At 44.6% G+C, this 53,541-nt stretch overlaps 1 protein-coding gene across 1 annotated transcript; it reads right to left on the bottom strand.

The window, feature by feature from the left end:
- Positions 1-12,157: 12,157 nt before the first annotated feature.
- LOC311114174 (uncharacterized protein) lies at positions 12,158-46,481 on the bottom strand (the record flags this gene model as incomplete). Its single annotated transcript, XM_084189448.1, has 6 exons — positions 46,406-46,481; positions 22,158-22,240; positions 21,822-21,962; positions 13,843-21,547; positions 13,340-13,566; positions 12,158-12,313 (listed from the first exon to the last, which is right to left on the bottom strand). Exons 4-6 carry the CDS (start codon positions 21,383-21,385, stop codon positions 12,158-12,160), a joined length of 7,926 nt encoding a protein of 2,641 aa, XP_084045574.1. The 5' UTR covers positions 21,386-21,547; positions 21,822-21,962; positions 22,158-22,240; positions 46,406-46,481.
- Positions 46,482-53,541: the final 7,060 nt, after the last annotated feature.

Raw genomic sequence — 53,541 nt, 5'->3', positions numbered from 1 at the left:
CAGATGTATTAACAGTTTTAACTTGTATCATAGCTACTGTATATTTTTGTAAAAGATCGCCTCAAACATTACTGTATTAAGCAATCTTTTTTTTTCACTGAACAAAAGGGGCGGGGCTATTTTTGGATGGTTCTCTTTGTGGTTCCATTGCGCTAGACACAGTTTTTGTTTTCAGGGCCTGTTCTGTGTGTGGACTGTTTGCACGCATTTTGTTTGTGTGTGTGAGAGATTAAATTAGATTCTGTATTTGACTATTGGGGTTGGTGCAGTCGTATCGTGATGTACTGTAGAGATGATTATTTCTGTCACGTAACACAACTTAATGTCAGAGAATTAACAACACTGCTGCTGTAGAGACGCAACGTTAACACTGTCATCTGTCATTGTTTCAGTGGACATGTGTAAAAAAAAATCTAAACAGAAAAACGATGATCTGATTGTGTGTAGTACCTTTGGTCTGTGTCTCCGGCTTACAATAGTGGATAGTGTTGTCTGTTGTAAAGTGTTTGCAACATTTCATCCGCAATTCAGGATGCTAAACTATGCTAAAGAGCTGTATCTTTTTGGTTTGGAAGGAGATTGATTAACCCTTTTCGAGTCATCTTTTTGAAGGAGATGGAAAGTGAGTAGATAATATTAAATAGCGTAATGAAAAATACCCTGTTGAGTTGCTATGCACTTCTAAACTCTTCATGAAGGCTTTACGAATTAAAAATGCACTTAAACGCTTTTAGAGCTCTGTGATGTCAGCCTATAACTCAAAAGATTCAGCTGAGAAGAGAACGCTCTCTGCTTTAATTTCTATTTGCTATGTGGGGTAATCGGCTCTATGGCTCTGTCGTTTCTACAAATGCAGCTTTATTTCTCTAACTAAAGGATGTTCTAAATAAAATGTCCTGTGAAATTACATTTCTCTCACTGTGTGCTTCTTCTATTGGATTTGACTTGTGAGTACATGTCTGTCTGAGGAATGACTGGCGTTTGTTCATATAGCCATGCTTTTCCTGTTTTCTATTTGTGAGCATCTGGACGGTACACAACGATTCCACAACAACAAAAAGACTGAACGACGGTGATATGTTATGGTGGATTGCACTTGCAGTACATAGCAACCCTTTACCATCAGATAACACTATGGTTTATTTTACATTGACAACATTTAGGCCTAGATAACATAGCTCAAATCATATATGCATAAAAATGTGATATAAATTGTGATTTGAATTGGTATGTTGGTGGCAGCGAGCGGTGGACTATTGACTGATTGGGTCTTCAGAGGTGCGTCCTCGTCTCTCTTTACGTTGACCTTATTTCCCATCCCCCTGTAGGTCAGTGACGTGAGCACTAGCATATTGTTGATGGTGTCATACAGCCCAGTAATCTCATCGGGGTAACTACAGCCAGATGCCTCGTGCAACAGTGCCTGTTCAACAAAACATAACGTTCAGATTGAAATGTGTTGTGTATAACAGATATATCATTGTCATGTATACTGAACAAAAATATAAACACAACATGTAAAGTGTTGGTCCCATGTTTCATGAGCTGAAATGAATTATCCCAGAAATTTATACTACCGTTCAAAAGTTTGGGGTCACTTAGAAATGTCCTTGTTTTTGAAAGAAAAGCAATTTTTTTGACCATTAAAATAACATCAAATTGATCAGAAATACAGTGTAGATATTGTTTAATGTTTTAAATGGCTATTGTAGCTGGAAACTGCAGATTTTTTTATGGAATATCTACATAGGTGTACAGAGGCCCATTATCAGCAACCATCAGTCCTGTGCTCCAATGGCATGTTGTTTGCTAATCCAAGTTTATCATTTTAAAAGGCTAATTGATCATTAGAAAACCATTTTGCAATTATGTTAGCACAGCTGAAAACTGTTGTGCTGATTAATGAAGCAATAAAACTGGCCTAGAGACTAGTTGAGTATCTGGAGCTTCAGCAATTGTGGGTTTGATTACAGGCTCAAAATGGCCAGAAACAACTTTTTTCTGAAACTCGTCAGTCTATTCTTGTTCTGAGAAATAAATAAACTTTTGAACGGTAGTGTACATTTCTTGAAAAAAACGTATCAACAAACACTTTTCTAATTTTGTCAGGAACCATAAACTGGTATTGGCTGTGACCATTTTATTCAACAATACATGGATTTTACTCAGTTTTCCCAAAACACCTACAGATGTTAACACCGTCTCATCATAAAACATTCCATTTTAAAACTGAATGACAAACACAATGGGTTTTCTGATTATTTGGTTGATCTGTCTATAGGATTTGGTACGAACACATTAAGAAACAATTATTTTAATTCCTTAATCCATAAATATGGGCCTGCGCTGGCTGTGCTTTTATACCTGCACCTACCTTGTTGAAATTGTTATATTTATAATCTTTACACTAGATATATTGAGAACAAGCAAGTGATTTACACTTGAAGTAGACAATGTGATATTTAATGTCTAAATATGTGTACATGGTTGTGCTAATGACTGTGTGCCCATAATGACAGGGTAATGGTAAATTGCATTGTTAAAAATAAGTTGGTGGAAATGGATATCTACAATATCATTGATTGCTATAAAGATACTGCTTTTCAAATGATATTGTGCTATTGAGCAGGGGTATAACCATTTTATACAAAAGTTATACAAAATGTCGCTACTTTCTGATCATCATTACCAACACATTTTGTGGTGGTAATGACAGTGTTGGTAATGACAATTTGCACCATTTTTGGATTTAACTGCCAGGCCGTAAGGTTTACTTGGTTAATATGATCAGCTATCATTTGATAAATTCCGACCACAACATAATGAGATGTATTGTTTCAAATAGAGGACAATCTAGATGAGTTATACCAGTTGTGGTAATGACACAGAAGAAAAAATAAATCTCTAATCTTGACATATTCAAAGTGACTTTTCTTTAAGGTGGAGATATACACTCAAATGTTTTCCCTATATGCATTTAGTTAAATCATGGGCACAAACGGGATGGTAAAATGTTTTCAGTGTAAACTAAAACCAGATAAGTATGTAGAACAGATTTTTAAATATGATAATCTTAGAGAACTAACAATCACCAAAATAAAAACTAGACCGGGTGAATTTAAAATTCCCAAAATGTCATTACATGGGGCCCCCATTGATTTTGTTATATTTGAGTCACTCAGATAGCATAAGAACAAGGCATAAGCCATGGTAAAATGTGTATAATTGAAGGAAATTAGCTTTGAAACTGCATTTTTTCTCTCAGCCCCTTGACAGAAAGTGTAGAATTGCAGGAAACTCGCTTTAAAACTGTAAAATGTTCTCTCTGCCCTGTGGCAAAATGGGTAGAATTGCAGGAAATTAGCTTTAAAAAAGCAACATTTTGTCTCTCATTCTGAATGCAACCTCTCAGAATAGAGCAGACAATATCCTCCTTCATGCTGTTGATCAGATACATACATTCTACAGAGCTCTGTCCACGGAAGTGAGGAGGCTGGTAAAACCAATAAAAACTCAACATGTCAACTCATTCAAACTTGCATGCTGGCAGTACGAAGGGATTTTTTGTGTGCTTTACCCCGTTAACCTTCATATGCAGATTTGATTGAATAAGGCCTTAAGGCCTCTGAGTGACTTGGCTGAAAAAGAAAGTGGAAGCCTGTGAGATGTTCCTTAATGGAAGTCGATTCAGAACGCTGCAGTGGGGATTCTATTGAATGCGCCTGCTCCCTTTGTCTATCTGTGAGGCTTTGTTTGTGTTAGTGGAAATCATTATGAACAGCCAGCCTTCTGCCAAGGCTGTGTTTGTCTGTCCGTCTCCTGCCTGAGAGAAATAGAGAGGAAAAGGTGGAGCGAGAGGGACGGAGGGAGAGGCCATCCGATGGGGAAGGACAGCAGCACTAGCTAGCTACTGTCTGTAGCTAACGCTTTGTTCCTTACACAAGTTCAACCATGACTCACAGAAACCAATCCGGCATGAATCTGTTGCTATGACATTAACCCTCTCCCGTTGCTGCCACTATAGAGAGGTCGGAGGAGACCGCTGTACAAACGCTACCTGCAGGGAGGGAAAGTAATAACATGTTATTGGGTGATGTATAACCACATCATGACAATGTCCAATTTAATATCAATAAAAGCCTTTAATCCTTGAAATGCTGTCAGCTGCTGACTCATACAGTTAAATGCTTTGGACTGGTAAGTGGTAACAGCAGGGAGGTGAGTTAGTTTCCATCTAGTGCTCTGTATCGCCCTCTTCTTATTGCTCCATTGAGAGCAGCCAGGTGGGTCGTTCTTGAATTGCTATGGTATTTTGAATGAAATTAACTTCATTTTTCTAAATGTATTTAATTACATGTATTTGGGTACATCTTCCAATTCCAAATATGGTAGCTTAATGACTTTCTTTAAACAATGCAAAACATGAAGTTTTGCAGGATAAAGGACTTGCATTATGTTTTATCATTGATAACCAGTTCAATAAACTGTTATGTATTGGAAACATCCTAAAAATTTCTTTAGGGACGTCCCAGGAATAAACCAGGAACTAGACAAACTCCTTCAAAATGGCATTGTAACTGTTCATTGAGATTTGTCATGTAAACGAAATGGATTTATATTTCACTGACAGATTTGTGTTGAATACAGAAACCAGTTCAAGAAAATAATATTGCACAGAATATTGGTGTCATTTATGGGCCCATGCAGGCCCTGCCAAGATAGGGCCAACCGTGTAATAGATAACCGTATGAAATGGTTCTGTTGGACAAATTGACGGCCACCCGACATTACCCCATTGCCCAGTACTGACAGTTGGAACACACACACAGGAACACTGCTCCTCATTCATCCCATTTCAGAAGAGAGAGGAGGAAAGGAAGAATAGGCTCCGGCTAAATCTTTGTCCTACTATATCGAGCTCATGTGACCCTGCGGATGATGTCATACTTGTTGCCATTCAGCGTGTGCCAGCCGGGGTATTCAACAGTTCGCTGCTCATTCGCCAGCCACTCAAAGCACGGATTGTACTCTGAGCTCACCTCAAGACAATGGCTGATTTATTGTGTAAGCAGTAAGCACGGTGGCAGAGTATTTGATCAGAAAGAGATCATAAAAATGTTTCAATTCAGGCACAATCTAGACCTATTCCAATACTAATTATACAGATATAATAAATGCTCTATTGTAGATTAACTGTTTCTTTCCCCCTTTTCAGTTTTACAATGCAAACACTCTCATCACTGTAACTCATTTCAGTGTCTCACTGCAACCAACATTACATCCCTTGCCCAAATTGTGGAAATGCCCCCCACCCCCCTAAAGACAGACACTGGTGGCCAGCCTTGGCAGCACAATCTGCACATTGTCCCACTGTCCAGACCTCCTTTCACATGCAGAGGGAGATTATTCAGGGTTCAGTCTCCCCTTCATCACCACAGCATGACATCATCCCTAAATTCACCATGACATCATCCTAAATTCACCATAACATCATCCCTAAATTCACCATGACAACATCCCCAAATTCACCATGACATCATCCCTAAATTCACCATGACATCATCCCCAAATTCACAGGCATGTTGGGCCAGAGATGTGGGTTCCTCAACCAGCGCTATTATACACATGAGGCTATGTCTGTCCCATTTCTCCCCCCTCCTCCTGAATCTTGCACTTTCTCACATGGATTTAACATTGGTGGAAACTCAGGCAAGGTCAGATTTGCGCCATGTGCAAAGTATGCACCTGTTATTTTTTTCTGAAAGGGAATTCAACGTTAAGGACTGAACAAAGAGATGAAATGAATAAAGACAGTTCTATATTTAAGCTTTGTTTTATCTGTTACTGTTTTCCCCTTTATAAAATATCAGTTGCAAACTTTATACAGATGATCAGCCCAAAGACAGTGATGTATAAATACTATGGCAAGTTGTTGCTCTGTCTGTTTCTATACACTATTCAGTATATATGTTTTATTATAAACTGGGTGGTTCGAGCCCTGATACTGATTGACTGACAGCCGTGGTATGTCAGACCGTATACCACGGGTATGACAAAACATATATTTTTACTGCTCAAATTACGTTGGTAACCAGTTTATAGTAGCAATGAGGCACCTGGGGGGTTTGTGGTATATGGCCAATATACCACGGCTAAAGCCTGTATCCAGGCACTCGGCGATGCGTTGTGCATAAGAACAGCCCTTAGCCATGGTATATTGGCCATATACCACACCCCCTCGGGCCTTATTGCTTAATTATGTTACCCTTGATAATAGTTGTGAATTGATTCATATCACAAGTTATTACTGAAATCAGACACAGTTGAGGCTTTTTGTATTCTTCAATAAATGTGTTTTATTGATGATCACCACACTTTTCCCTTTGACAATAAATCTGCTGAAGTTCTATGTTCCTTTACGTGTTAAAGATAGATACAGAAGTATATTGCACTTAAAACAAAAGATGAAAGAACAGTCATGAAGCTCACAAGAAGAAAGAGGAAAGCGATCACAATGCCTTCCTTACAGCACAGCCTGTGGAGGCAACATGAGGGCCTTGCACGAGCCTTCTCCGTACCATTCACACAGTTAGCTTTTTTAAATATACATCTTTTAAAATAGCATTTCTATTTAATTCATTTTTAAACTATTACCTACAGGATTAGAACTAATAAGGTAGCATGCACAGACAAGCAGGGTTTATTGGAATGATGGACAATCTTCATGATGATTTTTCTACATCAGGATTCTGAAGAGTTTTGGAGAATGCAACTGAACCATTATTTATTTTTTTGCACAATACATTGATACTGTTACTGTTTTTATTCTGTTTGTTTTTTTATTTGGAAAAATTCACTGTGTGAACCATTATAAATACCCTAGATATAAAATGTATTGATATAGTGATCCGAGTCACTATCTGGCAGTCAGGTTTGTGTGTGTGATGTGGTTTGTGTATGCCTATGAATACAATGTTAATTCTAGCCTTTAGAATGACGCTGACATGAGTTAACAGTTGAAGTCTTGGTTTAGACAACCTTGAAGTCAAAGACCACAGGAAAACTGGTTAAATTGCAGCACAAGAAGATTGAACATCTTCTCATGGAGTTGCTGAGATATAAAGGGATACTGTTGTTCTGAATCCCATTCTCTAAGTGAAAGCCCATTGCAAGCACTGTAAAATTATCCAATATTTGTTATACAGAATGTTCTCTCAGCTATACAATATAGCAGGCGTGTTAGTTTGTCTTACAGACAGCTTTGCAAAGGCAATTACCTGTACGGTCGAAAATCAGTCTCTGAAAATGAAGAACTTTTTATTTAATCAATTGTTGACTAATTAATTGCTCTCGTTTCTCAGGGCAACCATTAGAAATAGACAGACTTAAGACTAGAGTAAAGAAATAAAATAACAGACTTTCTGCCCTAAAAATAAGTTTGATATGCACTGTATTCACACACAATAGAGGAGACAGTCTGACTTTGACTGACAACCCTTTTGAGTTGATGGAGCAGAAAACATATACAACTACTAACTAGTATGTCACCAAGGCAACCAAGATATCAATGTCCTCCACGGAGAACGTAAAGGTTAATCTGCTTCTTCACATTCGGATCAGCTGGAACACGCTTGGAACTAGCCTGGTTAAACCAGACTGAACGCTGCTCTCAGTATTGTTATCTCAGAACTTCTCTCAGTCTGTTAACCGGGCTATCTCAGAACTTCTCTCAGTCTGTTAACCGGGCTATCTCAGAACTTCTCTGTCTGTTAACCAGGCTATCTCAGAACTTCTCTCAGTCTGTTAACCGGGCTATCTCAGAACTTCTCTCAGTCTGTTAACCAGGCTATCTCAGAACTTCTCTCAGTCTGTTAACCAGGCTATCTCAGAACTTCTCTCAGTCTGTTAACCGGGCTATCTCAGAACTTCTCTCAGTCTGTTAACCGGGCTATCTCAGAACTTCTCTCAGTCTGTTAACCAGGCTATCTCAGAACTTCTCTCAGTCTGTTAACCGGGCTATCTCAGAACTTCTCTCAGTCTGTTAACCGGGCTATCTCAGAACTTCTCTCAGTCTGTTAACCGGGCTATCTCAGAACTTCTCTCAGTCTGTTAACCGGGCTATCTCAGAACTTCTCTCAGTCTGTTAACCAGGCTATCTCAGAACTTCTCTCAGTCTGTTAACCAGGCTATCTCAGAACTTCTCTCAGTCTGTTAACCGGGCTATCTCAGAACTTCTCTCAGTCTGTTAACCGGGCTATCTCAGAACTTCTCTCAGTCTGTTAACCGGGCTATCTCAGAACTTCTCTCAGTCTGTTAACCGGGCTATCTCAGAACTTCTCTCAGTCTGTTAACCAGGCTATCTCAGAACTTCTCTCAGTCTGTTAACCAGGCTATCTCAGAACTTCTCTCAGTCTGTTAACCGGGCTATCTCAGAACTGCTCTCAGTCTGTTAACCGGGCTATCTCAGAACTTCTCTGTCTGTTAACCGGGCTATCTCAGAACTTCTCTCAGTCTGTTAACCGGGCTATCTCAGAACTGCTCTCAGTCTGTTAACCGGGCTATCTCAGAACTTCTCTCAGTCTGTTAACCGGGCTATCTCAGAACTTCTCTCAGTCTGTTAACCGGGCTATCTCAGAACTTATCTGTCTGTTAACCGGGCTATCTCAGAACTGCTCTCAGTCTGTTAACCGGGCTATCTCAGAACTTCTCTCAGTCTGTTAACCAGGCTATCTCAGAACTTCTCTCAGTCTGTTAACCGGGCTATCTCAGAATTGCTCTCAGTCTGTTAACCAGGCTATCTCAGAAATGCTCTCTCTGATAATCTGCATGGTCCGGTATATTTGTGCAATGAGCATCGGCAATGGAAAGAAAAAGACATTGCGGCATTCAAAGCATGTTTACTGGAAGCGTTAGCCAATGAATGATCTTTTCTTTGTCTCTATGCTATGATTTATATGCTTGTGCCATATGTGTCTCAGAAAAACTGGAATACACGGCTGAATATTCTGATTTGCCTCAAAGATTGCACAATGGTACAATTTGTCTAGACCCCCGAACAAGACGTGTTGGTCTTACAATTTGTTCTCTGTAAGCCTCAAAAACTCAATGTCATGATGCAACAACATGGAATTAAAAATGGAATGAAAACATGTATTTTTGTCTCATTTTCTAACAAAGTTAGTCCTAACTATTAGTAATATTAAAGCATAAAATTACAAACTGTGCACACAAATGAAAAACCATCTTAAATAACACTGAAAATTACATTCTAGATACACCGACTATGATCACATAAAATCAAAAGCAAATTGTACTTTCTTTTTTTTTTTGTACATTCCAAGGTGATTGTGGTAGAGCAAAAACCTTTTGGCCTCTGGTCCCAAAATTAAATGGTTCTAAAATGGCCCTAGAGGACCTCAAAACACCTCTTTCCCTTTCCATGGGCATCATAAGGATTATGAAAATAATACAACTCAATAGGAAATAACACATCATGTCTGTCTGTGCATTAACATTTCCAACAAAGCATTCTCTTTCTTTTTCTCATTAAAAACCACTACTTTTGTGTTAAAGAACATAAACACAATTGGTAGTAATCACAAGTTAGAGTATTTTCATATGAGTAGGCCTACAAGTTCTTTGAGTAAGGGTTTGACCACGGTTGGTTCTTGTTAAGTTGTTTGACTATTTGTGCTTCTTGTTCACTATCACCGACAGAGAATATCAGACCCTGTGATTTAAATACTGAATTGACTGGTAAAAGTACCATGTCAGTTTGCTTAGTGGGTAAATCATATTTTTGGACCTTTGCTTTTAGTTTAGTGATCATACTACAACACTCACAACCACAGTGGAGACCTGCCCACTTAGCCACTACTTTACCATGGTAAACTATCCTCCATGTTTGCACCAAACATGCCATGATGACAATATTGTAATCTGCATTCCAACAAGAATATGAGAATATTCTCATCTGCATTCCAACTAGAATGTAATTGTCTTGGAGCTTTCAGTGCCAACATGGCGCCCGTTCAAATTCTGAGACTGAAACTGAGTTTGCTGAACACTGAATATCTATGGCTCTGCCACAAGGGCCATTTCAAGCAAGCTTCTGAGTCTTGCTTGAACACACAACAGGACAGAAAGGCACATGCGGGTGACAGTCGAACCTCTATCATCTATGGAACCACCCCACAATGTTCATCAATGTTTCATCAACCTTTCATCAACCTTTCATCAACGTAGTCTTAATGCACAGCGCACACACACCTCACAGACAAGTCTTCAGACACTCAATCACCTATTACCCTGTAAAGGTGATGGGCCATGAGCTCACAACCACATGGTCATATTGCTGTAGTCATAACCAGGTTAGGTATGTACTGTCCCAGATGGCAACCTATTCCCTATGTAGTGCACTACTTTTGACCAGAGCTTTTGACCATTTGGGACGCTACCATGATGGTCATCGCTGGAGTACATATCACTAGTCTACACTATCTTCACCTTACACAAATCCCAAATCACGCCCATGTCTCTTAAAGGGTCTATATTAAATGTGATAATAATAATATGATCTGTGATACCTTCCCAAAGTGTGGACCTACTCCAGTTCACAGACAGACAGTGTAGGTCTGTAGCTATAATAGTGGAGGGTTGTTGTCTTTAAGTTGCGTAACATCTTTTAACCTGACAGCCTCCTTTCTATCAATGAGTTCATGTACACATGTACACAAACAAGCTGCTTAAGCTACTTGTCATTTAACAAACAACACTATTCCAAGCAAGTGTGTAATGCTTACAGTATGTTATGCTTAAGCAATAAGGTATGAGGGGGTGTGGTATATGGCCAATATACCACGGCTAAGGGCTGTTCTTAAGCACGACGCAACGCAGAGTGACTGGATACAGCCCTTAGCCGTGGTATATTGGCCATATACCACAAACCCCTGAGGTGCTTTATTGCTATTATAAACTGGTTACCAATGTAATTAGAGCAGTAAAAATAATTATATTGTCATACCTGTGGTATACGGTCAGATATACCACGGCTGTCAGTCAGTCAGCATTCAGGGCTCGAACGACCCAGTTTATAAATTCGTATAAATGCTATGACGAGGAAGTAGTACATTGAATGTAGCGACATTGCAACCTGACATACAGTCATCAAGATGTTGCAACGGGAGTATTCTCCTTTCCTTTCACACAATATCATACATTAGCCTGGTCCAAGATCTGTTTGTGAATGCAAGATTTGATTATTTAATGCAAGGGTAATTTACTGTGCATATTGTATATTGTATATACGATTTACTGTATGCAATATGGCTCTTGAGAAATCCATTGAAAGCGAATTTCACCTTGCAGAAAATACATGGAAATTGAATGACACACACACAACCTTTGAGTATGACTCGATTTGTTTTTTCCACCCTATTCTACTACAAACATAATTCTTCAACATCTAAAAGACTCTTAGAGACAATCTACTTAGAATATCATCTATGTCAATGTGTCAATATTAGGCACAAAGTTCAATGAGTGGCACGTGGATGAGAAAAGTTCCATTGTCATTAGCATGGTGTATTCAGTTCTACAAAACATAAGTACAAAATGTGTTTTGGTGTTATAACTTCTTAAAACAAATATTAAGTCTGTTGTTGTTGTTTTTGTTGTTGATGACTCTGTAACATTATAATAGGGCATACTTGTGCTTTGAATTATGCCCTATTAGAAGAAAATCTGTCTTAACTTGAAGAAACCATTGCCTGGACATTTTGCCTGGCTTTCTACCGTATGCACAACTGTACTCGTTTCCTTTAATAAACCTTATAATTATAGTAGAGGGGCATTATAGTCTGAAGAGCACCTTTATAATACAAACAATGACAATAACCATAATCAAACGCGTGGTTGTTGAATATCTCTGTGTCTAAAATGACACCCTACTCCTCGTACAGTCCAGTGTACTACTTTAGACCAGAGCTCCATGTTAGCTATAAGACCAATAGGGTGTAACTTGAGATGTACTGTTATGATTTACCGTAAGAAATGAATCCCTAGAAAAGGCAGATAAAAAATATTTAAACAGACAGAGACTAAACCAGGGGAGCTTCGTGTTGTCCCATTACAGAGGGGAAGAGAGGGGGGATGGGGCTTAAAATTCGATCTTGCAGGCGGGGAAAGACTCATCCTGCATGACCACGGTGCTGCTGGAGGCCAGGACCATGATGTTTAGCTCCTGCTGTCGTTCATGGGTCTGCTGGTACCACTCCCGAGTCACATCTGTGTCATGGGTGGGAATCAACGTCACCTGCAGGAAAGCGAGAAAGAGAGAGGGGGGCAGAGAGATTGAGGTAATGGATAGAGATAGGAGGAAGAAAGTAGGCAAAGCAGAGGAGAAGAAGAAGAGGAGAACAAAAGAGAGAGAAGGGAGAGATGAAAGGAGAGAAGGCGAAAGATGGAGTGATTTAATCAGTTAAAGCAAACAAGAAATCCCATGACTGAAACTTAAGTCGATCTCAGATTGATTGTCTGTGGCCAAGTTCATTTCCCCTTTCATGTAAAAAGTCATGACCATCATGCTTTTATGGAAAGAGGATAATTTTGTACATGTATTAAACTGCGAGTTTGACCAATTCCAGTCCCCTTGATCCGCAGGCCTATAAAAGAGCCCGTCCCTGGTCTATATTATCAGATGTGCTATTAGCAATAAGCATTATCACCTGTAGCCCAACTGATGCAGCATAAAGTCTATAAATACATACATAGGCTGAAGCATGGGGTTTGTCCATCTGTATTTACCCCGTTGGACACAACATCCTGATTGTTATTATTATTATTTATTATTATTATTTACAATTATTAATTATTATTCAATCGAAAAAATATTGTTTTGGGGGGTTTCTATTACAAAGTATGCCATTGCCCCTTTAAGAGCTCTGTTGCACAGCTGTGCCAACACCATGCTTGAAACTCCGGTTGTAACTGCATTTCTAAAATGATGCCACGCGGGCAATTGTAGGATTAGGGAAATAAACATGGCAACAATGGAAAGCTGGGATCCCCCTCTTTTTTTAACATAGTAGCACTGGAAAGTTCCATCCTGAGTGATAAAGTAGAGGCTTTGAATTACTTTGCCAGGAGCTACAGTAGGCTACACTCTGCTGTTTGAGTTGAGTGCCACAGGTAGTCAGGTGTGCTAGTTAGTTAGTTAGTTAGTTAGTTAGTTAGTTAGTTAGTTAAGATGCATAGGGAATGAATGTCATGTACAGGTGATGTATTGATCCATCAACTGAAAGACTGAGCTCCATCTAATTCTATGGTAGTGATTTGTTACCTGTAGGTTGGATCCCCACTGGGCCTTGCCCTCCAGTAGAGCGTCCAGGACCCCTCGGCTGGGCTCATCATTGCCCACATCGTTCCCGCTCACCACGTAGTATGCAGAGCGGACGCGCTTGAAGAACTCCTGGTCCACGTTCTTAGCACTGCAGTGGTTGGGGATGTAGGCCAAGTCTACGTATATAGGAGGGCCTTGGGGAACCACGGAACTGGACCTCTGAGAGCCTAGGGGACAAGGAGTCAGTGCTTAGACGTTTCCATATGAGTTGATGCTTTCCACAAGGTTGCTGGTTTAAACTCTGCTCCAACTGCTCCTTTCCTCCTTCCTTTTCTCAATCACTTTCCACAGCCTAGCAGCCTTGACTTAGCCTGGTCCCAGATCTGTTTGTGCTAGGTTGTGCAATGTGTAATGTACTGTACTGTATACTACTAGTCATATTATGCATAACATAACAATACGATTGTTGAATAAATATACTGTATAATGGGGACCCTTGTTACCTGAGGTGCTCTTAACTCCGTTGGCCACCTTGCCGGCGTTGTAGCTGGACCTGGAGAGGTCATCGTCTCTGGAGCCCTGTCCGTCCGACAGATGGGACATCCTCAAGCTCTTCTCTGTCTCCTTCTTCTTCAGCGAGGCGCTGCGAGGGGACGGCAACTGCTTCACTGGCATGGGGGACCGCTTACGGCGAGCTGGAGACGCCGACTTGGGTTTCCCTGTCTTCCGCACGCCTTTCGTCTTGGGGTCCTTCTTGAGGGGCGACTCGGAGGTTGCCCGGTTCTGGTCATTAGCCAGAGCGTCCGGGTCCACCATGCAGACGTCGGGGTGAGGGGGGTTGGGGAAGGGGTCCATAAGGGGGGCGGGAGGGGGATCACGGGGGCTCATCCTGGAGGAGGAGGAGGAAGAGGAGTGATGGTGGCCCCCTCCCATGGAGGAGAACTTATCCACAGGCAGGTACTCAGTGTCCTCGTCCGAGTCCATGTTGCTGTGGCACTCCTTTGTCCCTGGGGGCATGTCTGAATCTGACTGCGACGGTATAGACTCGCTGACGGAGGTTGGGGGGGTTTCTTCTCTGGCCAACCCCAGCCCAGCCGCCCCGGGGTGGGGGATCAAGCCGCCCTGGGAGTGGGGGTGGTGGGGCTGTTTGTTGGCCCTCTTCTTGACTGACAGGTCGTGCTGGTCCCCTTCCTGCGATTGGTCGCTCCTGCATCCCCGCTCCTCGTCCTCCTCGTCGCTGGACTGCTGTTGCATACTGGGATTGATGAAGGAGGGCGAGAGGTCTCCTTTGCGCTGCCTGTGCTCCGAGGAGGAGTAGCCAGGGGAGGCTTTGGAGGAGGAGGTGTAGGAGGAGGAGGCGCCCATGCACATGTCAGGAGGGAGGTCCGGGTCGCTGTCGTCGTCATCATCATCTCGTCCTCCTGCTCCTCCTCGGCTCGACGCCTCTGCGTAGAAGGGGGAGCGGAAGGTGTGATCAGTGGAGGAGAGGGAGAGCGGGCGGGCAGGGCACTCTGGTTCCATTTCGCACTCCTCCTCAAACTCTTCCTCGTGGCGGTAATGAGGCGGGGAGTCGCCGGGAACCATGTCCATCTGAGGCTTCTGCATGTCCCACTCATATGAGCTCCTCACCTTTTTGTCCTCAGCTGTACCCAGACCTGGGCTCACACCACTGGCTGATGCCCCTGCACTGATGGGGGAGCTCATGCTGCTGACCTCCGTGGGACCGTTGACTGTGTCTGGCTTGGTGGGCAGCAGGGAGGAGGGCATGTATGAGGTGAGCACATCAGGGAGACCAGCGCCATCTATCTTACTGGAGGTGGTAGTGCTGCTGCCGTGTTTTTCGGAGGACAGGCCCATCTCACGCATGTAACCTTCCTCATCGTCCTCTTCCTCACTACTGTCAGAGTTTTCAAAGTAATGCTTGCCTGTTGAGTCGGGCCGTGGGGACGAGGTGACACCAAACAAACCTGTGGTGATGGCATCCTTCTCCTTGGGTGACTGGGAGAAAGGCCCATAACCCCCTGCAGCCTGCAGCTTGGACTCATCTGCCCATCCCGGTTTATAGAAGCAGTCCGACTGGGGGCTTTTGTCCACAACGCTTCCTTCCATCGAGGCAACATGCTCCTTTTTGTCTTCCGAGGAGGAGTGCGAGTGGAAAGGTTTGATCTCATCGAAGGGGCTGGGAGGAGAGAAGCGGGCCAGACTGGAGGTGGATTCAGCGGTGGCGGTGGTGGCCGTCATCATCTGCTTCTCCGAAACCTCAAGGTACTCGTCCTTCACCATCCTGGAGCTGGGAAAGGGGGAGGAGTCCATGGCCAGGGAGTGTTTGTCTTTAAAGGAGGTGTGTTCGTCTTTAAATGAGGCGTGTTCGTCTTTAAAGGAGGTATGTTCATCTTTAAAGGAGGCATGTTCATCTTTAAAGGAGGCGTGTTCATCTTTAAAGGAGGCATGTTCATCTTTAAAGGAGGAGTACTCGAAGCCAGCGCTGTCTGCATCATGTTTGAAGATGTGGTCGGAGGCGTTGGCTGGGGTCTCCAGCTCCTCGCCAAACTGCCGGCTGGTGGAGAGTGACGGACCAGACGTAGAGGAGGAGTAGCTGTAGGAAGAGGAGGAGGAGTATGCCGTGGCGGAGGTGGTGGTGTAGTGGAAGCCTGATGAGACTCCTACTGTGTCTCCTGCTTTCTTACCACCGTCAGCTCTCTCGCTGTGGAAATAGTCGTCTTTTCCCTCTTTGTCCTTCATCTGGCTGGACTGGAATGAGTCTTTCTCCCCACCGTAAGAATTATCAAACCCAGAGGAGTACCCAGACAACGCTGTGGTGCCCATGTCACCTTTGCTGGTGGTGGAAGAAGCTGGCGTAGTCGGCTTTGCCTGGCTGTTGTAACCGTAGCCCGCCATGGAAAGCATAAACTCTGGCTCTTTCGAGCTCATGCTGTCTGGAGAAGTTGTCTTTGCCTGACTGTTGTAACCATCTGCACCTTTCTTTAGTACATTCCTCTCTTTGTTGTACTCCTCCTCATCATCGTCATCATCGTCATCATCATCATCATCATCCATGTCGGCACCCTCGTCCTCAAACTTTTCTCCAAGTTTGGCTGGGGATTTAGTTGTTATCCCCTCATCAGGGAGTTTGGAGTCTGTGAAATCTGGCTCTTTTGAGCTCACGCCGTCTGGTGAAGTCAGCTTTGCCTGGCTGCTGTAACCATAGCCGGCCATGGAAACCATAAACTCTGGCTCTTTCGAGCTCACGCCGTCTGGTGAAGTCAGCTTTGCCTGACTGTTGTAACCATAGCCGGCCATGGAAACCATCAACTCTGGCTCTTTCGAGCTCACGCCGTCTGGTGAAGTCAGCTTTGCCTGACTGTTGTAACCATAGCCGGCCATGGAAACAATCAACTCTGGCTCTTTCGAGCTCACACCGTCTGGTGAAGTCAGCTTTGCCTGGCTGTTGTAACCATAGCCAGCCATGGAAGCTATCAACTCTGGCTCTTTCGAGCTCACACCGTCTAGTGAAGTCAGCTTTGTCTGGCTGTTATAACCATTGCCAGCCATGGAAACTATCAACTCTGGCTCGTTTGAGCTCACACCGTCTGGCGTAGGCGGCTTTGCCTGGCAGTTGTAACCGTAGCCAGCCATGGAAACCATAAACTGGGGCTGTTTTGAGCTCACACCGTGGATGAAAGGACATTTGACTACCTTTTCCGATTTCTCTTTGGCACCTTTCTCCATGTCTGAGTCACTGGCATCGTCCTCGTCATCGTCCTCATCCTCTTCTTCATCATCTTCATCATCATAATCATCGTAGTCTTCCTCGTCCCTGGCTGTTAACTTCCTCATGTCTATCTCCAGTTCCACCTCTTTGTCATGGTAGCTCATTGAAGAGGGTTTGGCTGCAGCACTACCTGTTACAGAGGTGTAATCACTGTGACCTTTATAAGAGAAGGAGTCTCTCTCTGATGATAAGGATGTGGTTGAAGCCTCTGGTCTATCAGCCATGGATGGGAATCTGCTCTCTCTGCTGTATCCACATGGCTCACTTATCTTCTCTGTGGATTCAGAGCCATGGATCCATGGAAAGGGGGAAGGGGAAGATACATCTTTTCCATGAGAGCTAGTGAACCCCTCCTTGTCTGAGGGGAAAGCAGAGTCCTTTTTCTGTGTGTCCATTTCCTTCATACTGTCCTTCCCCATCTTTTCTGACTGGTCCAGTTTCTGATAACTGGATCCATTTGAATATGAGTCTGCTGAGCTTGTTTTGTTGTCATAGATATCACTGTAAGAGAAAGTCTTGCCGTGTACGTACGGGGTGTCCTGTCTTATCTCTTCTTCTGAGCGTTTCTCTTTACTCTCTCGCTCCGGGAAATCATACAGATTAAACTGGACACTTTTCTCTGGCTCTTTCAAAGTTACATGGTCCTTTTTGCTGGATATTGCTGCATCCTTTTTGTCATCTTCAGAGTACAACTTACTTTGCTCTACTGATAAAGCTCTAGACCCTGTTCCACTTGGGTGAACAACATCATCATCTTCCTCATCTTCCTCCTCCTCGTCTTGCTCGTCTGAGTGCATGACCTGGGGTTTGGCTGTTTGCTCCATGTAACCAGAGAACTGTGTCTCGTCTGTCGACCCCGGTTTCTTCTGCAGATACTTGGACTTGATGTCATCCTCTGCAAGTCCTTTGTCCCTCTCAGACAGCTTCTCTTCCTGAGGTGATTCATCGTCCAAGAACCTACCCTCCTTCTGTTCCAAATACTTAGCTTTAACACAGGGTTTGAGATCCCTTTTCTCATAATAGTCATCATCTTCATCCTCCTCCTCATCTGATTTTTCAAAGGGGGTCTTGTCAACAGAGAGCCTCATTTGCTGGAGCTCAGTTTTAGTTTTGTCCATTTTATCTTCTTTCTTCTCCTCTGTGGGGGAGTAGCCACTGCTGGTGGGGACCGACTGGGTGGGTGAGGCCAGCTTCACGGTGCTGTCGTCTGGGCTAAGACATCTCTCTTCACCCTCAAACATGGAGCTAAGCTTAAACCCACTGGAGAAAGAGGGAGGAGAAGGAGGCGCAAAGGCAGTGGAGGGCGATTTATCCTTGTCCTGGAGTAACATGGCTGCCGCTGCCTGCTCGTAGCCCTCTTGGAGTTTCCCCAAGGGGATATCAACGTTGGGAGTCTGGTCCTCGTCTTCATCCTCCTCTTCATCATACTCCTCATGGACGGGTTTGGTCTTTCTCCCAGCCTCCATCTCGGGAACAAAAGACTGGTACTCCTTCGAAGGAGGAGAATTGAAGTTCTTGTCTTCGTCCAGAGAGGAGGTGGGAGAGATGGTTCCAGCCGAGTGGAGGTAGTCCTTCCCCTGGGTGGCCTCAGTGCGGGAGGGGATGCTGTTGATCGTGTCCAGGCGAAGAGAGCTCCTCCCTGTCTCTGTCTCTGTCTGTGGGGCGGTCACCGATGCGATGGACTGGTCGTCCGCCATGGAGGTGGCGAACGACGACAGTTTGTCATACTCTGTGATGGACGTGGCTGAGGAGATGTGCTCTTCCTCGGCGAGCGGAGCTGCGATGATGCTCGGATAGGCTGCCAACACTTGGTCATGTCTTCCCACGAAGCCTTTGCCTTTGAAGTCTGAGGCGTCGGACGTAGCCGAGGCTCTCATCTCCCTAACACCATGCACAGAGTCAAAGGATCCCGGAATGTCGGGAACGGAGATGTCGCAGGAAGCGACGTCGTAGCGGAGGTGTGGGATCCTGTCCTCGGGTTCTTCATGGATCTCCTCATCGGAGATGGTCTGCTCCGTTTCGGAATAACCGGGAATAGTCTCATCTTGGATGAAGGACACTTGCTCAGAGGCAGCGGTAGTGGTTTGTCCAGAGGCGACTGCAGTTGAAAACGATTTAAAGTCGGTTGACTTGGTGTCCCATTCTTTTTGATCTTTTTCTGTGTTGTATTTATCCTCATCATCCTCAGTTCCCTCCAGATCTGCTTTTTCGATAACGTCACCCTCCTCTTCTGAGCTGACGCTCTTCTTTGAATTCATGTCTCCCTTAGTAGAGTATTCGTCGTATTGCTCCATTTCCTCCTCATATTTCCTATCCACGCCAGCGTTTCTTTTAACGTCCTGCCATTTCCCGACATCTGCACCTTTCTTTAGTACATCACTCTCTTTGTTGTACTCCTCCTCATCATCGTCATCATCATCATCATCATCCATGTCGGCACCCTCATTCTCAAACTTCTCTCCAAGTTTGGCTGGGGATTTAGTTGTTATCCCCTCATCAGGGAGTTTGGAGTCTGTGAAAGCTGGACGTCCAGACATGACATCATTCTGAATGGGTTCACTCACTAGCTTCGAGAGCTCGTCTCGTTTTAAAGCTTCAAAGTCCTTGGTGAGGTCTTCTGGAGAGGATACAACGGACCCGCCTGCCAAAGCAGCAGCTGCGTTTTGGGGGGCTTTCTTTGGGACAGACTTTTTCTCAGCTGTTTTCTCTTTGACCGGTTTTGCTGTTATGTTTTTGTCAGTCTTGTCTGTCTTGTCCGTCTTGGGTTTGGCCTGTGTCTTGTTGGCCTTATGGAGGGTTTTCCTGACTTCTGGTGTAAAGGGTTTCAGGTCTGGTTTGGTGATCTTCCTCAGCTCTGGTTTACTCAGATCCTTCTTTTTCTCCTCCTTCACTGCTTTTGTTTCTTTTTTCTCCTCTTTTTTAGTAGCATCATCTTTCTTTACTTCACGTTTGTTGTCCTCTTTCTTTACTTTACTGATCTCTTTCTTCTCTTTGTCCTTTTTTTCCTCCATCTTGGATGGTCGTTCCTTGGAGTGTTTCCTCAGTGTTTTCTCCTTGGACAGCTTCTTTTTCTCCAGTTTGGCTGCTTCGGGTGCTGCGTCGCTGTTTTGCTGTTGTTTGGTGGCTTTGGTGGCTTTGGTAGCTTTGGCGCTCTCACTCTTCACCTTCTTCTCCTTCTTCTCCTCTTTCTTTTCAATTTTGTTCTCTTTAGCCGAGTCACTCTTGGACTCCTCTTCCTGCCCTTTGGCTTCTTTCTTGCTGGCTTTTGAGGCCAACTGTGTTTTGGTGGAAGATTTCAGGCTCTCCTTGCTTTCTGTTCTTGATCTCATCTTTGTTTGTTTTATGACTGGAGGCGGGGCCCCAGATGATATGTCTTTCTGAGTGGCCACTGGGTAGCGCAGGAAGTCCAGGTGCTTCAGCTTTTCAAGCCCCTCCAATATTTTGTTCTGCGGTGCATTTCCAGGGAACAGCACCCTGACTATCTTCTCTGTTGGACTATGCGGGATCCACACGATAAGAGCTGTTACTGAGGTCAAGTAAGGGACTGATATTTCTCCTTCTTTGCCATTGGACATCACAATCCCAGTCTTGGCCTTACTGTTCCCAGCCCACTTCTGCATAAGGAACTGCATCTCCTTGCTCTCCTTCACAGGGTTCAGAATGTACATGTCTAGCTTGCCAACGCCCAGCTTGTGGAAAAGCGTGATGGGCTCAATGGTGTTGCTAACGACCCTGTAAAGGGGTTCTGACTTGATGCCAAGCTTGTTGAGATACTGCAGTGTGAGGGATGCCTCCTCAATGCTCCGTTTGATCTTTAGCGTGGACTCAGGCATTCGTAGCTTCTCGGGGACGTTGAAGAACACCACACCGAGCTCGGGCGAGATCAGGTTCTTCATCCAGTCGCCGTAGGTGTTGGAGCCACCAGATCCCTGGGACTGCTCCTCCTCCTGTTCAGCAATCTTCCTCTGGAGCAGCCCGTTGATGCCTGGGAGGTTGTCCGCCCCAATGTGGGTCAGCAGGACTGAGTCTATTCTGTCCAAGTGCCTGACCAGCTTCCAGAAACAGGATCTGCGTTCGGACCCTCCATCCACCAGGATGTTGAATCCGTTCACGGCAAACAGGGCAGAGTCGCCCCTCCCTCCGGGGAAGATGTAGCAGCAGGGCTTGGACAGCTTCAGGAAACCGCCCGATGTGGGCGGCTCCAGGTTGTCAAAGGGCGACGGGACGTCCACCGTCTCCGAGACGTACTCTGTGAACTCCGCGACTCCCTCCATGTCGGGAAGCGCAGGCTCAGGGTTCAGGCGGTATTCCAGAAGGTTCTGGAAGTGCTGCTGCTCCTGGCTGTGGCCCAGTGAGCTCCAGCCCCCGTCTCCCAGGCACGATACTGTTAGCCTGGGCCGCTGGTCCGGTGCTGAGTTGGACAGGACCTCAGTCACCTGGAGGTGGAACCACAACACAACATAAAGACACTGTTAGGCATAGCTTAAGAAAAGAAAAATATTTTAATAGCAAGTATACATATTCATCAAAACAATATTTGATTTGAGCATATAACAAGAACATATTTAAATGAATCAACCCCTCCCTAAATGAAAGAATCACAAATATTGATTGAGAGATTCCAGTCTGAATACTACCAACATAATAACAGAGTAACTACACAGTGTAACGTCAACTTATAGTAAAGTGTTGATGAACAGTTGATCTTACTCCAGGATCAGAGATGATGTCAGATAAGTGTCTCCAGGTGAAGGCTCCACCCTGCAGTGTGATGTCACCTCCCTGCTCAGAGCTCTGGCCACTTAGGACTAGTAGCTTGTGTCCAGCAGAGTCAGTGACCAGAGAGCGGATCTGGACGGGAGGAGAAGAGGGACAAATAGAAGAAAAAAAGGACAATAGTGGATTATTAACACTGTTGATTGACATGATCAAATCTACCAGTAAGCAGTTTCTTTTCAAAAAAGGTTTCCATTGAGAAACATCAACCGTACCATTTCTGTGAAGGCAGAAGCCCTCAGTTGTCAGGTATGTCTGAGTCACACCTACCTCTGAAGCAGTAGTTTCCTCTGACGGGTTCACCAACACAACTGTCTCAAGGACATCACTCTTGTACTGCAGGGTCCTCTGTCCTGGAGAGGAAACAAACACAACAAACCTCAGGGATAACAATGACAAAACAACTAAAACAACAGTGCAGTCAGTAGTCACAGTTCCTACAATATTTCTGTGTGGAAATACTAAATATTGTAGCGATCCTTGCTATATGAGCCACGTTACAATTCCCACCAAGTGGCTTAACCCTAATGGCGCAATGCGTAGGGTGTTTGCCTTTCTCACCAGCGACCCGGGTTCGCACCCCTGCCCTGCTGTTCACTACAATATTGCTACGAATGCAGCATGTGAAAATAGACTGGACTTATAATGGAGCCATTGTATTATGTGGTGATGTGATAAGCCTTAAGCATCGAGGGTCCATTAAGGAACATGAACATCAGTTTAACATGTGAGACCTCATGTTTTCCATGATAAGAAAATAGCTAGAAAAATGTACTCCAGTGAGTAACTTAGTCAAATGACAGTACAGAACCATTGGAAAGCAAATCCAGAGAACATGGATAAGAATGATCCTCTGCAACCGTGCTTGAATATTATTGGAAGCGTAGATGCAATCAGCATTGTGGCCCATCATTAATGTTATTATTATTATTATTATTATTATTATTATTATTATTATTGTGGTGATTGTGATTATTGTGATTATGATGATTATGATGATGATGATGATGATGATGATGATTATTGTTATTATTATTGCTATAAGAGGTCTGACAGTGACACTACCAGGGTGCACTGCAAGTCTACAGCGGCATCACGGCAGACAGGGCTGTCTGTGAATACCGCTCAGTGATTGGTCAAATTAGACAAGCCAATTAACAAAAATAACAAAACGCTGGGGCTGTATGAAAACATGGCTGGAACCGATTACTGATAATACAACATCCTGTATTCCAGCGTTACACAAACACAATTAGCTGCAGACTAACACTGTGAGCCATACCCAGGCTTCCTCTCCCTCCAAGGTCCTCTCACTCTGCCATCCTATTTCCTCTCCTGCATCAACTAAATGTCTTAAACCCGTTTATACAGTGTCTTCCATGCCACGTAAACAACAACAATATTGCAAAAGCCTCATTAGCTTCAGCCTGCGAACCCCATTGGCTGTTGCCATGGGGATGCTAAGCTAGCTAGCTATGTTGCCGCTGGCTGAGTTACACTGACCCAGTCTTTGGCTATGGGAGACGCATTGCAGCATTTCTGAGGGGGGAGGGAGGGAGGGCCAGTAGGGAGGGAGGGAGGGCCAGACGTGCTGCATGGCAGAATGCACAGCAGAGTAACACAGGAGGAGACAGCAACTGCCAAGGCAGCAGTAGAAGCAGCATCCTGATCCTGCATGCAGGTGCTTCATCAGGGAAACTATTTTTAGCACAAAATGGCTTACTGGCTCATATCCAACTGGAAGAATATGAGAGGGGTTTAATATCATGGGTGTTTTCTTCTTCACTGCAGAGGGGAAGCAAGGGCATTAGGTGGAAAATAGATGGAACACGGAACGGAGAATGACATGTCTTGGTATCCAGGGTTACGTGTAAGGTCAAAAAATAGACCTCACCCGTGTAAACGAGATGCACAAGCTAACGCCACGGGTGACATTTAACACTAATAGCTTTTTTAGCATCTGTGTCTAGTATCAGCTAATGACTTCCTCAAATTATGAGCTAGTTTGTGCTTACAAATGACAAAAATTAGTTCTGTAGTGTGTGCTTAGCAAGTAAGCAGCACACATTGGCCTAGTTTTGGAGATGTATTTGTAGTTTTAGTTTCACGTTCGGCTTCGAAAAAGGCTATTTGCTCAGCTGCCGAGAAAGTAAATAGAGTGGAATTAATTGTGTTGAACCTCAGGAGACTGGGGTTCCGTCCCAAATGGCCCCCTATTCCCTATATAGTCGACTACTTTTGACCAAGGCCCATAAGGCTCTGGTCAAAAGTAGTGCACTATATAGGGAATAGGGGGCCATTTGGGACTCATGTTGGGATTGTGAGTGTTAGAATAACAATGCCAGTGGAAAGGCCAATGTGTGTACATTTTCATGCTGGATGAATATACTATAGGAAGAACAACAGTGACAATTCGGACATTTTGACTTTTCAAATGAAGCATGGAGCTTGGCTAATGTGAATGTCAATGATACTGGACGTGCCTAGTAACGTTCACTGAGGGCTAATTCTCAAAAACGACCCATCAAACTCTCAATACACTAATGCTGGATACAATAGCCTACAATTCTAGACTATGAGTGGCAATATCTTTGGTGATTGAGTTAACTGATACATTTTTAATTGCACATACACAGTTTACCACGCACACACCTTTTTCTGTTACAAAGGGCTCACTAACTCAAGGTATATAGAGGCAAAATGTCTTCACTATTTCCAAAAAGCTGCTTCATTCCTGTTGTGTCTTCTGTTACAAGGGACATACTAGGGGACCAAGAAGTTAAGCTGCACGAGGAAACACAATCATGCTTTGAGCCTTTTCCCTACTCACTTAGGGTCTATAACATTCCCTGTCTGTTATTCTGCCCAGGGGATTCATTCAGTGAGTGGGGCCCTGTATCTGAGAGGATCAACCTGATCTCTACTATCAAATTAAAAATCACCAGGATATCTCTGCCACTATATGACCTCCAGATGTGTCTTCTTCACAGAAAATAATAGAGAGCGGATAATAGCATCACTTCCTCATCTCAGAAAATAACTCTGACCCACTGACACTGAGTATGAAGACAACACAGACATAGAAATGGCCAACAATTTAATCCACAGACACAGTGGAGATTTGATTTGATTTGATTAGGATCTCTTTTAGTCCTCATTCGGACTAATCTTCCAAGAGTCCTCAAACATTAAAATACAATGTATAATACAATCACATTTTCACATATAACCCACTGTTACAAACAACAGACATAATACCCTGCCATATTGACCAGATAAATACTCTAACAGTCTGAAAAGATAGATTGGTTCCATCATCTACCATAGTCCTGCACAACCTTCCAATTTATTATATTTAAATGGTTCTAAAGTATTGTTTGAATGTATGTATTGAAAGGTTTTTGGTTTGCTCAGATAAATGATTCCATTTCTTTATTGCTCTGAATCTAAATGTTATTTTGCCCACTTCTCTTTTCTGCTGGGAAAACCCATACTGTAGATGGTGGACAATCTATTCCTAGTATTGGCCGTTTTAAATGGGGGGGGGGGGGAAATGGTTTTAAAATGTTTTTTTCAATGATCTTGTTGATTAATGACCACCCAAGAGCATTGTGCATTACTACAACACAAGAATCATATCTCCACCTTAAAACAATCCTTGCTGCTTTGTTCTGTGCAATCTGCAGCCTCCTAATTTCACTTGATGATGCATTTCCTCAGACCACAGAACAGTAGTTCACCTGACTCCCAATTAACGCTTGGGTTGTTTGCTTAAGTATCTTTCCCGGTAAATATTTAGCTATCCTTCTGATCATACATGCATTTTTAATTTTTTTAATAGATGAGTTATTTGAGACAACCATGATAAGCAGTTGTTTAGCTGCACCCCTAGGAGTTTGGTTTCTGCTACTTCCTCAATTTGTACTTCCCCCATACTTAATTGCATCCCATGTTGTGTTGACATTTTCCTGGTGGAACAAACCAACATAACCTTGGTTTTCTTGGCATTCAAAACAAGTGTGTTCCGGCAAACCCACTCCCTGATATTTCCCAGATCAACTTGTAGAGCTTGCTGTACCTGTTGAACCGATTGTCTTGCTGTATAAACTGTAGTATCATCTGCAAATATAGTAGCTTGAGTTTCAGATAAGGCATAAGGAAGGTCGTTGGTATATATTAAATAAAGAAGTGGCCCAAGGCAGCTGCCCTGCGGTATTCCACAGTTTAAAGCATGAGGGGAAGAAAACGAGCCATTGACATAGGTGGACTGTTTCCTGTCAGTTAGATATGACTGTACCCAATTCAATGCTGCCTCCTTAAACTCATAATGCAATAATTTAAAATGAAATGCAGCACTGGAATCTAAAAATAGTACACCCACAAACCTGCCATTATCTACCCCCTAAAAAACAATACAAAAAACGACAAAGAAAAACATTTTTAAAAACCTGCCATTATCCATTGCATTGAGCCACTGGTCAGTCATGCCAACCAATGCAGTGGTAGTGGAATGGTTTTTGTGATAAGCATGCTGATTGGCTGTGATCAGATCAGAGGGATGGTTCAGGTGATATCCCACCCAAACTCTGTATGCCATGGGCTCTCCAACCATGTTCCTGCAACTACCCAGGGCTTAATTTGGGAAACCAAGTTAAATCTATTCGGGAACATCGATAGTAACATGTTTTCACAACAAAACATACTTCATTAAACTGTTGACAGACCCTCTCTATGCGCGCTCGAGAAAGGAATGAAGGAGAGATGGGAGGAGATGGAAACGCACGGTGGTGAGATATTCTGTAGCTAAAGGTAATGTTTCAGCCTATTAATTATGAAATTATAAAAATTGCCCTATTACTAGGCTATTCAAAATCAAATACATTTTACATTACATTTTAGTAGACGCTCTTATCCAGAGCGACTTACAGTTAGTGAATACATATTTTTTTATACTGGCCCCCCGTGGGAATCAAACCCACAACCCTGGTGTTGCAAACACCATGCTCTATCAACTGAGCTACATTCCCTCCCCTACCCTGCCGGCCATTCCCTCCCCTACCCTGGACCAATTGTGCGCCGCCCATGAGTCTCCCGGTCGCGGCCGGCTGCGACAGAGCCTGGATTCGAACCAGGATCTCTAGTGGCACAGTTAGCACTGCGATGCAGTGCCTTAGACCACTGCGCCACTCAGGAGTACAATACATATGAACTATAGTAGGCTAACTCTGTAAACTGCCCTGCACAATCAATGAACCAACAGCATCGCCTAGGCCTATACGTTCTCTCCCAGACTCATGGATAGAAAGTTTGGAGGGAAGCATAAGGTAACCAGTCCATCCAGTATGCATAATAATACAGTCCACACTCAAAGGCCATTACCAGAATTTGTTTAATTTTGGAGTATAGGCTAGACCAATTATGTACCAAAGACATCTTAAATCAGTTTTTTTTTAAATGTTTTTCTGACGTGCATAATATGCGGTAGGCTATGTATTGTATAACAGCACAATCGTTATTTTAATAACGTTTTTTTTTGTTGGGGGGGGGGCTTGGGCTCATAATATTAATTATCAACTTAGAAAGCGCTGTCCATTTCATTTAGTTAGGCTTTGAAACAGCATCCACAACGACCATGTTTTCCTCTCAGTTTCAACCCGTTATTTAACTTCTTTCTTCAAATTGATAAATCACAGTGAGGTGAGTTTTAAAAGCAAAATACTGTTGTGATGATGTGTTTGATGTGATTTTCAGTTTCATTTGCATTGATGTCAGAGTGGTTAGAGGGACAATAGAGCCCTGAGTACCAGGCCATTAGCGACCTGATGGTCATTAGCAAGTTGGGTACTACCAACGCATGTCCAGAACGCTTGTCCTGAGCACTAGGACCATGCCTCAGGACTACCTGGCCTGATGACTCCTTACTGTCCCAGTCCACCTGGTCGTGCTGCTGCTCCAGTTTCAACTCTTCTGCCTTTCGGCTATGGAACCCTGACCTGTTCACCGGACGTGCTACCTTGTCCCAGACCTGCTGTTTTCAACTCTCTCTCTCTACTGCACCTGCTATTTCAACCTCTAAATGCCTGGCTATGAAAAGCCAAGTGACATTTACTCCTGATGTACTGACCTGTTGCAACCTCTACAACCACTGTGATTTTTAATTGACCCTGCTGGTCATTTATGAACGTTTGAACATCTTGGAGAAAAATCTGGTCTTAATGGCCATGTACTATTATAATCTCCACCCGGCACAGCCAGAAGGGGACTGGCCACCCTCAGAGCCTGGTTCCTATCTAGGTTTCTTCCTAAGTTTCTGCCTTTCTAGGGAGTTTTTCCTAGCCACCGTGCTTCTACATCTGCATTGCTTGCTGTTTGGGGCTTTAGGCTGGGTTTCTGTATAGCACTTTGTAACATCTGCTGATGTAAAAATGGCTTTATAAATACATTTGATTGATTGATAAGAGGAAATTACCGTGACTCAACAGTCCCGTGGAATTTTACTGAGGTCATGACTCATGACTGCCTGTGTGGCGGTAATACAGCCACCGCAACAGCCCTAGTTCTACATCATATCTAATGCCGGTTTCCATTTTCACTCGGCTTGGCTGCAGGGGAGGCAGAGAAGCCTTACAAAGGCCCTGTCGGCTGTAACGAATTCAGCTGCTGTAACAAACATGGGAGTGTAATAGGAGAGACAACCACTCTCTTCTTTCCTTTGTGCTAGAAGTGCCTCTGACTGAGATTCAACAGGTACTGAGGCTGCACTGACTGTCAGAATATTAATGTCACGCTTTTCAAACATGAACATTCAACTTCCTCCCCCAGCTGTATCTACTTGATATGCTGATTGCCAAAACATCTGAGAGACAAAAAAATATGCTTACTGAGGAGAACACTTATATAACGCAAAAAAAAAACAAGGACCTGCTTAAAATGATAATAACATCATACTGAACAGCATGCACCTTAACTTTTTACACTCATGGGAATTGGCCTATATGAATAGGGCTACATTGAAATGTTTCTTACAGAAGAAATATGAAAAGCAAATGCATAACCATGGTAGCAATTGAAAGGGAACAGTTTGAGATTATGGGAAAATTCTTAGACCAAAAGGTGAGTACACAACAGTTCACCTGACACAAGACTGAATCCAAACATTACACTGTTGATTTTATGTACATTTTACATTTACTGCACTTTCCGTCGCATTTTGTTGATAACGAAATCAGAAATTCTAAATTCAGAGAAACTGATCGTAATTTTGGTACGCATAGAAATTAGTCATGAGTGCACTCAGGTGCGTGTTCTGCTGCAAATGTTCTTCACAATAAACAAACATAGGCTCATTCTGTTCAGAACAACCCAGGGTATGACGCCATGTCATCTTGTAACTGAACATCAAACATAGTGATCATAAACATTGACACTGGAAATGTGAAGTGCACATTTGAACTGTATGACATCAAAGCAGTATTTATTATAATCCTCAACGTCTCATCTTTCAAAATACATAGAGTCATCTTCATTTATAGCATTTCCCTCACTCAGACAACAAAAAGTTGCCCAATTACTGGGAGGGATGGGGGCAAACTTCTTGTCGCGTGCTCAAATTAAGAACAGCTGTCAGTCAGAACCGATACAGAGCTGTGAAGTGCAGAGCCTGAGCTCTGTACAGGCACTACGTTCCAGTTTAGGCGCTTATTAGTGCCCAGATCTGCCATTTTCAACCCGTATATGGGTGTGAAGGGCTACTGAAAGATGAATGTGCTCTGATTAGTCCGAAAGACTAATTAACATTTCCAACCCAATAATTATCATGTCCAAGGACAATCTCCAGCTAATCTTCTTCCTCTTCAAGGAAAACGGGCCTGTGAGCCTACACATGACCTGGGTTCAAATACTATTTAAAATAATTTCAGAGACGTTATCTATGCTTGTTTGAGCTTGTCTGGCTTAATGGACCAATATAATAGTACCAGAACTGCTATACCCGCCCATCTGGCACCTTAGGCAGGCTAGAGCAAACGCTCAAACTATTTGAAAGACTTCAAATAGTATTTCAACCCAGGTCTCGCCCCAACACCACCCTGTAGAGACATTCACAATCTGTCATGAGCCTCTCACTCCACCGGGTTACCACCTTAATTTTCTTCCACTCTGCTCACCACTCTCTCTACTCAGCCTAACTAGCTCCACCTGTCCCTGCTCTGCTCTGCTCTAATTACTCTGCCAGCTGCGCTGCATTACCCACTACCTCTCCCAGTATTTAAGGCCCTGTCTTTCAGCTCTCCGGTGTCAGATCGTCTGCAAAGCTCACACCCGGAACCTGTTTGCTCGCGCTTCTGGCTCACCCTGGTTTTGTGACCCCGGACCTGCCTGATTTTTGGATACTCTTCTGCCCCAGGAGATCCAGACCTGCTTCTGCCATAACGACTCCTGACTACTCTTCAATCCCGGTAACTCTGACCAGCCTTCTGCCTTGCTACTACGTATTTTGGATTTCCCTTGAACTGTACTGCTGCCTTGTTTCATTCCGCCCTGTTGTGTCTGTGTCTCCCCCCCCCAGGACTTCTGGACCACCCACCACCGGCTTCATAGGACGCATCGCTGCCACTGGGGGGGGCACAGACCCAGCACATTGGACGGGATCCCTGTTACCCCTGGAGCCTTCATTCACTCCCTACTTCCCTTTTCCCTTAAGTTTTAATAAACTTTCTGGTGTGACGCAATTGTGGTCCTCTGGTCGTCTGTCTGAACCGTGACAGTACGATCTGACCATTATGGACTCAGCGCACACTTTCCCCGACATGGAAACCGATGAGCATGAGCAGCAGTTCCAGCAGCAGCAACAACAACTCGCCATGATCATTCAACTCCTCACCAACCTTACCCCAGCCAGTCTGCCCACCAGCCCTGCCCCCGAGTTACCTGCCCCGGTCATTGCAGCCGCTGCTCCGGAACCCAAGATTGGAAACCCCGAGCGGTTCAACGGCGACTCAACCCAGGTCCGGCCATTCCTGACTAGCTGCCGACTTCAGTTCTCCTTGCAGCCAAGGACCTTCGCCACGGAGGGGGCTAAAGTTGGGTATGCCATCACTCACCTGACGGGCCGAGCTCGACTCTGGGGAACAGCAGAGTTCGAACGTCAAACCCCCGCATGTGCAACCTTCGACCTGTTTGCTGAGGAGATGCTGAAGGTGTTTGACCTGGATTCACCAACCGCAGAGGCGTCTCGTGAACTGTTCAGTATTCGACAAGGCAGACGTACAGTCGCAGACCATTCCATCGACTTCCGAACCCTGGCTAGACGAAGTTCTTGGAACACACCATCGTTGGTGGACGCGTTCTTCCATAGTTTGGCTGACTATATCAAGGACGAGTTGGTCTCCCATGAACTGCCTTCCACTCTTGATGAAGCCATCGCACTGACTGTCAGGATCGACAGAAGGATACAGACCCGTCGTCGTGAGAGGGGGCGCCAAGGTCCACCTACTACCGGCATTCGGAGAGATCCGACTGGGCTCCTGTCATCTACTGCCACTCACCCAGGTCAGCTTGATCAGTCTGAGCCTATGGAGATTGGGCGAGCCTCTCTCACTCCTGCAGAGCGCCAGCGCCGCTTCACCTCAAACCTCTGCCTCTATTGTGGAGGTGATGGACATCGTGTGGTAACCTGCCCTTTAAAGGGCCGAAGCTCACCGGGCATAGGGGGAGTCCGGTTGAGTTCAATGACCATCCAGTCCTCCGACCGCAAACCCCTGCTGCAAGTTCACCTCCGCCTCTCTGACTCAACTCACACCCTGGCTGCTCTGGTGGATTCTGGCGCCGAAGCCAACATAATGGACATCAAGCTGGCACGCCAACTGGGACTGGAGAACCTCCGTTTGACACCTCCTATTCCTGCCCGGGCACTGGACGGACACTTACTCGGATCGGTCACTCATGTCACGGCCCCGGTCTCGATGGGTCTGTCCGGAAACCATCAAGAAACTATCCAGTTTCACCTGCTCCCCTCTCCAGGCCAACCCCTCATCCTGGGTTACCCATGGCTCCGCCGGCACAACCCTCAGCTCGACTGGGTGACCGGGGTGATCAGGGAGTGGGGAGAGGACTGCCACCGAACCTGCCTGCTTGCTGCCGCACTACCCCCTCGGCCAGTACCTACTAACTCCGCTCCTGACCTCTCCAATGTCCCAGAATGCTACCATGGTCTCAGAGAGGTGTTTAACAAAGCAAGAGCCACATCTCTGCCCCCTCACCGACCGTACGACTGTGCCATCGACCTCCTCCCTGGAACAGCCCCTCCAAAGGGTCGTCTTTATTCGTTGTCTGCTCCTGAAAGAAAGTCCATGGAGGACTACATCAATGGCTCTCTGTCCGCAGGATTAATCCGTTCATCTTCATCTCCTGCTGGTGCTGGCTTCTTCTTTGTGGGGAAGAAGGACGGATCTCTTCGCCCCTGCATCGACTACAGGGGACTCAACGACATCACAGTGAAAAACCGTTACCCTCTGCCTCTGCTCACCTCTGCTTTTGAGTTGCTCCAGGGAGCCACTGTTTTTACCAAGTTGGATCTCAGAAACGCTTACCACCTAGTGCGGATCCGGGAGGGAGATGAATGGAAAACCGCATTCAATACACCAACAGGCCACTACGAGTATCTGGTTATGCCTTTTGGCCTCACCAATGCTCCTGCTGTGTTCCAGGCTCTAGTGAATGATGTACTGCGGGACATGTTAAACAAGTTTGTCTTCGTTTACCTGGATGACATCTTAATCTACTCCAGAAACCTGTCTGAACACACCCGCCATGTCCAGCAAGTCCTTCATCGTCTTCTGGAGAATTCCCTCTACGCCAAGGCAGAGAAATGTGAGTTTCACGTCAAGACAGTGGCCTTCCTGGGGTACATAGTGGCAGAGGGAAGTATCCAAATGGATCCTGCCAAAGTATCAGCAGTCACTTCATGGCCAGTTCCGGAGAACAGAAAGAAGCTGCAACAGTTTCTGGGGTTTGCTAACTTCTACAGAAAGTTTATCCGGAACTACAGTACCGTTGCTGCCCCTCTCACTGCTCTAACCAGCACCAAGCAACCCTTCACCTGGACCCCAGCAGCCGACAAAGCCTTCAGTACCCTCAAGGTGAGGTTCACCTCCGCTCCCATCCTCCAGATGCCTGATGTGGACCGGCAATTCATTGTGGAGGTGGACGCCTCGGATGTGGGAGTTGGTGCTGTGATTTCTCAGTGGGCTGCGGAGGATAGGAAGCTCCATCCCTGTGCCTTTTTCTCACGTCGGTTGTCCCCCTCTGAGTGCAATTACGACATAGGGAACCGTGAGCTGCTGGCTGTAAAGCTTGCCTTGGAGGAGTGGCGTCACTGGCTGGAGGGGTCCACCATTCCATTTCTCGTTTGGACCGATCATAAGAACTTGGAGTACATCCGCACGGCCAAACGGTTGAACTCCAGGCAGTCCCGCTGGGCCCTGTTCTTCACCAGGTTTAATTTCACTCTGTCATACCGGCCTGGATCACGCAACACCAAGCCAGACGCCCTCTCCCGTCAATTCCAGAAGGATGACACCCCCTCCAAGGACCCTGTGTCGATTCTGCCAAGTCCCTGCATCGTTGCAGCTCTGACCTGGGCTGTTGAGGAACAGGTGCTGGAGGCTCTCCGTAACCAGCCAGGTCCCAGCACTTGCCCAGCTGACCGCCTTTTTGTCCCCGAAGACCTGAGGTCCCAGGTCGTTCAGTGGGGACATGACTCCCGCCTAGCTTGTCACCCTGGCTCCACCCGCACTTACAACCTGCTCGCCCAGAGGTTCTGGTGGCCCTCTCTGAGAAAGGATGTACGGGAATTCGTCCAAGCCTGCCCCATCTGCAACCAACACAAGTCGTCCTGCCAGCCCCCAGCCGGATTGCTGCAGCCCCTGCCTGTGCCCAGACGTCCCTGGTCTCACATCGCCCTTGACTTTGTCACGGGGCTGCCCCCTTCAAGTGGCATGACCGTCATTCTCACCATAGTTGACCGTTTCAGCAAGATGGCACACTTCATTCCCCTCCCCAAGCTCCCAACCGCCAAGGAGACCGCCCAGGTGGTCCTGGAACACGTCTTCCGGATCCACGGACTGCCAAAGGATGTAGTTTCTGACCGTGGTCCACAATTCTCCTCCGCTTTTTGGAAGGAGTTCTGTCACCTGCTGGGAGCCACAGTCAGTCTGACTTCCGGATTCCATCCCCAATCCAATGGGCAGTCAGAGCGGGCTAATCAGGAGCTCGAGAAGGCACTGCGATGCATGACTTCACGCAACCCCCACTCCTGGTCGCAGCAATTGACATGGGTGGAGTACGCACACAATTCTCTGACCTGCTCTGCCATCGGTATGTCCCCTTTCCAATGTGTTTATGGATACCAGCCTCCTCTATTTGCCAGCCAGGAAGAGGAGGTTACTTGCCCATCTGCACTTGCTTTTGCCCGTCGATGTCGCCGCACCTGGTCACAAGCCCGAGCCACACTCCTCAGATCCGTTGCCAGCTACACTACCGGGGCCAACCGTCGGAGAATTCCTGCTCCCACCTACCATGTTGGTCAAAGGGTGTGGTTGTCATCGAAGAACCTGCCACTCAGGGTGGAGTCGCAGAAGCTGGCACCTCGGTTCATTGGCCCATTCCCTATCATAAGAGTGATTAGCCCAACTGCTGTCCGGCTCCAACTGCCTAATTCCCTGAGGGTGCACCCCACTTTCCATGTGTCTAAGATTAAGCCCATCCATGAGAGTCCGCTGGTCCCTGCTGCGCCTTGTCCTCCTCCTCCACGGCTCGTCGATGGTGGTCTGGTTTACACCGTCCGCCGCCTGCTTCGGTCCAGACGGAGGGGTAGGGGTCTCCAGTACCTCATTGACTGGGAGGGCTATGGACCTGAGGAAAGGACCTGGGTGCCAGCTAGTCGGATTGTGGATAGGACTCTCATCACCGCTTTCCACCAACGGCATCCTGATCAACCTGCAATCCGTAGGGGCCGCCCCAGAGGGGTCCCTAACCGTCCTGCCCGCTCGGCTTCCTGTCCTGTGCCTGATCCTGTCTCGGGACCTGTCCCATCTCCCGACCACGGCCCTCCGGCTTCCTCCGAGGATGAGGACGTTCACTCGGACCGTTCGGAGGAGTTCTAGCCCTCCTCCGGCTCCCCTCCTCCCGCCCGGCGTGGTGTTGCTCTTGGGACTTCTGGGGCCGTCCCTTGGGGGGGGGGTTCTGTCATGAGCCTCTCACTCCACCGGGTTACCACCTTAATTTTCTTCCACTCTGCTCACCACTCTCTCTACTCAGCCTAACTAGCTCCACCTGTCCCTGCTCTGCTCTGCTCTAATTACTCTGCCAGCTGCGCTGCATTACCCACTACCTCTCCCAGTATTTAAGGCCCTGTCTTTCAGCTCTCCGGTGTCAGATCGTCTGCAAAGCTCACACCCGGAACCTGTTTGCTCGCGCTTCTGGCTCACCCTGGTTTTGTGACCCCGGACCTGCCTGATTTTTGGATACTCTTCTGCCCCAGGAGATCCAGACCTGCTTCTGCCATAACGACTCCTGACTACTCTTCAATCCCGGTAACTCTGACCAGCCTTCTGCCTTGCTACTACGTATTTTGGATTTCCCTTGAACTGTACTGCTGCCTTGTTTCATTCCGCCCTGTTGTGTCTGTGTCTCCCCCCCCCAGGACTTCTGGACCACCCACCACCGGCTTCATAGGACGCATCGCTGCCACTGGGGGGGGCACAGACCCAGCACATTGGACGGGATCCCTGTTACCCCTGGAGCCTTCATTCACTCCCTACTTCCCTTTTCCCTTAAGTTTTAATAAACTTTCTGGTGTGACGCAATTGTGGTCCTCTGGTCGTCTGTCTGAACCGTGACACAATCTTTGAAAGTGTATCCTTCCTTCCTCCCTTCTTTGACATAACCACTGACTAGAAAGGACTGGACAGGTGAAATCTGTGGTGAAGCCCTTGCGTTCACCTGTAAAATCATGTTTAATCCGTGATTACTTCAAAGAAGGGAGGAAGGAAGAATGCAGAGACTCACACAGCCCATCAAACACATTCTTCAGGCTCTGATATTCAGTCTGATATTAAAGGGGTAGGATGAAGTAACCCCTATACAGATGTAAGATCTTAATTTGAGCCAGTTTGCTACAGCAGGAAAATAATCCTGCAGCAACAGGAAATTTGAATTATTATATGGATTATAACTAATGGACATTTTTGTAGGGGTTGATACGTTTTTCTTTGGGGAAAATCAAGTCTGAAATGTGAAAGTGGAAATTATAAACTTTAGAAGCCTTTTTAAAATTCAAATACACTGCAAGGAAAATTCTCAGCAACAAAATTAAGATCCTACATCTGGATGCTGATCTGTGGTCAGCTTTTAATTGTCCCACCTAATGGTTAAGGTTGGGCTTGTGGAAGAGTAAGCTGATCCTAGATCTGTCCATGTGGGTAACCCAGAGCATTATAGTAAAGCCAGGGTCATTTTCAGCCCAAGGCTCAGAGTCCTGTAGCCTCCAAGCAGTACAGGGGAGGAACACTGGTATGTACTGAGGAAATAAACCTGTGAACTTTATCTGAACTTGATCTAACCACAGGGTAACTGTTGCTTATCCAAAACACCAGTCATCTGTCCACTTTATTGGAGTATGAACCTTTACTTTGACTAAGAACCCATTTTTCATTTGATCTGTCGAAAACACTAATTTGACCCCTCTCCTCTGCACCATATTGGAGTACAACCGTATTTGTTCTACAGCTGAATACTGACATGCTGATTGCTAGCGATGCTTTTACTACTCTGTTGAATCTCTTGACTGTGTTTAGCAGATGCTTTCATCCTTCCGTAGCTTGATAACTCACTCTGGAAGAGAGCATCTGCTAAATAAATGAAATGTAAATATGGGGTGGGTTACTACTCTCACACATTTAGTAGTGGGTCCATTCTATAGGCCTAAGCCTCTTATGGCCCTGGAAAAACATATCTGTGTCCCAAATGGCACCCTATCCTAAAGTGCACTACTTTTTACACAGGCCATAGAGCTCTGGTCAAAAGTAGTGCCCTGTGTACGGAATAGGGTGCCATTTGGGACGCAATGATGGTCTAATTAGAATGCTGTCAGGCTCAGAGCTGATCCTATTGTCCAGCTAACACCCTGCTATCACTTTATAGTAAACACACCCAGAGGGAGGGTGTGTGTGTGTGTGTGTGTGTATGTGTGTGTGTGTGTGTGTGTGTGTGTGTGTGTGTGTATGGAGCAAAGTCAAACGTTTCTACAAAACATTTCATAACAACAACCAAGATTGTGAACTATTGGTGTCAACACGCCCACTAAAATACTTATATGAGAACAATGTTTGATTAACTGTCTATGCATGATTATATTCCTCCGCTCACTGTGTTGTGACATCATGAGGCATGGATAGTGTAACAATAATATATAGCTTAGGTCTTAACACAGTAACTGCCAGAATAAAGGAAACACCAACATAAAGTGTCTTAATAGGGCGTTGGGCCACCACGAGCCGACAGAACAGCTTCAATGCGCCTTGGCATAGATTCTACTTTGTGTCTGGAACTTTATTGAAGGGATGTGACATCATTCTTCCATGAGAAATTCCATAATTTGGTGTTTTGTTGATGGTGGTGTAAAACGCTGTCTCAGGCACTGCTCCAGATTCTCCCATTAGTGTTCAATTGGGTTGAGATCTGGTGACTGAGACACACACAACCTTTAAACCCCCTATGCTACTTTGACTCCCCTCTTACAAAGTCACTGAGATCTCTTCTTCTAACCATGGTAGACAAAATAATGGGCAACTGGGCATTTTCTTTACATGACCCTGATGGGATGTTTTAATTGCTTAATTAACTCAGGAACCACACCTGTGTCGAAGCACCTGCTTTCAATACACTTTTTATCCCTAATTTGTTTCCTTTATTTTGGCAGTTACCTGCATCTACCATAGCCTACTTATGCCACTGCCAGCATTAATTTCTGATGTTTCTGGGTTGTTAATCTCTTGTGGACAGACACACGTAACATAATAGTATTTTAGCGTCTTTCAACAGACTGTGGGATGCGACGACTAACAAGGAACATTGTTCCGCTGGATTTTCATCACTGATCATTTTGACAAATCACGATTTCGCAGGTGTTCGCATCTTTTGAATTTCGTAAGGGAAGGGGACATTTGGCCCATAGACTTTACAGAAACTTCCAGAGAGAGGTGGGTGGCGCTAAGGCCCTGCTTCCGCTGCTCATTCTAGTATATTTTCTAATATGTCTCCCCCCAGAACTAAATCGTGTAGCTGGCGCAAGGTTTTAGTTCTGCGTTGGCCAGATTAGTGGGTTGGAGATTCAATCTTTTTTTCTGATTGAAAAACACAGCCATACTGCTGTATATCCAGAGCTGTAAAACTCAGTGCCAAGCTCTTCCTAATCCATCCCCAAAGAGCAATAGCTGGCTTTCTAGCAGGTAAACGTTCAATCCCTCAAAACTGCATTATCTGCGCAGCTGAAGTCCATTACAGATTATTATCATAATTATTATAATAATTTGTGGGCCCCAGACAAATTGCTTTTCGAGGGCAGCTCAAGGTTTCTGCATTAGTTTATCCCTCAATCATACCATGAGTACTTTTATTGTAAATAAAAATGCCCCTCATTAGATATTGCTCCTCTCACTTTCAGAACCATGGACAGCGGCATTTGCAACATTCTTATCCAAGTGAATTAAAAATAACCCTAAATTATTTGTCAAGACAGGTACCCCCGAGTGCCAGACCAAATCCAGACCACTTGAGACCCAGACCCAGACCAAGACCCAACCTCTTGAGTTGAAACCCAAAGTATAAAGACCATAACGAGACTAAGACATTTTGTGAAAAAGCAAGACCCAGACCAACCCTCTTAAAACAGCAGAAAAAGAAGGTATTTCCATAAGGAATTTCCTCTCCACTCCTTATCAGTTGTGTCCCAGCTTTGCTTTCTAATCTAAAGACGTGTGCTTTAGTAAGTATTGGTGGCTGCTGCTTGTTGAAGCCTTTATATTAGAAACACACACAGCCAACCTGGCTCCTGTTCAGCAGGCACGAAATGGAAGAAAGCACTCTGAAACAGGAAGCTATACAATCTAAACTTAGTTTTTTGGGAAAAACGTTTTGCTACAGTGTGCCCTACTGAACATGACCCTGACTAAATGCTTTAGCATCCCCACATCCAAAAAGCAACCAAATTATCCCCACAACCAGCAACAGTCAATCTAATCTCGGTAACCCAGAACTAAAATATTGCGTAATTGCGTCAGATGCTGAGAGAAAGGCCTTTTTTCAATTGGATTTGCTCAACTTCTGCATCCTCTCTCCTCCGTCCTCTCTGGCCTCCTTTTGAAAAAGGTCAAAGGTAATCGAGGACAGGCGGCGAGGAGAGGGAAAGTGGATGAAAATGCGCTTGTATTAAATGAGACTCTCCTTCTCCAATCGCTCGTCATCAGGCAAATTACGTTTACAGGGTGGAATCCCAAAATAAATGTATAAATTGATAAAAAATAAATTGAGCTAGTTGAGCAAGACATTTGATAGATAAAAGGATAAGTAGCATATCGTTTTTAAAATGTTTGCATGCTTTTCTACTTCAAGAAAACACTAGCTGATTCAAAGGGGGTGTTGCAGATTTCAAAACTCTCCTGCGAAGGACTCAGGTAGGATACACTTGTGCTTCCTCGCCAAAAGGAGGCTATCGAGGATGGGAGGACTGTCTTCCGTTTGTCTACACTCTCTTCGACCACTTATCGAGGAGGAGAGAGGACGGAACTGAAACTCTCAGCCAAAGCCCCCCCCCCCCCCATCCTTAAAAAACCTTGAACATCTTATAGTCAAATCGTAGTGTAAAAGCAGGTGAGCTGGTTCTACTATTTTTGGCCATTTTCTGGTGTTTTATAGTGGAAAACTGTGTCAACCCTGTTATCCCCTTGTTACCCATAGATAGACCCATAGATTACATAGCATAGATAGCAATGTTTTAAAAGTTCAAATATTGTTGTTAAGCATAACATTTTCCCTCCCTGTTGCTCACAACAAGCTTCCATTCACCCCGTCACAAGGGGTGTTATGGCTGATTTAATGTCAACCTTGTTACGTTCAACCCTATCACTTATATAGTCACTTGTATAGTCATTTTCTTCCTTTAACCTCTTGAGATGGGAACACATGTTTTTTATTAAGTTGAACATGTGCTCTTTATGACAGAATGTTAAAATTAGGTTAAATAAATAGTTATTTTTTACCAAATTACACTGCCCAAAAGGCACTCTATTCCTGAAACAAGCCAAATCGTGAGCAGATATTTATTTTATTTTCAGGAACTGGTGTGTAGGGCTTTTCTGATGTGACAGTGTGTTGTTTTGCCAGAGGTGTTTGATGACTAAACAGAACAGAATACAGCCAAGGAAGCAGTTTAGGCTATTTTGCTGAGTCAAAGTGTGAAGGAGACATACCTTTATGTGAAAGACACTGGATGGACTCTATTACTAAATAATTAATGCAAAGATTGTGTCATGTTCTACTGTGACACGAGCTGAACTAATATTTAGCAATTAAGTATTGTATACAAATGCTAAAAAAAACGGCCATAGATGCTTTTTTGTGATAGAAGACAGCTTGAATATAAACCTCTATTGGTTGAGTAGCATTGCAATCATTCTGAAAGAACTCTACAAAGTCAGACTTGCATAACATTCCTTTCATAAAAGCGGCAAATTATCAATCTCATTCCAGCTAATTATTGCCCTAATACATCGAGGAAATTACAGGCCAGGCAGGAAGCCATTTTGTGCCTTTGCTGCCATGGTGATGGACAAAAAAGGAACGTGTTTCCAAAACAATTGTTTTGCCGGCTCCATCTCATTCCCTTCTCTTTTTAAAAGAGCAATAAAATCCAACTGAAGCCTTGGACTCACCACTCGATAAACACAAGTGAGACGTCTAAGAGTGAGTGGGTGATGGGAAGGCGGGTGGGGGAGTTAGCAACGGCCCTCCACAAAGCGTCAAGGGATAAGAGAGAGAGAGAGAGAGAGAGAGAAGGAGAGAGAGAGAGAGCGAGAGAGAGAGAATCCTACACAAAGAGCTAGCTAAGCCTCTGACTGATGGCTGATGGGTGAGCTACAGGCTGCGTCTCAAATGACACCCTATTCTCTTTATAGTGCACTACTTTTGACCAGGGCGCATAGGGCTCTGGTCAAAAGTAGCTCACTATATAGGGAATAGGGTGCCATTTGGGGTGCACGACAGTAACAGGCTGCCTGGCTGGCTGGCAGAGATGAATTTTTGTGCCCACTCATCGCTGAGTCTCGTCCAGCAGCTCTCAATGTGCTCTTATGCCACCTGAGCGATGTCAGCTGTGAGCATTTGGCCTGGCAGCATAGGCAAGAGGATGTGTGTGTGTGCACTTGTACACTGAGTGTACAAAACATTAAGAACTCCTGCTCTTTCAATGACAGAATGACCAGGTGAATCCAGGTGAAAGCTTTTGATCCATTATTGATGCCACTTGTTAAATCCACTCCAATCAGTGTAGATGAAGGGGAAGAGACAGGTTAAATAAGGATTTTTGAGACAATTGAGACATGGATTGTGTATAGTGGGCATTCAGAGGGTAAATGAGCAAGACAAAATATTTAAGTGCCTTTGAACTATGGTAGTAGGTGCCAGGCGCAGCGTTTTGTGTCAAGAACTGCAACGCTGCTGGGTTTTTTACACTCAACAATTTCCCATGTCATCAAGAATGGTCCACCACCCAAAGGACATCCAGCCAAATTGACACAACTGTGGGAAGCATTGGAGTCAACAAGGGCATCCCTGTGGAACGCTTTCGACACCTTGTAGAGTCCATGCCCCGACAAATTGAGGCTGTTCTGAGGGCAAAAGGGGGGTGCAACTCAATTACATTTTAGTCATTTAGCAGACAATCTTATCCAGAGCGACTTACAGTTAGTGAGTGCATACATTTTCATACTGGCCCCCTGTGGGAAACAAACCCACAACCCTGGCGTTGCAAGCGCCATGCTCTACCAACTGAGCTACAGGGGACTAGGATTAGGAAGGTGTTCCTAATATTTGGTATACTCAGTGTATATACATTTGTGTGTATGTATACATTTGTGTGTTCATGCGTATGTGTGTGTGTGTGTGTGAACCTCAGTGGCAAAATTAGACCATGCCCCATATACTGTATGTAACGTTCTCTGACTCCATGGGGCATGATTCTCCTATAACCCTGCATGCAATGTTGAGTGGGTGAGAAACATTGCTTGCGGCCATTCCAGAGAAGGATTTACATAACGCTGAATAAATGGTACAGATAACATAGAGGACAATGAGAATATGGGCCTAATAAATACAATACTCAGAAAACCAGGAGAAGATCAAAACATTGCCATTGCTCACTAAATGTTTGGCAGCATCCCTAGCAAACCAAAAACATTCCCTGGACATTAGGTAAAATTCCCATTAAAATTCCCTATATCAGTGTGTGTGTGGGTAGCCTTTCAAATACTTAATATTCCAGTCACACATTATATCATAACACTAGCAGCATTGATGAATGGCATGCCCTTGATATGACTAGCCAGAGGACCGGAGGGGTCCATCATTGCCCATAGGGGGTTGTTGGGAGATGAATGGGGGTGAAGAATGAGGGGGTGGACCCATACAGTCATTGGGTGGACCCCCTACTAAATATCACACTACCATAAGTGTGGCTACCTCTTAGCGGTGGTATAGAGCAGGATAATTAAGAGTACTTGATAATTCTTGCCTGTTCTCTGTTTAATCAATTAGACTCCTGATCCATCACCCTGTCATATAACTAACTGGCTCAGGAGAATCTATAGGGGGGACACAGCTCAGGGAGACTACTATCAGGGGAATCACATACTAGGAAGCAAAGCAATGACGGACTGCAAGTGTAAACAAAGGAGTGTACTTTTTTCCCCCCTAGCACTCACACACTTGAGTCAACTAATTGGTCAGCCAAGGCAAGGCAAGTTAACCCCCAACAACAACTGTTCCCTGGGCGCCGATGACGTGGACGTCGATTAAGGCAGCCCCCCCGCAACTCTCTGATTCGGAAGGGTTGGGTTAAATGTGGAAGACACATTTTGGTTGAATGCATTCAGTTGTACAACTACTAGGTATCTCCTTTCCCCCAAATGACGCGGTCACCGTAATAACCATTCGAAAAAAATAAAGAAAGAAAAACGTGCACATTTTCTCCTCTCCTCCGCTCCTGACTGCATGTGCTGCTACTGCAGGGAGGGGGGCGTTGCCTAGGCAGCCGAAGACTTGTTTGCTACAACAATTTGCTTGTTTCAGCAAGGAGCAACAACGTTTCATCACGTTGTAGAGTTCATGTTACAGCAGAAATGGCTGTCCCGTCTTCAGTCAGTTGTTCATAAAAAATAAAAATAAAATGGTTATGATGGTTCTTTTATTTTAATGACGGTCTTCATCCGTAACCGTTGGTTACACGGTTATACAGTAATTGTTCCAGCCCTAATTATTATATTCTTAAAGCTCCAATATGGATGACCCCACCAAATTCACATAGAAATGTGAGTTATAGATATGTCATTTGCGTTGAAAGCAAGTCTAAGAAGTGGTAGATCTGTTCTATGTGCGCTATTTCTATGCTTCCTGTTCTTAAGTTTCATTTTTACGTTTTTTTACTTTCAGTTTTGTACAACAGTTTCAAACAGCTGAAAATACAATATATTTGGTTATTGAAAAGATATTTCACAGCAATTTAGATGGTACAATGATTCACTATACTTGCTCTTTTGTCACATAAACTGAAATTAGACAAACTATTAGAATTTTTGCAAACAGGAAATGGCTGAGCGATTTCTGCATAGTGCATCTTTAAATGGAATAAACACAGACCTTCTAGTGTTGCTAATCCAGATTAGATTAATATCTGTGAGAGGTCAATAACTCAAACACTGACAGTGTGAAGAGGCTGTGGGAAACACACACACATCTCACCTTAATCACCGCTCAATGAAAACACAGTGAGGCAATTGCGATCAACAGGCAGAATTGAACCAAAGTGTTATTGGTGAATTTTTTGAAATGCTGCTAACAGGAGATTACATGCACCTGCGTGCTAAAATCATCTTGATTTCAACCAAAAACCCACAATAATTAAGTAGCAGATGAGCTGATCTCCTGTTGTTGCCGTGTTAAGAAAGTTTGATACTAGACAGTTTGAATTAGGTTCTCTACTCCTGCCCCCAATGAAATATCGACCTTTTAGGGATATTGAAAAAAGGTTGGTAAAAAGGTTGGCAATTAATCTAAAATACTTATTGTAAAAAAAATAGGATTATATTTCATACAAACATTTCATCTTCAATGTCAACATAATTAGAACATATAATTTACTTGATTAGACTACAATTTCATTTGATTATATAACTCAATCATGATTGGCTTGATTTAGTTACACATTTTAGATGTGGACAGTTCAGGGATATTTAATTTTCCCCTCTTGATAATAAATAGCCATACTTTATTAGACAAGTTGTAATTAATGAATTACATAAATTACAAATAAAAAAGTAATGAGTACACCAATATGAGTTTTCCATTCATATAACCTGTTTGATATATTGCCACAGTATAATTGCTGTCTTAAACGAGAAATTAATTTTTTTCAGTTGTACGGTTAAATCACCCCTTAGTCTGCTTAATGACCAGGTTTTATTTTATAGATAACTTAAAAGATAATTCCCTGTAGAGGGCGAAAATGTAAAACTCAGCTTTTAGGGAGCAGGAAATGTTAGAAGCAAGCAATTGAGATCAGCTGTGCGGGTGATTCCAATATTGTTAACAATGATCTTTCTTGTCAGAGTGCACTTACCATACATTTAGATCATTAAAGACACTTAGTGGGATAGCTCAGAGAGAATACTACTGTTGAGAGGCTGCCAAGCTTCTGAATCTGAGACATATAAAAGCAGTTAGCACATCTTGCCCCTCCTTAAAGATCTTGGTTCTGGAACTGAAAGTATGGCTATGTGGCAAATGACACCCCATTCCCTATGTAGTGCACTTCTTTTGATGAGGGCCCATAGGGCTCTGGTCAAAAGTGATGCACTACATAGGGAATATGGTGGCATTTGGGATACAAACTATGAAACACTGACCCAGTGGCACAGGTGTGGCATACTCAGAGTTAATAGCTATCATATAGGGCACAAATGGGACCCAGCTACAAATGTTGGATCTTAATTTGACCAGTATTGTAGCAGCAAAATAATTATTCTGGTTTTAGAAGCCTATTCAGAATGTATATGCAGTCTAAGTTCCAATAATAACAATTATATTACTATAAGTATATACTAAAGTATTATCAAGGCTCTCTATAACTACAGTACCAGACCTAGAATGAAGCCATTTCAGCCATGCACATCCTTGCTTTCACTGTGATTGTTGCATTTGAGGGTCATTCAAAGCGCCCTGGCCTACTCAAATACATCTCAAAGACAGATCTATTCATGTAGCCTTGTCATGTAATGTAGACCTACAAATATGCTGCTGTGTTGACATAACATTCTTTATTTAGAATGAAAGGAAGGACAGCATGTCAGGAAGCCTCTACACTGCATTTTGATGCACAGTGGGTTACTTCGGTTTGTGATTCACAGACCATTCGGCTTTTCTTTTGGTTATAATACTCCGCTACCGCCTAGGCCTATAAATCGGCAGATGCGCTGTTTTTAGACGGTTGGATAAATCGCATCGAAATTTGGATCACCCAATTCTTCTCGTCCAAATTACGCGCAAAACAGCGCCATATCTTGACACTTCATTGACCATGCTGTGGACCAGCATCTTCGACATAGTGCTCGTTGCTAATAAGGGTGGTGAATATGCCTATTTTTGTGCTTTTCAAAATCGGTATATTTCACATAACCTAAACTGCATCGTCATCGTTTTATCCCTCTTAAAATCTACCTGTTATGTTAAATAGGCTATCATTCACATTTCCATACAGAGCTGCTTCATCCCAGTCTGTGCTTTTCATTTAGGCCTTTAGCTCTTAAAACCAGGGTGTAGTGTTAACAAACTGGCAGATACCAAAATGTGTTAATCCTTCCTTTCCTATGCAATCGGATTCGGGATTCCTCCACTGTCTCTACACGCAGGGCCAGAGTAGCGATTGCTTTTTCATATCTAGACTACTACAATAACCTACAAAATATTATTCTGATGTATTTCATTTTGACGGTACAAATAGAGAACACAAGGCATCTTCACTGACACGCAATCCGCCACAGTGCAGAATAGACTAGCCTACCATTTCTGTCTAGTAGGCTAATCCCTTTTTTAGGAAGGAACCATGCACTTCCACGAGGTATAGAACATTGGAAATATGACATGACACAAATAGGCTGTCGAGGTAAAATAAATCTTCCACTGACACCTACCTTCAGTGATGCTGGGGAGAGCGCGCGGCACGAAGGGTAGCGAACGGGGAGTGAGAAATCTCGTAGTGTCATTCGAGTGTGCGTGAGGCTGTGGGCGAGTGAGTGGGAGGGGCATCAATGTGAGAGAATCGCCTCGGTGGATGAGATAAGAGAACGGGATGATAGAGATCTGGATGGTACAGTATAACAGTGACACAACCGGGCCGGTGTTCGGCCGCTGGCCAGGGACATCTCAATGCCCGAGCAGACATTTAACACTTTTCACTGGCAGAGAGAGGAATGTGGCCATTGACTAGCCAGTATTTTCAGAAATAAATTATTATCTGTTTGGTATCCAGGCCTCGATCAGAGCATATAATTAAATGTATATTATGCAGTGGCGATATTAGCACGTAAATCTTGGTGGGGCAAAGTACACAAAACAAAACAACACAACACTAAACAATACATTAATTGCACTATAACAGCGACAAACGGTGCCCACAAACTGTTAGGGCCTACATAAAGCTGTCCCAACAGCAGAGTCCCAACAGCAGTCCCAACACCTTACCACTGCTACACCTGGCTATCAGCTGAGCCTTGTCTTGCAGCAAAACATTTCATTCAGCCTAATTTACTGCCTTAAAAAAAACATAGCTGATGTGGCTGTCTTGCTTAAACAAATGTGGTTTCTACTGACAATTGAGATGTACAAACTATTTTAAGCTTGGAAAAGAGAACCTTAAACCGAGATTTGGGACCACACACCACCTCCACTGAATAGCAGGCTAGTGATTGATTTTCAATGCTTTCAGTTAGCCACTGACTCCTTCCAAACCACTCATTGTTGAATTTGCGATTTCCAACTTGTTGTGTAATGTTTATGTCCAATGGCCGATGTGCACCGATATGTGTTATCTAGAATTTATCTTCATTATTTATCTTCATAGGACAAGGATTAAAAAGGATTTGCCATTAAGATTGTCGACTTGATTCATGATGATGATTGCTAGCTAAGATTTTGAAAGTATGATGTTGACATGATCAGTCCAATCAAAGCTACTGTAGCTTTAACGGGATTTGAGGTCATTTTATCTGTGGCCAATTACCTTGAGCCTTCTTGGATGGGCACTTCTAATGTAACTCTATGGCAGCACCCAAGGGGCTTGAATTTTCGAGCTCTACCCTTAGATTTGGCAGTGACGTAGTGTCCCCATGAGTGACAGAACACTGAGCCAATCACGGCACAACTAGAGAACATTACCAACCCCTACGCCCCGTATTTTCTGCTGGCTGCCCCACCACCACAGAAAGCACTGAGCTAGGCTGAAACACCTGCATTTTAGAGCTGCCTTACTCAAGAAACCAAAAAAGAGACCATGTTTGTATGGAGGCTTCATTAACAATGATTTTTATCTTTTTTTTTATACATTGTTTGCAAACTGATATGTGACACCTATTAATGGCAAAATAACATGCAAAAAAAATGTGGGGGTATTCTTTGTTAAAAATGTGGTGCTCAAAACAGGTGGATCTCAGCCCCACCTGCCCTGAATGACGGGTCACCACTGATATGATGATATATCTCTACGCCCCAGTGTGCCCAGGCCTATTCTTCGTTAACACATAACTAAAATCTTGTGTAATTTGGTCAGAATCTGGCTATGAGGGATTAGCCCAGGCCAGGCCCTGGCACATTTTTTGTGCACACTTATGTTAAGGTGTCCCTTCCATGTACTAAACATTACGTTCTTGTCTTGTCTTGGACATAACAGTCTGGAAGTCATTAGTGGCTCTCATTCTATAACACACTGAAACAAACACAGGTACAAGATCTAAAGGGGAGCTGTGTCATTACCAGCCGTGACCGGGAGTCCCATAGGGCGGCTAACAATTGGCCCAGCGTCGTCCTGGTTAGGGGCTCATCACGCTCTAGTGACTCCTTGTGGCGGGCCAGGCGCCTGCAGGCTGACTTCGGTCGTCAGTTGAACAGTGTTTCCGCCAACACATTGGTGCAGCTGGCTTCCGGGTTAAGCGAGCGGGTGTTAAGAAGCGCGGTCTGGCGCGTCATGTTTCGTAGGACGCATGACTCGACCTTCACCTCTCCCGAGCATGTTGGGGAGTTGCAGCGATGAGACAAGATCGTAATCACGAAATTGGGGAGGAAAAGGGGGTAAAAATTACAAAAATAATAATAATAATTTCAAAAATAAGATCTAAAGGGGAGTCAATAAAATGTTCAATTATGGGTTAGTGAACCACCATCGGGAACCATTCGTAATCTGCCTTAAAGGTGCTTTTAAAGATGCCAATTCCAAGTAGCAAAAATACTGAGAAACAGAGACACCTCATTTCAGATCCAGTCAAAGGTTCTGAACCGCTGTATTCATAGCTGTGCTTTAGTTTTCCTCCATCAGCCCCAATGTATGTGTGCTACTGTATGTACTGAAGAACGGTTCTGCTCAGTTGTGCTGTTGCCAGCCAATTCCCTTTCTGATGGGGATTTAGCATTGGTACACAGGCTCAGTAATCAGGGTTTTGTGTGTGTGTGTGTGTCTGTGTGTGTCTGTGTGTGGGTGGGTGGGTGCGTACAAGTGTGCAAATGTGTGTGTTTGTGCGTATTGGCGTGTGTTTGTCAGTCTTGGATCAATACAGCCAATGAAATGTTGGGCTGGATGGAGAGGAGAGGAGAGGAGAGGAGAGGAGAGGAGAGGAGAGGAGAGGAGAGGAGAGGAGAGGAGAGGAGAGGAGAGGAGAGGAGAGGAGAGGAGAGGAGAGGAGAGGAGAGGGGGTGTGAGACAGACATAGAAACCCCTCACTAACCAGCTCTCCAACTCCTTGTCAGATTAACAATCTTTGGATGTGTCCCAAATTGCACACTATTCCCTAGCTATGTAGTGCACTACTTTTGACCAGAGCAGAGCCCTATGGGCCCTGGTCTAAAGTAGTGCACTATATAAGGAATAGGGTGTAATTTGGGACACAACCCTTGTCATTACCCCTAAATGGCTGGTATGCATCAGCTGCTGGAGTGGGTTCACACAACTACTGAAGGACCTGAAAACAAGATTGGTCATCAAATTTCAAAATATCTCCCAATCTGCCCTGAGCCCTGACCCTGTTTATATCCAAACATCGAATCTGCCTGTTGATGAATGCTCCCAGTCCCAGGTGGCTCTAGTCATTTCATTTCCCATCCTAGCAACATGGTGGCTTGATTACCATATTATTGATTATTGCAGCGACCATACCCACACCCCTCTGTTGAACTGGATGGGTGGGTCTAGGTGGGGGGGGGGGGGGGGGGGGGGGGGGGGGAAGCTGCACTGTGATTGGCTCATATATAATCATCTAAATGATACACGTATTGTATCCTGCCATTGTGTTAGATAAAATACAAATAAATAATACACAATCTTCAATAAAAAGATAATGATCACCTCAATAACTTAATAGTCCAGACTCCTTTTCCTGGAGTGTTTGTAGAGCTATGGTCATCATAACATTGTTAGAGATGTAAGACTCTGTAGGACGTCTTTTAATAAATACAGTGGAAATGGCCTGTCATGGGTAGAGTGATGCTGAATGGAGGGGATGGGCTGGACTAGTGGAAATGGCCTGTCATGGGTAGAGTGATGCTGAAGGGAGGGGATGGGCTGGACTAGTGGAAATGGCCTGTCGTGGGTAGAGTGATGCTGAATGGAGGGGATGGGCTGGACTAGTGGAAATGGCCTGTCGTGGGTAGAGTGATGCTGAAGGGAGGGGATGGGCTGGACTAGTGTGAAGGGACTTTCAGCTGTGACTCAAGCAGCAGCTGCTGGGTGGGACAGCCCAAACTGAAATAGATTCACGGTGGCACAACGTCCACACTATTACACTTGGCATAGAGGGGGAGAGAGAGAGAGAGCGAGAGTGGGAAAGAGAGAGAGCAAGTGGGAAAGAGAGAGAGCGAGTGGGAAAGAGAGAGAGCGAGAGTGGGAAAGAGAGAGAGCGAGTGGGAAAGAGAGAGTGAGAGAGTGGGAAAGAGAGAGAGCAACTAGATAAGCATAGGCAGGAGAGAGAGAGCTAGAGAGAGAAAGAGTATTTGTGTGTGTGTGCACGTGTGAGTAAGAAGAGAGAGAGAGAGAGAGAGAGAGAGAGAGAGAGAGAGAGAGAGAGAGAGAGAGAGAGAGAGAGAGAGAGAGAGAGAGAGCGATAATACAATTAATTGGACCAATATGATATTTTAAGTGCCTTTGTCTCACAGTAGGAAAGGCAGTTTAGACATTGTACACTGTCTCTGTTTTGACTGGATTATGGCATGACTATTCTCTGATGTAAAAATAGTCTTAAATAATGGGTTCCGGGAAATAAAAGCAATCCTACAGAGGGACAATTTTAAATGATATTACTACTTGGGAATTACAATGAGTATCTCTCTATCGGTTGTTCCTGTACTTTATCATCAGACCACCCCAGCATCGATGTAAAGAATAGTAAGATATTACTATTACTGTAGCCTGTAACTTCATGCTAATTACAGTAAAAGTATGTTATATCCAATGTTATTAGTGAGCAGTAGGACCGAATCTTCTGCTATAACCCCATCTCTCTCCCTATTGAAATTCCTGCAGTGTACTAACAACACCCAGTGCTGGCTATAGACTACGGTACAACTGCATCACCTCCAATGAGTTATGGGCTAGCTCTAAACCTCAGACAGCTGTTAGAGCACAGATCAGCCTGCCTGCCTGCCACACCCTCTCCTCCAGACAGACATGCTGCTCCTCTCCTTTATGAATTATCTCAGCTATTCCACCCTTCTTCCTCCTCCTCCCTCCCCTCCTTACCATCCCTCAATCCCTCCAAACATACGCACGTCTGCACGCCCACACAGACAGACAGACAAACACACGTGGATACACACACACACACGCACACGGCAGCTGGCCAAGGTCAGTTGGCTGTCCACAGTGTGTGTGTGTTTCTGAGATGCTGAAACATGAACACCATCTCTATAAACAGTAGAGTCAAATCAGAATAGTTTTCAACAGTTATTTTGTAATTGGATCCTGTCAACTGTGATTCCATGGGGGGATTTACTGTCATCTGTCTGTTCCAAGTATACAGGTCAGAGAGTTAAGGGGGAGGGTGGTGTGATATTGTTTATTTTACAATCACAAGATAAATACGTTTAAAAAGATGTGTGTTATCCAGAGCCATATACTGGAAATACAACTCTGGTGTTAACCATGAGTTAACCATGAGTTAACCATGAGTTAACTATTAGTTCATCATTAGTTAACCATTAATTAAACATTCGTTAATAATTAGTTAACCAGTAGTTAACTATTAGTTAACCATTTGTTTTGTAATCTGAAGTCCTTTCTTCTGTAGAGAGTGTCACTGACCGAAGTGGGTGTTACTCATGGAGATTCTTAAGTCACAGGATAGAATATGCCCATTGTTCAACTGTCCCAGGGTCTCATTTATGAAATGTTTTTTGTTTTATACAACATTTCTGTGTACAATATTTTCTTAAAATATGAGAAAATCCGGTTTATATAATGGATACACCGATGAATGAAGTGATGTTGTTCACAAATAAGCATTTATAAATCACACAATTTCATTCAATATTTTCACACAATTTCATTCACATCGTTGCTATGGACAGTTTTATAAATGCGTCTCCAGGACCCTTATGCTGCTGTTTCTGAGTTCAGATCCTATTGACTGTTTGTATGGTCTTGTCCCTCTCTAAGGACATCTCTACTCCTGTTTCCATCATATGAATTCTCTACTGACTGGGCCCAGCCCCTCTGATTGACGTCAGGACCTGGGTAGGATTTGTGTGTGTGTGTGTGTGTGTGTGTGTGTGTGTACGTGCATGTGTGTGTGTATCCGTGTGTGTGTGCCTGCCTGCATGTGTGTATGCATACTTTAGTGTGTGTGTGTGTGTGTGTGTGTGTTTGTGTGTGTGTATGGTGCAGGGCAACAGATCAAAGGGACCGGACCAGAGGAGACCCTCCCTGCACGTGTCGACTGCAGGGGAGCAGAGGAGACCCTCCCTGCACGTGTCGACTGCAGGGGACCAGAGGAGACCCTCCCTGCACGTGTCGACTGCAGGGGAGCAGAGGAGACCCTCCCTGCACGTGTCGACTGCAGGGGAGCAGAGGAGACCCTCCCTGCACGTGTCGACTGCAGGGGACCAGAGGAGACCCTCCCTGCACGTGTCGACTGCAGGGGACCAGAGGAGACCCTCCCTGCACGTGTCGACTGCAGGGGACCAGAGGAGACCCTCCCTGCACGTGTCGACTGCAGGGGACCAGAGGAGACCCTCCCTGCACGTGTCGACCGCAGGGGACCAGAGGAGACCCTCCCTGCACGTGTCGACCGCAGGGGACCAGAGGAGACCCTCCCTGCACGTGTCGACCGCAGGGGACCAGAGGAGACCCTCCCTGCACGTGTCGACCGCAGGGGACCAGAGGAGACCCTCCCTGCACGTGTCGACTGCAGGGGACCAGAGGAGACCCTCCCTGCATGTGTCGACTGCAGGGGAGCAGAGGAGACCCTCCCTGCACGTGTCGACTGCAGGGGAGCAGAGGAGCAGATCAATAACCTGGCTCTGAATTATTAATCAGACTTTATAATGCTGAAAAGACTGATGATGTCTTTATGAGGACTGGGATTTTACCAGAGTTATAAGTTAATGACACTACGGCACTTAACAATGATTAAAAACCTAACGGCATGCTCTATAACGACTCGATGTCTGTGTCCCAAATGGAAACCTATTTCCTGTAGTGCACTACTTAGACAGGGCTTATTCCCATAGCCTGTAGAGTCAATAACTTACAGTAACGGTACTGTAGAGGACAGTGGGTTGTTATGATTGTAATTGAGCACTCAATACACTGTGTGGATCTGAGTGAGCTTTACATTACATTTTTTAAGTCTTGTATTTGAATGAATAGCAAAGGCATGGGCTCTTTCTCAATCCATCTTTCTGCAATTCCTCGCTTCCTATCTCCTTGCCTCCTTTTCAACTGTAATGGAGGAGAAGGTCCAAGGTCCCTCCCCTCAGACCTTCTCCTCCAATGCCTTTTGAGAAGGAGGTGAGGAGAGAGGATGTGAGGAATTGAGGAAAGATTAATTGAAAAAGAGCTATGGTGATT

This window comes from Coregonus lavaretus, assembly GCF_964263955.1.
Source record: "Coregonus lavaretus genome assembly, contig: HAP1_SCAFFOLD_4143, whole genome shotgun sequence".
Classification (NCBI taxonomy): domain Eukaryota; kingdom Metazoa; phylum Chordata; class Actinopteri; order Salmoniformes; family Salmonidae; genus Coregonus; species Coregonus lavaretus.
The sequence above is the reverse complement of the archived record's forward strand: the minus strand, read 5'-3'. Positions and strand labels throughout refer to the sequence as shown.